We start from the raw sequence: 72,089 nt of genomic DNA, 5'->3' as shown, positions 1-72,089 counted from the left end.
TCCCCAAGCTTAGGCTTTTACGGCATCCTTGAATCTCTTGGGGTGCCTTGGGCATCCCCAAGCTTGAGCTCTTGACACTCTTTATCTTTTTGTCCATAAGAACTTCACCCAAAACTTGAAAACTTCACAACACGAAACTTAAACAGAAACTCGTGATAACATTAGTACAAGAAAGCAAACCACCACTTCCTTAGGTACTGTAGAAAACTTAAATTCTACTTGTGATGATGTTGGGTTACTGTACTTTCAATCTTCCATGGCTAATACCCCCCGATTCTATCCATAGTTTCATCAAAATAAGCAACCAACACAACAAAAACAGAATCTGTAACAGCAGACCAATCTGTAGAAATCTGTATGTTTCGTATACCTCTGGTACTTCAAAAATTCTGAAACATTACGACACTCTGAAGAATTTTTGTGGATATCAGCAGCAAAAAGAATAAACTCAAAATCTCTTACAGAAAAAAAATGAAAATTCTTTTCGTGAGCAGAAAGTTTCTGTCTTTTCCAGCATGACCAAACGATCATCCTCAAGACTAATCATAACGGTTTTGCTTGGCACAAACGCAAAAAGAAACACAAAAAACACAATAATAACAGAATTTTGAAAGTGTGGAAAACACAAAACATAAAGAAAAAGTATAGATTCGTTGGGTTGCCTCCCAACAAGCGCTTTCGTTTAACGCCCTTAGCTAGGCGAAAGTGATGGAATCACGTATAGTCATCTTTGGTACTCAAACCATAGGTAGCCCTCATCATAGATTCATAAGGCAATCTTATTTTATTTCTAGGAAAGTGCTCCATGCCCTTCTTTAAAGGAAATTGAAACCTAATATTCCCTTCCTTCATATCGATGATAGCACCAATAGTCCTCAGGAAAGGTCTACCAAGAATAATGGGACATGAAGGATTGCAATCTATGTCAAGTACAATGAAATCCACGGGTATATAGTTCTTATCTGCAACAATAAGAACATCATCGATCCTCCCCATGGGCTTCTTGACAGTAGAATCCGCAAGATGCAAATTAAGAGAACACTCTTCAATCTCATGAAAACCAAGAATATCACATAAACACTTTGGAATCGCGGAAACACTAGCACCCAAATCACACAAAGCACTGCACTCATAGTTTTTGATCTTGATTTTGATAGTAGGTTCCCACTCATCGTGAAGTTTTCTAGGTATAGAGACTTCTAGTTCGAGCTTCTCTTCAAGAGATTTCATCATAGCATCTATGATATGTGTGGTAAAGGCTTTGCTTTGTCTATAAGCATGTGGAGAGTTTGCAATGGATTGCATCAAAGAAATGCATTCAAACAAGGAGCAATTATCATAATTGAATTCCTTGAAATCCAAAGTGGGAGTTTCATTACTACCCAAAATTTTGACTTCTTCTACTCCACTCTCCACACCTTTATCATCAAGATAGGTGGACTCCGAATCATTGGGGCGTTTTTCAACCAATGTGGATTCATATCCAGCCCCTCCATAAGTAGGTTTGACACGCGAAAACAAAGATTCAAGAGGAGACACACCAAGCACTTTAAGATCTTCGTGATTTGCATCACTAGAACGCACCCTTTTAAACAATTCATGTCTAGAGCGAATTTGGGCGGTTCTTTCTTTGCTCTCATTCATGGAGACACGCATAGCTTTCAAAGTTTCATCCAAGTTGATCTTGGGAGGAGAGCATCTAACTTACAAAGCATCAATATCACAAGACATCCTATCAACGCTTTTAGCCAAATCGTCTATTTTGAGTAGTTTTTCCTCTATGGATGCATTGAAAATCTTTTGAGAGTTGATGAACTCTTTGATATTACTCTCTAGATCAGAGGGTAATTTGTTGTGATTTCCATAAGTGTTGTCGTAGGAATTGCCATAATTGTTAGAGGTGTTATTAGGAAAAGGCCTAGGAACATAGTTTCCTCTAAAAGCATTGTTGTTGCCAAAATTGTTCCTACCAACAAAATTGACCTCCAAACTAGCGTTGCTACTCTCAATCAAAGAAGATAGTGGCATGTCATTAGGATCTACGGTAGCGTTTCTACTAGCAACCAAATTCGTCAACTCGTCCATCTTAGCACTAAGCGAGTCAATCTCTTCTATAGCGTGCTCCTTTTTGCTAGTAGGCGACCTTTCAGTGTACCACTGAGAGTAGTTGGTCATGATATTGTCTAGGAGTTTTGTAGTGTCTCCTAACGTGATTTCCATGAACGTTCCACCTGAGGCGGAGTCCAAGATATTGCGAGAAGCGAAATTCAAGCCAGCATAAAAGATTTGTATAATCATCCACAAACTCAAGCCATGAGCGGGACAATTTCTAATCATAAGCTTCATCCTCTCCCAAGATTGTGCAACGTGTTCATGATCAAGTTGCTTGAAATTCATGATATCGTTACGTAAGGAGATGATCTTAGCCACCGGAAAATACTTGGATATGTAAGCATCTTTGCACCTATCCCAAGAATCGATACTATTTTTAGGCAAAGAAGAAAACCAAGTTTTTGCGCGATCTCGCAACGAGAAAGGAAAAAAGTTTCAACTTAATCACGTCATTATCCACATCTCTTTTATTTTGCATATCGCAAAGATCAATGAAGGTATTGAGATGGGATGCGACATCTTCACTAGGAAGGCCAGAGAATTGCTCTTTCATAACAAGATTCAGCAAAGCTGCGTTGATTTCATACGATTCCGCACTAGTGGCGGGAGCAAACGGAGTACTAATAAAATCATTATTATTAGTGCTCGAGAAGTCGCAAAGTTTGGTGTTTTCAGACATGATGTCTTCAACAAACAAAGAAGCACACAAGCAAGCAAGAAACCGGCAAAGGAAAACGGCAAGGGCAAGAGAAAACGGCGAAGGAGAAAGGCAAATGAAAACGGCAAATGTGAAGTGGGGGAGAGGAAAACGAGAGGCAACTGGCAACAAAAGTAAATGCAGGAGAAGAGTTTGTGAGACCTACTTGGATAGATCTTGATTTCTCCTCCCCGGCAACGGTGCCAGAAATGCTTCTGATGTCCGTTATGCTACTGCACAAAAGACCTTCCGGTGGCGCCAGAACTGGGCACGTTGACGGCAACAGGAATCCTTTTGCGTTGGTCTTCCCTCGAAGCGGAGAGGATGATGTAGCACAACGGAGGTAAGTATTTCCCTCAGTTTGAGAACCAAGGTATCAATCCGGCGGAGGAGTATCTCAAGATCCTGCACAAACACAAAAACTTGCACCCAACGCTATGAAGGGGTTGTCAATCCCTTATAGATTGTTTGCCAAGTGAGAACTGAAAGCAACAAAGTAACAAAGCAAAGTAAAAGCGGAGTTGTAAACGATGGATGTGAATAGACCCAGGGGCCGTAGTGTTTACTAGTGGCTTCTCTCATGAAAGCAAGTAGACGGTGGGTGAACAAATTACTGTCGAGCAATTGATAGAACTGTGCAGAGTCGTGACGATATCTATGCAATGATTATTTCTGTAGGCATCACGTCCGAAACAAGTAGACCGATACTTTCTGCATCTACTACTATTACTCCACACGTCGACCGCTATCCAGCATGCATCTAGTGTATTAAGTCCATAAGAACAGAGTAACGCCTTAAACAAGATGACATGATGTAGAGGGATAATCTCAAACCAATGATAAAAACCCCATCTTTTTACCCTTGATGGCAACTGCTTGATGTGTGCCTTGATGCCCCTACTTTCACTGGGAAAGGTCACCACATGGCAGAACCCAAAACCAAGCACTTCTCCCATTGCGAGAATCATAGATCTAGTTGGCAAAACAAAACCCAAGACTCGGAGAGACTTACAAGGATATCAAATCATGCATATAAGAAATCAGCAAAGACTCAAATATATATCATAGATAATCTGATCACAAGTCCACAATTCATCGGATCTCGACAAACACACCGCCAAAGAAGATTACATCGGACAGATCTCCATGAAGATCATGGAGAACTTTGTATTGAAGATCCAAGAGAGAGAACAAGCCATCTAGCTACTAACTACGGACCCGTAGGTCTGAAGTGAACTACTCACGAGTCATTGGAGGGGCGATGATGATGATGAATAAGCCCTCCAACTCCAAAGTCCCCTCCGGCAGGGTGCCGGGAAGGGTCTCCAGATGAGATCTCGCGGAAACGGAAGCTTGCGGCGGTGGAAAAGTATTTTCGAGGCTCCCCCGATTTTTTGCGGAATATTTGGGAATTTATAGGCCAAAGATCTAGGTCAGGGGGCGGCCAGGGAGGCCACAAGCCTGCCCACCGCCGCCTCCCCCCTGGTGACGGAGTGGGGGCTTGTGGGCTCCCTAGAGCCCACCTAGCTTGGCCCAAAAGCCCCCTGGACTTCTTCCGTTCGGGAAAAAATCATTTCGGGGTTTTTCTTTCGTTTGGACTCCGTTCCAAAATCAGATCTGAAAAGAGTCAAAAACACGGAAAAAACAGGAATTGGCACTTCGCACTGAATTAATAAGTTAGTCCCAAAATATATAAAAAGGTACATAAAACATACAAAGATGGCAAGATAACATCGTGAAAACATCAAAAATTATAGATACGTTTGAGACGTATCACTTCCCCATCATTATTCTATTTTCCATCCTAAGTTCCAACATATCTTGCTTACGCTCATCCATTGCATGAGTGCTCAGAGTCGAAAGGGAGAGGATCATTTTGACTTGTTCCTGACTAGTGGTCTGGTGATGAGCCAAAATAAGATTCCGAAGGAGGCTAAGTGTGAGGTTTTCTAGATTGAGTTCTCAATTAAAAAAATATTTTATGATCTCAACCCATCTCCCACTTCTTTCACGCAAACACCATTTGGAGACATTCGAGTCACGGACAGCGAGAGCTCTTGTACCTTTATGTTCTTACTTCGCTAAATTCAATACTAGATATAGACTCTTGCTTGTTATTGTCTTGACTTGAATTGCATATCTCACTTGCTTTATTTTGAAGTTCTTATATGTGTGTTAGCATGTCACCATAGAAATTATTGTGTTATCATTTATCTACTCGAGGACGAGCAGAAATTAAGCTTGGCGATGTTGATACGTCCCATTTCTGCTTGTTCCATGATCTTTTGGGTGACATTGTTATATGTTTTGCTACAATTTTATATCATTTTACACATATTTGGACTAACCTACTAACTCAGTGCACCCAATGCCAGTTTCTGTCTGCCGATGTCTATTTTGCACGGGCTTTTACCCAATTTTCCAAAGCCCAAAAAAATCCAGAAAAAAAAATAAAAAATCAACAAAACAGAATCTTCTAGATCACCGAAGGAGGGCCAGAGGGGGCCAGGGGGCTCCCAAATGGCCTGCTGGCGTGGCCAGGCCCTAGGTCACGCCAGGAGGTCGCTTGGGTGGGTCCCACCTCCTCCGGTGCCCTCCTTTTACCAATATTTAGAGTCCCGAGAGGAAAGCCTCGCAGTCTTTCTGGAAGCACGAATTTCTCCATCGTTCCGCCGCCGCAGCACTTCCGAGATCGGGAGCGTCAGGAGACCTCTTCCCGGCACCCTGTCGGAGGGAGGATTGACCTCCAGGAGCTTCTCCACCACCATGGACGCTTCTCGGAGGAGCCATGAGTAGTCCTCCTTGGACCATGAGTCCATGACTAGTAGCTATGTGATGTCTTCTCTCTAATCTTGTGCTTCAATGGTTAGTGCTTGTGAGCTTCCCTACATGATCGAGGCATCTATGTAATTCTCTTGCTATTGCTATGCTCGGTTTGTTGGGATCCGATGAATTATGAGATTATGTTTAGATTATTATGATTTATATATTTGATTATCCTTTTATATTATGTTCCTTAGTGATTCATGCATGTTCTCTGTTGATTTTTATTATTTTCGCCAAGTAGTGGATTGTAAGTCCAAGAGGGAGCGTTATGCATGATTGTGGGTTCATGCCCCTCGATGTCTAGCTTGAGTGATAGAAACATGAGACTAGGGGATGTGCTTGTTGCCACCAGGGAGAAAACTGATGGGAACGTAGCATAAGTTCAAAAAATTTCCTACGCATGTTCAGATCTTCCTATGGAGAGACCAGCAACGAGAGAGGGGTAAGAGCATCTTCATACCTTTGAAGATCGCTAAGCGGAAGCGTTTGCTAGAACGCGGTTGATGGAGTCGTACTCGTGGTGATTCCGATCTAGTGTCGAACAACGGCACCTCCGCGTTCAACACACGTGCAGCCCGGTGACGTCTCCCGCACCTTGATCCAGCAAGGAGGAGGGAGAGGTTGGGGAAGAAGACCAGCAACACGACGGCGTGGTGTTGGTGGAGAGACGAGGTCTCCCGGCAGGGCTTCGCCAAGCGCCGGCAGAGAGGAGGAGGAAGAAGTGCAGGGCTGCGCCGAGGGAGAGGGAAAACTGTGTCCTCCAAAGGCCAAAAGTGCCCACTATATATAGGGGAAGGGGAGAGGGGGTGCCACCCCTAGGGTTCCCACCCTAGGGGGTGCGGCAGCCCTCCCAGATGGGGGGTGTGGCGGCCAGATGGGGAGGAGGGGGTGGCGCACCCCTCTGGTGGGCCTAAGGCCCACCTAAGTTAGGGTTCCCCCCCCTCTTTTTCTTTCCCCTGCGCCATGGGCTGAGTGGGGAGGCGCACCAGCCCAACTAGGGGCTGGTTCCCACCCCCACTTAGCCCATCTTACCTCTTGGGGTCGCAGCCCCCCCTTCGGTGGTCCCCCGGGACCACCTCCGGTGGTCCCGGTGGTCCCGGTACGTTACCGGTGATGCCCGAAACACTTCCGGTGTCCGAAACCATCCGTCCTATATATCAATCTTTACCTCCGGACCATTCCGGAGCTCCTCGTGACGTCCGGGATCTCATCCGGGACTCCGAACAACTTTCGGTAATCTCGTATAACAATTCCCTATAACCCTAGCGTCATCGAACCTTAAGTGTGTAGACCCTACGGGTTCGGGAGACAGGCAGACATGACCGAGACACCTCTCTGGCCAATAACCATCAGCGGGGTCTGGATACCCATGGTGGCTCCCACTAGCTCCACGATGATCTCATCGGATGAACCACGATGTCAAGGATTCAATCAATCCCGTATACGATTCCCTTTGTCTGTCGGTATAGAACTTGCCCGAGATTCGATCGTCGGTATACCTATACCTTGTTCAATCTCGTTACCGGTAAGTCTCTTTACTCGTTCCGTAGCACGTCATCGTGTGACTAACTCCTTAGTCACATTGAGCTCATGATGATGTTCTACCGAGTGGGCCCAGAGATACCTCTCCGTCACACGGAGTGACAAATCCCGATCTCGATCCGTGCCAACCCAACAGACACTTTCGGAGGTACCCGTAGTGCACCTTTATAGTCACCCAGTTACGTTGTGACGTTTGATACACCCAAAGCACTCCTACGGTATCCGGGAGTTGCACAATCTCACGGTCGAAGGAAAAGATACTTGACATTAGAAAAGCATTAGCATACGAACAATACGATCTAGTGCTAGGCTTAGGATTGGGTCTTGTCCACCACATCATTCTCCCAATGATGTGATCCCGTTATCAATGACATCTAATGTCCATGATCAGGAAACCATGATCATCTATTGACTAACGAGCTAGCTAACTAGAGGCTTGCTAGGGACACATTGTGATCTATTCATTCACACATGTATTACTGTTTCCTGTTAATACAATTATAGCATGAACGATAGACGATTATCATGAACCAGGAAATATGATAATAACCATTTTATTATTGCCTCTAGGGCATATTTCCAACAAAAACAACGGTGCTCGTGACCACAGTTGCAAGGATTCTTTACCTTACGCATAGTTCGTTAATGCAGTTGTTCGTTGCTTTGAGTTTATACTTTGGGTGGGGCTTGCAACTTAATACCGGAGATATGTTCTGGATATATATCTCAAGCTGGATGATTAGTAAGTAGATGATGATGAATAAACGTTCTACTTGTCTTGGCATACTGCCCAATACTATTGAACCTCTAACTATCAAGGAGCATAATTAGCATTGCGGTGCGATCATAATTCTATCAATTGCCCAACTGTGATTTGTTTACCCCAGCATAGTTGTTTATTGTCTTTTGGGAGAGAGACATCACTAGTGAACGTCATGTGACTCTGGTCCATATCACCATCATTGTTTACACCTCCATCATTTACCACTTTCATTTACTTTTCCGTTGCAATCACTATTACTTTCTCGATTGTGTTTTGATCCTTTGCACACTACAAGGCCAGAGAGATTGAAAACCTCTTTGTACTCGTTGGGAGCAAAGTTATTTGTTGTGTGTGCAGGTCCACGTCTTCTGCTAGCGCCATGGTGGAAGACACCTACTTGTTGAGCCTAGGAGTCCTCTTGGTTCGATAAACCTAACAGTCTCCGTATGAGGGAAATCTGCAGCTGACTACATCTCCACCTTCCACTTGGGGTAACCAACGAGGGGCGAGAATTGTTATCATCAACTCGTCATCATCATCCTCAGCCAAAACTCAGGCCCATTGGCCATGTTCATTTCCCCCACCGCTAATCAAACACTTGGCTGCTAATTCATGTTTGAGCTTAGTTCCATCTCCTTGTAAGATTCTTCTGCTGTATTCTTCTTCCTAACACCTACCGGGGAAGTGTCCGACATATCAGACATGCCTAGGCCGCCCAGAACACGTGGCAACGCCAAGGTCACGCGGTGGCCATGTGGTTGGCATGCTAGTTTTCACGCTCTGGAGTTGGGGCCCTCGGACACCATCCAAACTTCGATGTCTTGCCACCACATCATGTATCTATGATTAAATGTATACTTATGTACCTATAAATTATTTTTGGGAAAAAGAAAGAGCAAACTATAATGCAGCTGCGGTTCAAATTTGACCTGCTTAGAGCTGAATCAGCAAAAAATTGTCTTTTTCACAAGAGGTAGCTTTTGAGACCCAACCATTTGGTCAATTGTACATTAAATATGGCCTAGTATTTTAGAAAAAAAATTATTTGGTCCAATTTTGCAACAAATATATGGTAGGTCCTTCACAAAAAAACTCATTTTAGGCACTTGAAAAATGGAAAATGAATTTTTCATCCAAGGAAAATGAAAACTTCCTTAAGAAACATTGTTTTCGATTCTCATATGCACTCTTCCACACAATATTAGATCAATTGAATAAACTATGCCATGAAAGATTGATCATTTGGCTTGAAAGCCATGAACATTCACACATATAGCTCATTTCGGAGAACACTTCTTTAAAATAATTTCCGCATTACAACTTTATTATTTTTCCTGATAACTTGGTCACACATAATGACACAATGTGAAGGTTTTCCAATTTTTTATTTTTCATGCCCATTTCAAAATGCGGTCAAAACGGCGGGCATGAGCGTTCCAAGATAGTGGTTGAATTTTGGAGAACTTTTGGTGTTTCTATGGTTAAACAGATACTTTTGTACCTATAAATTATTTTCCCAACAAATCATGAGCAAGCTACAAGGCATGTGTAGTTCAAACTAGACCCACTTCGAGCTCAATCAGCGGGAATTTGTCCTGTTCTTGAGTGGTGGATCAAATTTTTTTATACTCAACTATTTGGTTAATTGTATATTAAATATGACCCAGTATTTTATAAAAATTCTTTGGTCCAATTTTGCAACAAATATATGGTAGGTCCTCCACAAAAAAACTCATTTTTGAGCACTCAAAAAAAGGAAAATGATTTTTTGTCCAAACAAAATGATAACTTCCTTAGGCAACAATGTTTGCCATTCCAAAATACAACCTTTTGCACAATATTAGATCATTTGAACAAACTATGGCCCAAAAAATGAAAAGGCCGGATTATTGGGTTTGGCCCATACAAACGCATGAACTGGACCGGGCTGATTCTTATCAACGACCAATTCAATTGGTCGTAATCTTGCCATGTCAGCTTGCCACATTGGATCTGACGTGGCCCGGGCACGGTGCGTGTGACAAAAAAAATTTGGTCGTAAAACCAACGACCTTTCATTTGGTCGTTAAGTTTCATTGAAGAGGTCAGCTTTTGACCAATTATTTTTTGTCACAAAAAGGTCGCAAATGAAAAAGAATGAGCATTCAGTGACCAATATTGATGGTCTTAAGTTAGCATATTTCTTGTAGTGTTGTAACTTGCCATAAGTTCACCCCAGCTTGTATTGTCTTGCAGTATTTGGCCCTCTCCTTCTCAATCTCTAGCTTCTCACTTTACTGAGGTGTTATCCTCCATCTTGTAGTCTTTCAACTCTCTTTGTTCCTATGCCACCTCACCATTTGCTTATCTTTTATCCCATCACACATTGTCCTTATAGGTTTTCTCCTAACATGTAGAATGTACTTGTTGAACACCTCAGGCAAGTTGTTTACTACCAAGTCAGTCTTGCGGTTTGTGTCAAATGCATGCATTGCCCATGTTTTTTGGTATTGCACCAAGCCACTTCCGAGATTCCTCACTTTCAGCTCTGAGATCGTTCATTGAAATATTAAATTGTGTTCATTGTAGGCATAGCTAGCATTAAACATGCACTTCTTAAGATCTCCCCCCTAAACCCAACATTCTGGAAATTTGCATATATATATGTCTAAGGTAGAATCTTTGGTTGCAGTTTGGAAACACGACATTCACTCCATTCAATAACCCCTGATACACACAATTTAACAAGTCTAAGCTACAAGCTAGAAGAAAGATAACAAATTGAAGTGTTGGAAGACATTGTAAACACTTGTGCAGAACACAATTAAATATGCATACACATACCTTTTGTCTATCTCGTCCAAACTGTCCCACTTCTCCCCCTAGGCCAATTTTGAGTTGGTGTAGAAACCAACACCAACTAGGTGTGTCATCTTGTCCAACAATGCCAGATGCCAATGGATATATATTGTTGTTTCCATATCTACCAGGGGCAGCAAGGAGTTGAGAACCCGTAGTGATCTTAATAAAGCATCCATCAACACCTGCATAATCAACATTGCAAGAAATTAAACAAATTCAAATGAGATGCAATATGTAAGTGGTGCACAAGGTTTAGAAACTAACCAATGAATGGCATGCACCCCTTGAGAAACCCCTACGTTGCTTCATTGATGCAAAAGAACATTGCATGAAATCTTGGGCCTGGGTGGGGAATTTTTTGAGTTGGTATTGGAGTACCAATAATGACTATTACTCTACTCCCAGGGTTTGCGTCCATGACAGTCTGAGTATAGTCTCTAAGCCTAGGATATTGCATCTTGTGATCTCCTAAAATAGCTTCAATAGCTATGTTCCTTGCCCTATATGCCATGGACTTGGGCACATTAGACCATATTTTTTCATGCAGGCATCAATTATAGTATGAATGCATGTAGGTGGATCAGATCTGAAGAGGTGCTCATATTTTTGTGCTAGCCACTTAGCACCCACCCTCGTGGTCTGAGTAGTACTAGGGCAAGTGTGAACTAGTCTCATCTTCTTAATTACAAAGGTTTTCTCCCCTTTTATAATTGTTGCCACCATAAAGAATTGTCATTGTTTTTCTCTAGACTCAACAATTATCCTCTGATCTGACTTCCTGTGATACTTGAAATTCCTGCTCTAAGTGATGTGTAAATTCAACAAAGCATCTCAAAATTGATGTTGATCCCTAAAACACAACTTTAGATAGTTGTTCATGTGGTTTGTCCATTTTCTCATTGTACCACTTCCTAGCAGGCCTCTTCTTTTCCCTACTCTTCCTTTTCTTTGGTAGCACAAATGAGAGTGGCTCAAAACCATCATCATCACTCTCCCTCACCAAACCCTTCTATTCTTCATCTGATGAAGGTTTGTAATCACGTGCAACTTCTTGTAACTTACTCGAATGTGACCTTGTTGTTGGTCCACTTCTAAGTGGTAGCTTCTCATTCTTGTTTACAAGTACAACTATAATTTGTTATTCTTCTGATCCCAATGTGTTATCTTCCTCTACCTCAACTGGCTCCTCAACTTCAATGTGACCCTCATAATGCAGCACATCTTCCTCCTCTGATTGTTCATCATCTTATTCTTCCTTTAGTACTTCTTGCTATCTCTATCTCTTTCCCTCTTCCATATCTACATCTTCGTCATCACACATATAATAAGGGTCACTTCCAAGTTGACCATTTTTGTCAGAGGCAGAAGCATCACTGCCCTCATATACATCATATCCCTGATATCCCTCTTCTTCTTCTTCTTCTTCCAAAACAGCTTTCAACTTGGCATTCACATTCTTGCTTTCTTGTGTGCAAGCACCAGGAGGATGAGCTGTGGTAGAGTTGCTACCCTGACTTTCAAACACTATTCCTTGCCGATCAACAGCAAAGACACGCGCCTCACTCAGATCAAATACAACGGGCTCCTGGTACACAATAGTGGACAATTTTTGTTCACCACATTCTTGCCTCAAAAATTCACTAACACGTGATGGACAAGCCCTAGCTAGCATATTAAGTACCAAAGTATCCTTAATGTTCCTCTTTAGAGTCCTCTTTATCATCTGTAATTCAGCATTACTATCTACCAAATCGAGCCCTTTCTCTCATAAAGATGGATTTGAAATGTGATACAAACAATCATATGCATGAAATCCTTGTATTTCCATGAGTGCAACCAAATTTAGATAAGTAATATCTGAACTGGACAGCTTCCTCTCCAATGGTTCACTTGCATCAAAATGGATCCTTACTTCCCAAATGTCTTCGTCCAAACTACAAAACAAATGAAAGAAAAATTAAGTAAGTCTACAATTTGGAAGTAAGTCTACAATTTGAGTTATAATAATAGAACACAAAACAAATAAATAAAAATTAACACTACTAATCAATGTATTTTTCTATTTTAGTGAACAATGAATTCTAACAAAGTGAATTAACACTACTAATCAACTTGCTGCAAATATTCCTATCAAAATTATGTCCAGCATCAAAGTGAATCCTAACACCCAATAGAGCATCATCTACCCTACAAGCACGACCAAAATTGAATTTTTTGAGTGCTTTTAGAACACAAACCATAGGCCTCTCATTTGAAAATGATAGAAGCAAAAAATGAAGGGACTTATAGCACTCCACCAACTCCACTGGTCCATTGATGGCTTGTGGTGGGGTTGGCCAACCACATCTCAACAAGCCGCACCCGTTGATCCATGGAGAGGGGCGCCTCTTCCTCCTCTTCCTAGTCGCCGATGTAGTACGACAAACTGGAGTCGTCTAGACCCACGTGGTCATTGCCCTAAGGTCAGGAAGGTCGCCGTAGCCGCCCACGACACCGCCATCGCCGGGGTCGCCACAACCATCGCCTGAGAGGGGGGAAAGGATAGGGAGAGCCAGGTTTCATCGGGGAGTCAAGCTCGATGAAGTGCTCGGCTCGGTTCGACCGAGCCCATTAAGAGTGACCGCATCGGGCTCGTCCTCGTCAGGGCGCGGGCACACGCCGATTGGCCACCATGGCACCTGATGGGTGGGCTCGACCGGTCAGATCGAGCGTCAATACGTATAAAACACGTGCTTAGACATATTTGCAGCGGCCTCGCACAAAGCTGGCACTGACATGAAAATTTTAGGAATCTTGGTACCAATCTACACGGTCTGCCCCAATTGTGGTACTTCTGTGTAATTAACTCATACTCCCTCCATCCCAAATTAAGTGACTCAAAAATGACTCAGTTTTGTACTAACTTTAGTATAAAGTTGAGTCATTTGTGAGTCACTTATTTTGGGACGGAGGTAGTATATCATTCTTGTCTAAGTATCTTGGGATGCGTTTGGTTGCTCCCATTATTATTTGTCACTTTGCATACTTGTCTTATTAGTACATAGTCGAGTATATGCATGCAAAAAGTCATTATATGCATGTTGATTGATTGCGTGCATATTCTTTCCTTCCATCGTAGCAACGCATCTAGGCATGTGGTTGCTTGCTCGCATTATGTGTGCTCGTAGATCGCATGTTGTTAGAGTTGTGGTAACCTCGTATCCTAGTTGGTGAGCTCACCCACTACTACTACACCTTACACATGGTCACACCGAACACATCAAGACCACATCACTGCCATGGCAATAAACTGGATGAAGATGATGAAGTTCTTCAACCCAAACTGACGATCTACCTTCCCAACTTCAACCTTGCTGCACTCCTGCTTTCGCACGAACTTGGAGTAAGCATCTTCTGTTGCCTGCCTAGTCTTAAACCCCCTATGTCTACTATTTGTTGTACCCTAAAACTTTTTCGCTCTAAACTTTCCATAAACCGCAAACCCGTGAAGCCCTCCCGGTGAACACCGCATACCACTTGTCCTAGCAGTGCAAAAAAGCAACAGTTGAGGCAGCAAGCAAAGAAGCACACAAGAAGCAAGCAAAGGAGCATACAAAACATCAAGGAGTGGACCAAAAGAGAAGTAGTAAGCATGCATGATCATACGACATATCAAGTTCAAACTAGCACTACTATGGTGTCATCCTGCCACTACATCCAAACGAGGGTGTCACCTTACCACCGTAAGTTAACTTTCATCGTGAGTGGTTTAGTATATACCACCTCAAAAAAATATACACACCATCAAGTTTTCAAGCCCTGCCTACACAAAATGTACATCATCATCGTCATTGTCGTCATTGTAGCCATCGCCATCGAGGGTCATGCACCCGCCAACCAACAACAAGCTCTAGTAGTAGTTCTTGTCCAACCAGTTCCTAAGCTAAAGCATTGTGTGAGCGTTTGTGATGACAACAAACCCAACACCCTGGGCCTTGTTTTCTTGTAGTTGGATCAGAGCAGCCATGAGAGCCTCATCAGTGATGCCACCTTGCTTCATTACGTTGTTTTACATGCCAAGGTGGACGTTGTGGGACTTGCTCTCCTTGATGGTGGTTGTTACCTCCTTCATTGCGTGAGTCATGCTGCTTAAGACGGACAACTCGTCCTTCATCAAGTCCCCCATCTTTCTCTTCCTATCAAGCACCAAAACGTGCTTACTATCCTTTTCAGGAGCATATAAGCTAGGTGATCTCTGGAGTGTGTGGATACTCGGGCATCAGCAAGCCCAGTGGCTGACCGGAGCACATGACATGCTTGTCGGTTGCTAGCCCAAAGGAGAAGATCTACTGCATCTAATGGTAGTTCTGGAAGTGTGTGTTGAGAAACTATGCGTCCTTGGGGTGAGCCTAAAAACAAATAGGGCGTAGTGGTTAGTTAGAGTTTCAAAGGTTCCTAGGTTTAAACAATTGTTTAGTTAGATTTGCATGGTTTGTAGCTAACAACAATGTGACCCTGGTAGTGCTCGTCCTACAACAAGATTGAGCAGGTGTCCTCAACCCATTAAACACCATTCAGGTCTCTACCTTGAATGCGGTGATCCACCTCGCTCTCCAGTTGCGGAGGTGGTTGTAGACCTGGGCTGAGGTGACCTACTGTCCACAAAACTCAAACACCTGCTTTGCAATAGTGTTCAAGTGCACCTCCTTGAAGCCCTTGCCAGTCCTCATCCCACTAGTTATGATCTCACACATCTTGTAAAGCACTCAAGTCGATAGAAATAACGGCCACTTCATGTTGTTCCCCCTACCATCCTTCTTTGCCTTTGAGTCAACTATTTGTGCAACAGCATGAGCTGCAACATTGAGCTGATCCACACAAATGGAGGAACCGCTGATTACATCTCGAAAATTTCTGAATTAGGAGCCACCTGGTCAACGAGATGTTAGGAATCCTCGATGTAGGATGGTTGGAACTGACTATCGGACATGACTATGGCCTGACTAAACTCTTGCATGCTCATATCCTACAAACGTAAGCATCATCAAGACCAAAACACACCACACATCGACAGTAGGAACTACTAGTAAACATGGATAGATCGACTAGCATTAACACATGTATACATATCACAACATGGACATATGAATGATCTAGTTAAATATCACAACACAACAGAGCACATCACTAAACATGGACACATGAATGATAGTTCAACACTTGCACACTAGCACACCACACATCAAAGCATACTACCAATCCATCCATGACCACTAGCTATCAATCCTTGTCGACAAATAACTCCTAGCATACTTCAAATCCATCACAACTAGCTACCAGCACATCATAGTCACAAAGCTCGGAAGATCTAATCCTACCACATGCTCAGATCTAGTTAGAACTAGTAGAAGGGAGGGGTGATTGAACTCATGGACACCATCGGAGGAGGAACTGGACGTTAAAGAAGAGGAGCTTTTGATTCACCGTCACCGTCAACCGATCGGCAGAGCAGTTGTGCCGCTTACCAGATTTAGCAGTCTTCAGCGGAGCCACAAAAAGTTCACATGGCAAATGACTTGAAAGATTTCATACAGACGACACAAACAGAAGAACAAAAACTTGTCAGACAAATGAGACCATGAACACTTTCACATGGGAGCCACGGTCATTCTTCAGTAATTGTCAACAGATGAACTAGCCTCCGTTCTTCTTCAGTATTCTCGCACTGCGCGCCAGTGAAGAAAGACAGATCCTGCAAAAGGGGAACTCGCCCTACACTGTGGCACGAGCCTCCTCCTTCCTTTTTCGAGCCCATCTCGGGCTAACCTCAATGAGCCGGTGTGGCATGACATGCATCTCCTTCCGGGTGAGCTTTTTCTAGTTGCTAACTCTCAGTTTGTCGATCTTTTCTTCTTCCTCGGTCGTTGCTTCTCTAACCATCACCGTCAGTCTGCACCTAGGTCTCTTCCTGACACTACACCTCCCTTTGGCATGGTAAGACAACCTCTTAAGATAAAGTCCTTTCCCCACAAAAGCCTCCGCTGCAATGTTAAAAATAAAGGAGGTGAACAACATGAGATTCAATTTAATGCAGATTCGGGAGTATATGCGTGTGCTCGATTGGAAACTTACCCACAATAAGTTTATCAGAATCTAATCCATGGTTGTGAGCTGTGTTTGCACGAGCAGAATGGATCACCTACAGAGATTGGTAGGAAGATATTCCTATGTATAAAAACATAGATAGATGACCTATCACATGAGGCAGTAGGCTTACGTGAGTACATAAGATTGAGCGAATAACCAAACCTCGTATAGATTTTTTGCTGCCCTTTTAGCTGTCACTTGCAGCTACAAAAGGGCATCTTCAACAGGCATTCCTCGAACCAGCTTGGCTACTAGATTCACCTTCTTGGGGCTCTAAAACAGCCAGAAAGATTAGGATGAATCAGAAAAATGAATGTCTCGTGATGGTACTAGTAAAAGATTCTTATCAGTAAACTAGTTCAGGAAGTCTGCTAGGCTGCCATGCTCATTATTCTAGTGATGTACTCCCTCCATCCCAAAATAAGTGTTGCAAACTTAGTACTAAGTTAGTACAAATTTAATACTAAAGCAGCGACACTTATTTTCGGACGGAGGGAATAATATAGGCAAATGGTTTCCCATCAATATATAAACCTAGCAATGAATAAGAGCTCCGAACACATTGTTTAATTGATGTTGTGAAAAAAAATACCTTTTGTTAGAAATAGGCACATTACATTGAAAGTTCCACTTGTCACTCAGAGCTACTTTGTTATGAACCCCTAGTTTAGTTTCATGGAAAAATCGGGGGAGCGACCCAACATTGTGCTTTTCCATGTTACGTTGCAAATATCAGGAAAATATATCCAACAATTGCAGATTTGTTATTTGTTATTGCAGATATGTTCAAGCAGCTGAGTGCATAACACTTTTCATACTGATTTGTTATTTGCGACATAACAAGCATGTGCATAGTTTCATTAACTAAATGTATTTTGATAAAACTACACAGTAAAGGGAAGTTTTCAAGAAATTGCAAACTTGACAGGGTTATCACAGAACTGCATACATGTTCTTTAATATTGATCATTTTAGGATATTTGAAGTAATACAAGTATACAAATACTACTGAGCTTTTGTTTACCTGCTTGATATCCTTCTTGATGGCTTGAACTTTCAGTCGCTTAACTCCTTCTCCCCTTTTGTTGGTCTCTTCTGCATCCCCTAGTGGAGATGTCAAAGGAGAAGAAATGGGAACCATGTCATTATCTCCAGCAAGCAAGTTCCTTGTGGTCGATATTCCCTACAATGAAATACCAATAAACAATGTAAACACAAAGAATAACCTCATCAAAGGTACCTGCTTATGAAACTTCTCTTAAAAATTCACTCGAAATGAGTAAATTGGAAAGGCACAATTAGCCATTATCAAATGCCAACTAGTAGCTTTGTAGAAACATAGGTGGATAAGAAACTGAAGTAGAACGTGGTAAGTGCATTACGTCATTTTGGATCAACTGATGGAAGTTCACAGGAATCCCCCTGGATGTAGAAGTGTGTGTTCTCAACAAATTTGTGTATTGTCCTACATCGTTACCAATCACACCCTTTAGGAAGTCATCATCACAGATCAAGAATTGAACACATTCACTCCACTTCTTACTTAAAAAGGAATTTATGAATTTCCACGGGGATTGATACTATTTTTTGACAATCCACGGGGACTGATACTTCGTATGGTACAATATATCGTACCAAAGATACGAGGATCATGGACCACATGGTGTGCGTGTGTGTTCTGTATTTAACTAAAATAAGGCACAAATAATAGCCGACACTAAGTTGTTATATTAATTCGCCATTCCAAAAATTCGACGAGCAATTCCAAAGCTACTCGTCTGTACTTCAGATGAGGTTCCAGAATTTCAAATCATGATACGCGGGCATGTAGATACAACAAACAGTAACGAAATGAAGATAATAGGGACAAACAGGCACACACCCAAGCCAAATGGAGCATTCGCGCTGTTGCTGCAGCTGCAGCTGCTGCTATAGCTGCCCGCCAAGCATGTCCATCTGTGTTTCTCCGTAGCTGCCGCGCCGAGTCGGAGAAGAATGTGTAAGCACTGGGTCGCTGCAGATGAACCTTTGTGTACCAAAGCGGCAAGCGATGGGCAATAGCTAGCGACATATGGGCTGGCGGGAGCGAGATCATTCATAATGTATGACTGGGCCGTCGCGCTAGTAGTCCAGGTGGGCCGCATGCCTTGTAATAGAGTGGGAACCGCACTTATAAGCGGGCGACCCGAGTCGTGGTCGGGGATTGATCAACTAAGAGAATATTTTGTCTCTCCCTCCCATTCACTCTTATCCCGTATGTGTCTTCCTCCTCTCCTCTGATTCAAATTCGACTGCGGCTACACCTAGCTAGCTCGAGCTCGTCGCCGGTGGTTGGTTTACTGCCGGGTCGTGACAGTCTGGTATTCAGAGCTTTCGGTCCTCTGCACCTCAAATAAAAATTTGGAATCGTACCCAACAAATCCGATGCAAAGGTTACGGATCACCCTAGGGTTTGATCTGTGTAAATCCGGATTTGAGGTGGGTTGATTTGGGGAACAAGCAGGGGTGACGACGGCGATGTTCAAGCCGAACCCGCAGATGCGCTGCCTAGCCAAGCAAATGAAGGAATTCAAGGAGAGGATGCTACAGGAGTTCATCGACATTCGTGTGATGCAGAGCAAACTGGATGTGGTTGATGGAATTTGCGCTTAGGTGGAGGCTCTCGATGTCAAGCTGACCGAGCAAGCGGACCATTTGGATCAGGTACAGATGAAAGTTAACCTCTCATGTGATGCTACTGGTAGGGCATAGCAGGGAGAGACGTTTTCCACCCACGCTGGGAAGCAGCCACAGGGACCAGGCAACGGGGAGAGTTCATCACCAACCGCATCTGAGGTGTCCGATGGGATATTGGGAACGACACCAGTGCTGGTCACGCAACGGCCACCTCCAATTCGATATCCTCCAGTGCAGGTGCATGTGCCAAATCATGAACAGAGGATGCAGTCTCTAGTTGAGGAATCTGGAACCAAGAGGGGTTGGATGCCTAAATGGATTTTTGTAAGTTTGATGGTACTCAGGTTAGGATTTATTTGGAAAGTTTGAGGCGTTTTTCCAGTTGTATAACATCCCTGAAAATTTCAAAGTTACTTCTGCATCCCTCTACTTGTCTGATAATGCTGCTCACTGGTACCAGTCAGTTAAGCAGTCTGGTGAAGTTAACTCTTGGGACAGATTCTGTGCAGCAGTTATCCAGGAATTTGATGTGAATGTCTACAGGCAGAAGATGAAGGAGTTGTTGTCTCTGAAACAGGTGGACAATGTAGAAATGTACAAACAACAATTCCTGCAGCTAGTCTATCATGTGAAGCTGTATGAACCAGCTCTTAGTGATACATTTCTGGTTACTAGATTTACCATGGGTTTAAAGGAAGAATTGAGGAATGTGGTGGAGCTTCAAATTCCTACTACAGTACAACTCGCAACAATGTATGCCTCTGTACACGAAGGGTTGCTGCTGAAACATAAACAACCAAAGACCTATTATGGAAAAACTGCTTTAGGTAGGTTTGAGAACAAGTGTTCCCTGCCTAGAGGAGAACTTTGGAAAGCTAAACACTTGAAAGAGTACAGGCGTGCAATTGGTTTATGCTATAAGTGTGGAGAAAATTCATACCAGACCACACTTGTAATCAGCTTGCTCTACCTGGAGGGCAATTAAAGGATGCAGACTTGGTGGATCCTCATGAGATCATCTCTGATGCAGTACTGGATGCCTTGGTCACAGACAATTCTAAGGAATGTGCAACAACATCTACTACTGCATTTTCAGGGGCAAATCGTCCTAAATCAATCCAGTTGAGAGCATTGGTAGGCAATCAAGTGGTTCTCATACTGGTGGATTCTGGGAGCACACACACTTTTGTGGATGAGGCCTTACTCAATAGGATAGCAGTGAAAACTGAAAAACTTCCAATACCTCTCCAAGTTAGAGTATCTAATGGGGACCTGGTGTCCTATACTAACTTAGTGCCTCAGTTGACCTGGTGGATACAGGGACACATTTTTAGCAATGCCATGCAAGTGTTTCCTTTGGGTGGACATGACATTATTTTGGGGATGGGCTGGTTGGAACATTGGGGAATGATGAAATGTGTGTGGGTTGAAAGGTGGATACAGTTTCGACATGAAGGTCAAGAGTTAAGACTGCAGAGAGTCATTCGAGTGCAACATGACCAACTCAAAGAGATATCTGCTCAATAGCTCATTAAATGGGAGAAGGGTAATCATGTATGGGCTAGAGATATTTTGAATCACATTGTGATAACGCCATGTCTGGAAGTACCCCCTGCAGTTCAACAGTTGTTAGCCAAGAATCAGATTGTGTTTCAAGAACCTAAAACGCTACCTCCTAATAGAGCTTTGGATCACTCTATCCATCTCGTCCCTGATGTTGTACCTGTGAATTGCAGGCCCTATAGATATTCTTCTCTTCAAAAAGATGAAATTTAAAGACAAGTGGTTGAGATGTTGAAGTCCGATTTGATCACTCCCAGCATAAGTCCCTTTGCCTCTCCTGTTCTGCTGGTCAATAAAAAAGATGGTACATGGAGGTTCTTTGTGGCCCTATGTGTCAAGGTATTTGTGATCTATGTATGTAGTTGATTTTAGGTTTTTCTAGTTCCCCCTATAATAGAGACTGTAACACTATGTATCATCCATGCTTATGTGTTACTGAGTTGAACTACGTAACACATTTCACTAACACATATTATATGTTACCATCTCAAAATATATGTAACACATATTTATATTTTATCATTACAATATCCCTGTAACACATTTTATGGCCTTATATAGTATGTGTTATTGTCTGTCGTCGGACATAAAATGACGTGTTACAATTATTTCCCTTGTCACATATTTTTCAATCTGTTACATGATTGTGTTACTTAATGTCTTTTTTGTAGTAGTGTAACCATCAAGAGTAAATTTCCTTTGCGAGTAATTGGTGAATTCCTACATGAATTAGGGGGCACTAAGTGGTTTTCCAAGTTGGACCTTAGAGCTGGGTACCATCAAATCAGGATGAAGGAAGAGGATGAGTTCAAGACTGCTCTTAAAACTCATCATGGACAATTTCAGTTCAGAGTGGTTCCTTTTGGTTTGGCCATAGCTCCAAAAACATTTTAGTGCATCATGATTTTGTGTTTGCAGGTCCTAACAGAAAGTATGTTTTGGTTTTCATGGATGATATACTGGTTTCCAGTCAAACTTTCGAGGAACACCTTGATCATCTGCAGTCCGTGTTTGACATCCTAAAGGAGCATCAGTTGTTTTTCAAGGAAAGCAAGTGTGCTTTCGCCCAACAATCCATGGAATATTTGGCCCACATTATTTCTAACAAAGGGGTGGTAACTGACCCTGCGAAGACTGAAGTTATGTTGAACTATCCTCTTCCTACAATAGTGACTAAATTGAGAGGTTTCATATGGCTCACAGGATATTACAGGAAGTTTGTTCAAAGCTATGGCTCCTAGCTAAACCTCTAACAGCTCTGCTTAATAAACAAGCCTTTGTCTGGTCTGAACCTGCCCAAAAAGCTTTTAACATTCTCAAACAAGCTATGGCAAACACTCCTATGCTAGCTGTGGCAAATTTTGAGAAAACTTTTGTAGTGGAAATTGATCCCTGTAACACTCGAATATGAGTTGTGTTGTCTCAGAAAGGATACCCTATTGCTTATTATAGCAAAGCATTAGGAGTGGCTAGTCAAAAACTTCCATCTATGAAAAGGATTTTTTGGCTACTATGATGGCACTTGACAGATGGAGATCTTATTTATCCAGAGCACCTTTTATCATCAAAACAGATCATCACAGTTTGTGTCATCTAGGGGATCAACATTTAACTTCAGATCTTCACAGAAAAGCCATGACAAAACTAGTGGGACTATAATTTACTATTCACTACAAGAAGGGTGTGGAGAATACAGTAGCAGATGCCTTATCTAGGGTGGCTCACCTTTTTGTTGCTCATTCCATATGAACAAGTAAACCTCTTTAGCCGCAAGAGATTTTGAACTCCTACATAGTGGATCCTTTGGCTCAAAACATGTTGCAGAAAATGGCCTTGGATGCCAATGCTTTCCCTGGGTTTCAACTTCTTGAGGGACTAATCAAACATGAGGACAAGATATGGGTAGGAGCAAATATTGGACTTCAAACCAAGCTCATTCAGGCTTTTCATGCCAGACCCATTGTGGGACACTCAGGAATTCCATCCACCTATCACAGAGTTAAGCAATTGTTTAGTTGGCAAGGTTTGAAGTCAGCACTGGAATTTTTTGTCAAACAGTGTGGCATCTGCCAACAGGCTAAACATGAACTCTGCAATAAAAAAATAGGCGTGTTGCAACCACTACCCATACGTGACAGTCCTTGGTAGGAGATAAGCATGGATTTCATTGAAGGCCTACCTAAGTCTGATGGGTACTCAGCCATTTTGGTGGTGGTTGATCGTTTCACTAAAGTGAGTCACTTCTTACAATTAAAACACCCTTTTCACTCTTGCCTCCATAGCCAAGGTCTTCCTCAACAACATTGTCAAGTTACATGGTTTACCTCTGGTTATTGTAAGTGACAGAGACAAAATTTTCACTAGTGCTTTCTGGAAGGAATTGTTCATGGTGTGGGGTACAGAACTGCACATGAGCACAACCTATCACCCATGAATAGATGGCCAATTGGAGAGGGTAAATCAACGCTTGAAGATGTACATGAGGTGTGATGTGCATGATTTCCCAACAAAATGCGTATTGTGGTTACCTCAGGCAGAATTCTGGTAACACAACTTATCATTTTTCATTGGGGTGCACTCCTTACAAAGCCCTTTATGGCCATGATCCAAATGTGGGCCAGCCGGTAGGACATCACAGTTCTACCAATACATATGTGCAAACCTGGTTAAGTGAACACACTCAGCATACAACAGCACTGAAGAAACATCTAGCAAAAGCTCAGTGTAAGTACAAACACTTTGCTGACAGGAAACGATCTGAAAGAGTGTTTACTCCAAGAGAAATGGTATATTTACGGTTGCAGCCTTATGCACAATCTCCAGTGGTGAACCGGCCGTGTCCTAAATTAGATCTGAAGTACTTTGGGCCATACAAGATTCTAGACAAAATTGGGGCAGGTGCCTACAGATTGGACTTACCCAGGGGGAGTTCAGTGCACCCTGTTTTCCATGTATCTCAGCTCAAAGGTCATGTGCGTGATCATACTCCGGTTTTTCTACTTTACCAAAACCGATGGATCTGTTAGTTCCACGGATGTTGCCTGAAGAACTTCTGGATCGTCGCGTGGTGAAGAAAGGGAATGCTCCTTACCTCCAAGTTCTAATCAAGTGGTCGGGTATTCCAACATCATATGCAACTTGGAAAGATCATGACGTGCTCAAAGCTAAATATCCACTTGCGCTAGCTTGGGGACAACCTGGATCTTCAAGGGCGGGTACTCTAAGAACTGGGGCGCTGCAGATGAAACTCTACGTAGCAAAGCGGCAAGCGATGGGCCAAGGCTAGCAATGCATGGGCTGGTGGGAGCGAGATGATTCATAGTGTATGACTGGGGCGTCACGCCAGTAGTCGAGGTGGGCCACAAGCCTTGTAATAGAGAGGGAACCACACTTATAAGCGGGCGACCCGGGTCGTGGTCAAGGATCGATCAACTAAGAGAATATTCTGTCTCTATATGTTTTGTCTCTCCCTCCCATTCGCTCTTATCCCGTCTTTGTCTTCCTCCACTCCCGTGGTTCGAATTCGGCTGCGACTACGCCTAGGTAGCTCGAGCTCGTCGCCGGTGGTTGGTTTGCCGCCGGGTCGTGATAGAATAGCGCGAGCACCCGTCGCCCGCCAGCCTACCATTGAACAAGAACCTACAAAATTGTTCCAGCCCTCACAGAAACCGCACGAAAAATCACACTGAAGGATCTAGATGGTGAGCACCGGCACACCGAGAATTTGAGAAGGTAGTTTGGAACAATCACCGGTTCGTACCTAAGAAACCAGTGTGCGAGGTCGCGGACGGGGCATAGACGGCCAGAAAGGAGAGAAATAGGACGGCAACGGCGATGGTGGCGGCGACCCGTGTCTGAGAGGCACAGGGTTCGGCTGGTAGCGCTGATGGCTGTCACGGACTAGATCTCGTGTTGGGCTGCCGCGGAACATCGGGCTTACTTTTCTTTTGTAGATAAAAACTATTGAGCTTACCTTGGTGGCCCAAGATGGCAACGGCGTATCTTTTCACAACAAAGGTCATGTTGAAGGGACAATCCTATTTGACGCTTTGTGCATCGAAGTGTCGACCAAATGCACAAGGGAAGGGGGTCGTTCAGGTTGGGCTCGTCCATTAGAGCGTTTACCTCATCCCGGTTTTCGGAACCTTTCCGTGTCGGTTTTTCCGCTTTTAGGAAACTTTTAGAAGGTTCCCCAATCCGTTTTTTTCGTTTTCTTTTTTCTTTATTCTTTTTTTCTTTTCTACTTCTGTTTCAAAAATGTTCTATATTTTCAAAAATTGTTCTTCAAATTCGAAAATCATTATTTGCTTTTTTTAAAAATGTACAAAATTTTTATTAAATGTTCTGCATTATCAAAAAATATTCGGGATTTCCAAAAATTGTTCTTCAAATTCGAGGAATAAGATCTATTTGGGAATTTATACAAAAATTCTCATGTTTTTTAATTTTGTTAAAAAATACAAAAATGTTCTAGAATTTAAAAAATTGTTCCTTTTTTATATTTTTCAACAATCCAAAAAATATTTTCAATTTCGAGAATTTTCACATATTTATAAAATTTTCATATTTTCAATTTTGTTCACAAATTCACAAAATGTTAAGATGTTCAATTTTTATTCACAAATTATAAAATATTTTGGAATATCCATATATGCTCATTGTCCTTTTTTTTCTGTTTCAAAAAGATGTTCTGGATTTTAAAAAATTGGGATTTCCAAATATTGTTGTTCAAATTTAGAAAATGTATTAGCTTTTAAAAAAATGTTCTGGGTTTTCAACAAAATTTCTGGATTTTAGAATAAAATTTTTCAAATTCTAAAAATGAAATCTATATGGGAATTTCGTTAAAAATGCTCCTGTTTCGTAATTTTGTACAGAAATGCAAATTGTTCTGGAATTTCAAAAATTGTTCCTATTTTTTTAAATTTGTGCAGCAATCAAAAATATATTTTCAATTTCGAAATTTGTTCACATATTTAAAAAAAGTTCCTGTTTCCTATTTTATTCATAAATTCACAAAATGTTCACATGTTTCATTTTTGTTCACAAATTGTAAAATATTTGGGAATTTCCATATATGCTCCTGTTTTCCAATTTTGTTCATATATTCTTAAAGTGGTATAGTTTGAATTTTATTTCATGAAATTTGAAAATCTTCCATATTTTCGAAATTAGTTTTGTAAAAATATTTTATTTTTAAAAATAATCACTTTTGCCACTTTTTTATTTTTCTCGGCAGCCGATTGATTTTAATAGTAGCACTGCAATTGTTTCAGTGTAGGTCGCCTGGTATAGTGGCTAGTGCATCGCAGGCATGTATTGCAGGTCGAGTGTTCGATTTATAGGTATTGTACACTTAGTTTTTGCGATTTTTCATTCCGTGAAGGGTAGCGAATGGACGGCCAAGGTTACTCGCCTCGTGTTTGAAGCTGCACATTTTTGCTGCAGCTAGCCGCAAATAGGAGGTCCTATGTTGCAAGGGAGCTCCTATTGGCCGCATTTTATGGCAAATAGCAACCCGACACACACATGAACATCCACCTGGGCCGGCCAACAACAGGACCACGCTATGCAAAATTACAAAAATGAGTGCTCTCGCTCAGAATCGAACACAAGACCTAACGCTCTTAGGCAGAGCAGCATACCACATTTTTTAAAACTTGGCGCAAAATTGAAAGAAAGCTAACATTTTTTTGGATCTGATAACAATTTTTCAGAAAGGGAACATTTTTTGTAACTCTGAACAAAATTTGGCAATGGAAACATATTACGAAAATAAAAACAAGTTTTGTTACTTTAATATTTTTTGAATTAATAGAAACAAGTTTCGGAACAAGAACAAAATTTGAAAATCCGAAGTTTTCTGACATTGTGAACAAACTTTGGAACATGAACGTTTTTGGAATTCGTGAACAAATTTTGCAAACGGGACCATTCTTTGTGTAAAAATATTAAAAAATGAATTCGTTAATAAAATTTAAAAGTGTGAACTTTATTTGTGAACAAAATTTAGAAATTGAATTCGTGAATAAAATTTAAAAATGTGAACTTGAATTTTTGTAATGTGATTATATATTTTAAATTATATTTAAAGGTGATTTTTTTTGCAAAACATGAACAAATTTCAAATTTCCGACAATTTTTGGGATTCCAGACATTTTTATAAAAAAATGAACAAAATTCTGGAATCTAACTTTTTTTGAAAAAGTTAATGAATTTTGAAATTTTGAACAAATTTTGAGAGTCTGGACCTTTTTATGAATTCTTTGAAACTATGAAAAACAAAATAAGAAAACAGAACATTTTTTAACGTATGAACTTTTTTTGAAAGGTGGACATTTTTTTAATAAACATAAAAAGTTTTGGAACTTCTGGAAAAAATAACTGAGAAAAATTGAACTTCCAAATTTTTTTTGAAATTTCGAACAAATTTTGATATTCCTAAAAAATAAAAGTGAGAAGAAAAGACAAGTATAGAAGGAATTAAAAAAGAAATAGAAAAAATTTGAAAGAAGTAAGAGAAATACAAAAAAAAATGAAAATTAAACACAAAAAGGAAATGGAAACAAATAGAAAAGGACAAACCAAAAATAACAAAATGAATACCACAGAAAACTCGTTCAGGAACCTTCTAGAAGCTTTGCAAAACCAGTCTGAAACCTTCGAGGAGGTTCCCAAAACCAAAAATTGTAAACCATAGGTTATCTCCTAATTGGGCCAGCCCACCTTGTTCGCTAGTCGCTAGCTCTGTGTGCGAATCGGTGACAGTTAGCCATAGAGTGCGACAAATAGGAATTTCCTTGTTCCAGAATGATTTTGCATCAAAGATCAGAAATGCCTGCACAACTTTTACGAAGGACATGTCCTTTTTTGCAACAAAGACCATGCATCATAGATGGTTGCAATGAATGGATAAGAAATAATCGACAAAGGAATAAGGTTGTGGCCTAGCATAACACGTGACGGGCATACTAGACGGACGTTTTGCGTGCGATCCACCAGTTGAAGGGAAGATTTTACTAAAAATAGGATGTGCTACGCATCTGTCTTCTGATCTTTTGAAAAAAATCGATCAGGTCACGAGCCGTGAGATCCTGACCCATCAAGCGGCTAGCGGACAACCTTCACCATAGTAATACACCTAATGTTGCAAAAACCTCTGCAATGGAGGTCGTCTTGGAGAAACCTTCGTAACAAAGGTCATGTTGCATAATATTTTTGCAACAAAGATCATGTTGTAGAAATGTCTGCGAAACATTTCATGACAGAGGCCACATTGTTGATTTTTTTGCAACAAAAATCATGTTGCAAAAACTGTTTGTTTCGCGGGACATAGATGGTCACAATAAATGAATAAGAAAGCAACGACAAATGAATAAGGTTGCAGCCTAGCATAACAGGTGGCGGGCATATAAGTCGACGGATGCTTTGCGTGCGGTCCGCCGGCTCAAGGAAGCCTCTACCTCAAAAAATGCGTCCTTCAAAATAAATATTAAACAAATAAAATACTTTAAACTCTTAAAAATATGTGGAGTTATTACCACACTCTAGCTGATCCATTGATATGCCACCTCCTTCCATGTGTCTTCACCATTCCTGCCCTAGTCGCCACCTATCTCCACCTACCAAGCCATCTCTTGTCCCATGGAGCTAGAGCGCGTAGCCACCGCCGCCTCATGAGCCTCCTACCGCACCAAGGCACACTTCCACCAAGGGAGTTAAAAGCATAAAATAATCACATTTTGGGTTTATTTTGTAGAAAACGACATGGTCACTGATCACTTGCAAAAACCACCACACAATCGGTAAACTTTTTTGCAAATAGCATGGGTCGGGTGATTTGATGCGTTTTCGACAGGTGGGGCCGGATAGTAAAAATCGGACTTGACAAAGTTTTGACATGCACACCCCTGGATGTAAAAAAGAAAAGGCAATCAGAGCCCCTCACCCCCTCCCTCGATCTTATTTGGATCGTGATAGGCTGATAGCCCCTGAGCGGTGCGACCCCCGCACCACTTCGGCGACCTCGCTACCAGCGACCAGAGCTGCCACGCATACGGCATACCATCTCCTTCATCCTCCCTTATCTTCCCTCCTCCGGATCGATTGTTGTTGGCGTTCCTTTGTGAAGCCCTCGCCCTAGTCTTGCCATCCGTCGTCCGGCATGGAGGCACCCTCACGCGAGAGGTCGCCTCGCCCAAGCGCGTGCTCGCGTGAGAGAAGGGAGGCCACCTTGCCGGAGCTGTCACATGGTCCTCGCTCGTCGTCTTCTTTCGGACTGGATGCAGGGTCGAAGCCATCACGGCGGCGCACAAGGCCACCACAGGAGGCGCCTAGGCGACGAACGGATGAACCTGCGGGCTTGTGCTCTAGGTGTGTTCGTCGTGAGCGCCGCCACCTTCGAGGATGGCAACCACACCGCGTATCGCAGGGCAGAAGGGAGGCTCCTTTCGCCAGGATTGATGATGCAGGTTGCCATGGTTGTGGACCTTGACGTCACGCGCACAGACCTGGTGTCAATGGCGCCCTCGCACTCGTCCCTCTTGGCACTCTGGAACTCGCGTCATTCGACCAGGAGGCATGCAACGTTGGGAAGGGGGCTGATTGCTTTTTCTTTATAGATTCAATGGTGTGTGTATTCTTTTTTGCTAATTATCTTCTTACAATCTCATCCCATCTGTCAGAAAGTGATTAAACGGGTCAAATCAGTCAATCAGTTCTATTTGCAAAGTGCTTACCGAATGCGTGCTGGCTTTTATAAGTCATTAGTGACCATTTCTCTTTCTGTAAAAAAGCCCGAAATATGATGGTCTTATGCTTTTAACTTCCTCCTGGGCTCCCAACCACCTCATGCGCCCCTGCCACACCGGTCATCGCCACGTCCTGAGCTAAGTTGCGGCCATGAATGTCGATGAGACTAGAAATCAGGTCTTAACACCTCTCCACTTACTCTGTACTCCCTCTCTCCACAACACATCTGTGAAGAGCTCTCATCGACGAGTTGCACACACAAGGTTTTTGAAGAAAGGGCCAACAAACATTTTTCTTTCAATTTCATTATCTTTTTCTCTATATTAATGCGAAAATGCAGCTTGAATTAGTGTCTTATGCAAATTAAGGTGAGGTTTAGTAAAAGAAAAAATTGTTTCTGGGCCTTATTAGTTGGTAGCCCCCTATTGCCGAGAATTTTGGTAGAGGCACCAATAAGTTGGCTTTCACGAATTTTGACAATGCTCTTAGAAATAGTTTCTGTTAGGCTTAGTTACTGTACATGATGTGGTCGGTTTATAATTTGCTGGAGAAAATAGAAAAAAAAAAAGCAAAAGCGAGCCAAAAAGGTACTGATATATAGAAATAGGTGGGGTGGGCATGATTATAAAATCTCTGTGTTAACATTTGTATAGGCTTATTGTGTGGTACCACTAGAACCTAGGTATCAAGATTATTTCACATGGCTGACATGATCGACAAAAATATTAGAGCATCCTCCTCTCGTCCTCGTCCTCCTCCTTCGCCTTCCTCTTCGGATCAGCCTTACGGGCATTGATCCTAATCAATTTCGCCCGTCGACATGTATTATATAGAGCTCCAGCGTAGACATATGCTAGCTCCTCATGACAGCGAGGTTTGGGTTTGAAAAAAAGGTTTCCCCCTACTTTATATTATAAAGCAACCATCATCACGTATATCCGACTAGACCAATACAAACACACATGACCACCACACTCAACAAACACACACACACACCAAGCAAGATATAAATGTGTCGGGAACCGACAGACCACTGCAACGACTAACAAGCTCACTATGAATGAGCCAAGAAGAATCGCTTCTAGACGACGGATACCACCACAAAAGAGATCCATCCAGGAGAGGTGTTACACCCAATGCCGGAGCGGGGACTCCAAAACGGTGCCTTCAAGAAGATGACCACCACGGATAGTCGCCCACGTCTGATCCGGTGGATCAAGTTTTCACTCAAAGCGACACGAAGGTAGTGAGAGAACCGCAACAGAGCCGACAAGGAGCGAACAACGTCCATGGCCGCTGCCGCCGACAGCCAGTACAAAGATTGGGCAAGTGATGTATCCCAGTGCTCCGACCCCTTCTCGCACCCATGCTCTGCCAACCAACCGCATGTATGTCACCAGAGCGAGCATGTCTCCACGCCTGTACCCGAGCCACACAGTCTGCCCAAGACTAACGCGCCTCCCACCGCCAGGGTCGCCAACCTACACCTAGACCGTCCTGAGAACATCAAAGGGTTTGGATTTGAAAGCTTCGCCAACCCCAACCATCACCAGAATTGACAGCAATCGTCCTGCCTCAAGCATCGCCAAGTCGGCAAATTGAAAGCACCACGCCGAGGAAAGGGGAAGGAGCGGCACACGACCATGATCGGCACCTCTTATGACGGATACGGGCGGCTTGACCACATCGAAGACCCCATCCAGCCTACCCCCTCCCGAAGCAATCTTTTCTTCGCCCCACCACAACTGCTGGCGTGGACTAGCGAGAAGCCATCAATAGTTGCCCATCCACTGAAGAGGGGGTAGATTCGCCGCCACCACACTGCTCAAAAAAGCCAATGTAGGTGAACTATAATTAGTGGCGGGTTGGGCAGGATACCCGCCACAGCGAGACACAATACTATGGCGGGCACAAACTAGCACCTGTCACAGGTAGGCTCTTCCAAATAAGCCCGCGAGATGGAAAGTGTAGTGGGAGGAAGTAAGCTAGCACCTGACACTGCTTCCTGACAAACGAGTGACAAGCCTTGCTACCCGCCCGCTGTTAAGGGAACGAGACTGACGATAATACCAGGGGTACGAACAAGGGGGCGGAGCCTAGCTACAGCGTAGGTGTAACACTCGGATGTAAGAGTTTAGGCCCCACTCGGAAGTGGTAAATACCCTATGTCTCGAGCCCCAAGGCTAGTGTTTAATTATGGGGTGTGTGAATACACAAGGTGCTTAACCATTTTCCAGAAGCATCGGGGAAGCTTATATAGAGTTCACGTGGACCCAAAACATCCCATTACAAGGCATTAAATGACTACTAACTAGGGAAGTTACTAGTAACAGTAGCTCTAACTACGACGTTACAGGTAACGTTGGTCTTCACTCTGCTTTTATGTGAGATGTTAAGTCTCTTATCCGGTGCAACTCCTTAGTCGTTCACGCTTGCCCTGGTCCGAGTGTTGGTAGGTGTCCAACTGACTTGAGGATGGCCGAGTGACTCCATACATCCGAGTGAAATCTAAGTTACGTCGGTAGTCCTCGGACTTTAATGAATCAGTGGGGCCCTATGTGGGCCCTGGATGACAGGTCCATAACCCTACCCTTAGTAGGTAACCCCATCAGAAGCCCCCAAACCGGTTGAGGTTTAATTGGTCGAGTGAAAGACACTTTGTGGTGCCTCCGGTGTCTCAGAAACATCCGTAAATCAGCTCGCGGCTGTCCCACTCGGCCCCAAAATAAAGAAGCAATAGATTCAGGATTGAAGAATTCCGAATGATCTGACCAGCTCGGAGACCCTCATTGGATAACATTTGATTATCTCTTGGAGAGACATCTTAACGACTAGGGTATATGCAAGCCAAGGGTTCCGAGTGATCACGTGAGAGTTAGGACTGATCCCAGAAGAACTCTCTTCGTCACACTTGTGTATATCTGAGTGAATTGAGTCCTTCAAAGGGAGAGCATGTTTGGCGGGCCGAATCACATCGTTTTTGAAGGTGGATGCATAATCCATTTGGATGGAAATGTCGCAGGATTTTCACAGTTTTCAAATAGTGGGTGACGTGCGCGCGTGCAGAAATGACTGCGTCATGGTTAGTGGGGAAAGTGGCATGGTGCCTCGATTACTGTGCAAGAAATTCTGCCATGTGCTACAGGAGCACTATTTGCGGGATCTCATGGATTTCCTTCTGGCTGCTGATTGACGGCTGAAGAGTTCCTTGTCTAAGCTATAAATAGGGGTGCTTGGAGAGAGATGAGTCTGAGATCTGGTTCTTTCCTCCCTTGTTGTCTTCGTCATTCTGACCAAGTATTCTGTCGCTCTGCCCTTAGCCACTACTCACTCCACCGAGCCTTGCCGAGCAAGTTGATGAGGAGCCAGACCATGAAGGTTGAGCGCACGAAGAAGGGTTCACGCGGGTCTTCCTCGAGCGCTGGAGCACTGCCGATGGGGTGGATTGAGGGTGACTGGTTGTCGTCCCGCGTCACCAAGAATCACCTGCAGGAGCTGGAGAACCATGGACTCGTCGCCACCAGGAGTTGGCGACTGCCGGAGGAGGGCGAACACGAGCCCTCGCTGCGAGGAGACGAGTGAGTTATCCTTGTTGCCCTTGTCGAGTGAGGTTTCTCTATGCCCCCGCGTCGTTTCTTCCACACATTTATTGACTTCTACGGAGCTCAACTTCACCATCTCCTCCCTATGCCATTTTGTATTTAGCCACTTTTGTTTCTTTGTGCGAGAATTTCCTTGGCTATCATCCCTAGTGGGGGGTTTTCAAGCACCTTTTCACTTGCCGAGTGATGACTGTGAAGAAGTCTTCTCGGTTGGGGGAGAAATCAATGTAGTTGAAACCTGTGGGGGTTTAGGCATCCAGACTAGAGGGAAGGGTAGCTTCCCGCAAATGTTGTTTACTCACTACAAGAAATATGCTCATACATGATGTTTTTTAAGACGTCGTTGATGAATTCGTCATAAATCTATGACGATTTCATCCGAGATTGTCGTAAACCGTTTGAGGGGATCAAATCTACATATAAATTATGACGATGTGAGTCAAAAACGTCGTAACTGCATAATATGAGATCGTCATAACTTTTATGACGATTATAAAAATGTCGTAACATGTTCTAACTATGTTGACATGTCACTCGTGGGTCCATTTTATGTCACACGCCAAACCCATCTAGTTTGTGAAGCAACCTACTATTTTGTCATTCCAAAAATTCTCGAAAAATTCTCATAAATACTTTGGATCATATATTCTCAAATATGTGAAAACTCTTCCTTCCATAGTTCAAAAATAATTCAGCAATATTCATTTTCCTATTCTGTTCAGAATAACACTTTGTGAAGGAAGTGATATTTCTATTTATTTGATTACCCTCATATTTTTTGGGCACTCTTTCCTATCCAAATCAGCGGCACATGAAAACTTTCGAAACCATTTTCCTAGTAAATATTTCTGAACAAATTTCCAAAGTTTTCGTTCAGCTAACTACTTTGTGAAGGAAGTACTAGATAGGAATATCCTGACTAGTTGAATTTTTTTCACATCTTCTATGTGCCCAAAACATAGCTCTCCACAAAATTTTAGCCTCATATAACAATCCATGTGAGCTCATCATCCAATCTTTGTTTCTGATAATAATTGTATCACTCGAAAAATGATTAAAAATAGCTAGAAATATAAAAAATGCATACAAATTGGTTCTCATTCATAAAATGTGGTCTAATTCTAGTGAAAATTTATATGGTGCCCTTTTGTAAATTACTAGTAAAAAGGCCCGTGCGTTGCAACGGGAAAAAAAATTCATAATGTTCAATGATCATGATCACATTTTGCTGCATTATCGAGATACACTATCATTCTCAATTCCGTGAAATCAAGAATTTTTTTTAAACTCTTGAACATATTTGGAATCGTGAATATTTTTCAAATTTATCAATAATTTTACAATCTTTTGATATTTTTGAAAATCAAGAACATTTTTGTTATTTGCAAACAACTTTTTAATTGTGAATATTTTTTTAACAATTTTCCTCCATACCACCTCTAGCGTGTCTACCTTTAGAAACATTAAGCATGTCATCTTCTTTTGCGTGTCAATTTTCTTCCGGTAATCTCCCCCATAATAATCCCACAAGTTTTCTTCCTATGGAGAGACGGATTAACTCCATACAGAATTTATGGGCTGCTTATATTGATATCAAGTTATAAAGGTACATAAGTTGATGGTATTCTGTGGAAGGGAGCGAGGTGGGACAATACAATACATATATGCATTTTAATTACATAAAAAATAGTAAAAGTGAGGGATGAAAAAAATTGAGGCAACGAGGGATCGAACCTGGATGTGTTCGCTCTAGCCACCACAACTCGTGTGTACTCTTAAGTCTTCACGGTCTCGTAGTTTAATAACCGCAAGGTAAAAAAATTGATTTTAAACTGAAAAAGAAAAAAAGGTGTAAGGTGGGACTCAAACTCAGGTGTTCGGGCTAGCTTAGAAAGAGAGAAACCACCCTGCTACTTGCTTGTCCGTGATAGAAAAGGCTCGCATGGGATAACATAAATCAGACGGTGAACTGCGAAAACGACGGGTGACACAAGCACTCCGTGCTTTATTATTAGGGAAAGATTTTTGATAGATGTTTCACAAAATTACTCTATTTTTAGTACTTGAAGACTATTTTAAATTACTGATTTCCGAACCCACGGATCGATGACATGGCGCCCATACATCCATCCATCCATCTCTTCATCCCACATCTATACGTTCATCTATCCACAGAAAAAAAAAATAAAAAAAATGAAAAAGAGATACCCCACCCGGACAAACCCTAGCTCAGATCCCATCCCCACAACGCGTCCTCGCGAAACTCCCCTTCCAGATCGCCGCCGCCACCTCCCTTCGCACCGCACCCACTGCGGCTCCCACACTCCCCGTACCCGCGCACGCCGCCGGGCTTGCGGGCAGTCTGCAGCAGGAAGGGCAGCCATGGCGCTCGCATCAGGCTCTTCGCTGTGGATGCCGGCGCGGCGCTCGTCACCTCCCCCGCCGACCGCGAGGAGTGGCAGGACTATGTCCTAGAACTCGGCGACGACTTCTCCGACCTCGAGGAGCTCCAGGTCGCTGCTATAAAGGGCAGGCCGGAGCAGCCTGGAACAGGGTTGTTGGATCTGACTATCTGAGCCAGTGAGCTCTCGCCGCCAGCCGCGGGCAGATGCTGCCGACCGGCAGGAGCAGGCCGCAGCCCAGGCCTGTGCCGAGATCTTGGTCCTTCTCAGGTGCGTTGCTCAATTTCGCGCTCCATCACATCAGGCTTGTGATGAGTAATTTCCATGGTTCCTCAGACTCGGTTAATTTGGTGATGAAGAGTTTGCCAGGGGTGCTTGCTTATTTCCTTTCCCCTCCTCTGCCCTGCACTAGCTTTGTGTAGTAGTAGTGTTTCCATGGCCATCCCCATCTGGTTGCAGAGGCTTCTTGTGTGTGTGTGTGTGTGTGTGTCTGTAAACGACGTTGCTTTTAACTGAACGAACTCGTGGCGTTCGCAGACATGGACTTCTTGGACCCGAAGTGCAAGTCCAGGTACCTCAGCAAGATCATCATGGTGGCGCTCCTCACGGCCATGTGCGTCGTCATGCTCACCCAGCCACCCTGCCATAGGAAGGCTCCCAGTGTGGTATGCCAACCCTTCTTCCATCTCCTCCACCATGCATATATATTTGGATTTCGGAGAGATATCCCGTCCGTTTGCATCTCACGGGAGTTGCAATGGCAGACAGATGCTGCATTGCTTGGTTAATTATCACAGCTGCAAACTCACAAAAAAACATACACTACCTAGGCAATGCAGTAGAAATGGCACACTACTTTGTTGTAGTATATACGTACTTATGATACTTACTATGATTCCCGATTTCGCTCAAGTGTGCCTCCTGTCTAAATCTTCACATATATGTGTGATGTGCCCAGTTCTCCATCCATGAATTGGGAGTAACCCTCCTGATCAGCAGAGGAAATTGCTGCATTTCAAATTTGCATCAGTGTGGTTCTTCTTGGATAGAACATTCAGAACTAAATAATGCTGATAGATACAGTATGTATAATTTGCGGTGTATTATAGACACTTCTACTCTTCTGATAGATATTCATTCCAGGCTGATGCACACTATTGAGTCAATGTTTCATACTGAAAGTTCACAGTGGGTTCCTGCTTATGATTATGTCATTAAGGCCTTACATACTGAAAGTTTAATGTTTTCACAGTGATCCTTCTTTTTAGAGAAAGGCAATGGCCTCTAGTGAACTGAAGATAGGAAAAGTGATATGTGAATGCACTTTGAACTAGCTATCTAACTAGCATAGTCAGTGGTAATTAAGGGTTTTGGTGCAACTGCTTAGACAGATGTTCTCTGCATTCCAGCTATCTTTGAGATGTGATGTGATGTTACTGTTATTTATGTTAGGATATTCACATAGTTTTTGTTACTCTGAACTTTTTTTTGACAGAGACGCCTATTAATATTGCTTAATTGTTTACTAAGATTTCACACTTCCTTCAATAATTCTCCCAATGTACATTGACCTTCCTTCTCTGCCTTTTTCAGATATGTCAGCATGTCTTTCCTGCGTGCAACTCGAACCATTTCTGTCAGCATGTCTCCCCTCCTATTCCACGAGTGTGTTTGTTTGACTCTTGTGTTTCTTTGTTCGTCTGATGATCGCTTCCTCGCAACTGATGTGACTTATGATCAGATTCCGTTGTCCTCAGCCAACCAAGACCTTCAGCCCGTGCTTGCGGCCAAGAGGCATATCCTTGCTCTAAACATGAAAGATCTTGCGAATCCCAATATAATGAATGTAAGCACCTCCGCAGTTTTGTCGGCCTCCTCACGCTGGAAGCACCATCTTTTGTTGAAACTTTCACCATGTGGTTCTTTTGAGATTTAATCTTGTTATCATACACAATGAGATTTGGTGCTGATGCTGATACTCACAAGATCATGTTTACACAATTATGCAGATGTGGCTTGATCATTTTCAATCATGTAAGCAAGATTGTATCTCATTAAACGCACATAGAAGCAACTCTAATTATCAGGTTAGCTAACTGTTACTGTCATGTTTATTCATTTTCCTTTGTGTAAACCTCACAGAATATCTTCTGTATCATACTGAAACCATCAATTAGATGATGTGCTCTGAAACTTTTGTACAACTTTGAGAGCGGGGTTCATTTACCTAATTAGTAATTGTACGAGTAACTCGTCACTAGACGCCTAGACCACTTCTGAAATTCTATATTCTGTGCTGGTAGAGGTCATTCACGAACAAAACCTTCCACTAATAGGGAATCTACTCGAATTCTAAACTTAACCTACTAGGACACGAGCTGGCTTAACATAATAGGACACACGATGACTGAACTTTCATAGTAACTCTCCGATCAATGGGAATATCACTTGAAGTAGGTTTGTACAAGGATTCAGACTTATGGAAATGTGTCTTGTATGTTATTATTACAACATTTCCAATTTTTGCTTTAGCAAGTGATGATGCCTAGCCAATTTATGCTGCAGTAGAACCACTAGCAGTTCCTATAATTCAGTTCCTGGTAACTTGACTCCTATTGATAGTAGTATATGTGCAGGTCATGCAGTTTTTTTGTCATATGAAGTAGTGTTACACATATATCTATGTTAAGTCCAGGTTTTATAGGACAGAATGATCATAATATGCATCTTTATATGTGTTCTGGGTACTTTGTGGTGTATGTGTGTAACTAACACACATGGTCTGATTCGAGCATCCGGTTTGTGCAGGTAGTTTGCTCCCATCTGATCTGCTTCTGTGAAAGGGTCATGTACAAGAAGGTGAAGATGACGCCTCCTGTACAAGAAGGCGAAGAGCAAAAGTCTTCTTTTTTAGTTGTTGCGGAAGTTCTGACCAAGCATCGCCCATCAAGCAAAACAGATTTGGTAGCCGTGTTTGTATACTTGATAGCAGATTTTGTGATAGCACTTGGTCTGGTAGCAGATTTTGTGATAGCACTTGGTTTGGTAACAAATTTTGTGCACTTGGTTGTGTAATTTTGTATCAGCTTGTGCTACAGATTTGGTAGTTGATTTTGGTTGTCCTATAAGTTTTGGCTATATTATCAGATCTTGAAATATGCTTTAAATTTTGTGGTGTGGGCTGTCATTTAGAGATGCTTCAGATTTATGTGTATGGGCTTCAAAGTTGTATGGGCTGTTATTTATAGATCCATTAATAGCATAAAAAAATGTTGCTGAATTCAAAAATGAAAAAGGCCAAAACTAAACTAAATCAAATGTATTTGGGCATTAAAAGGCTAGGACCCAAATTATAATGATACAAAAAAATTCGAAAAATATATTAAAAGTGGTTGTAAATAAGCTAAGGCCCACAAAGAAGCCCAACAAGAAAAAGGCCCAACAAATAAAAGCAGCCCATGTGATCAATTAAAATGGATTGGGCTGATTTCAACCATGACGTTTTGATTTCATCGTAATTTTTCCACGTAGAACTGCCACGTAGGACTGGGTTAGATTGTCAACGATGATTTAGTATCGTCGTAAAGGTTACGACAATCCAGGAATCGTCGTAAAAGTTACGACAATTTTGATCAAAACATCGCTGTTGTTCATTTCTGACGCTCCGTTTTCGACGCTTGGTTTTTCGTCGTGAGATCGTCGTAAATTAAAAACCGTGACGATGTAGCGATGAAAAAATAGCGTTGTGTATTAGCATATTCCTTGTAGTGACTGACTCGATCAAGGGCTGACAAGACTCCTGTTTTTACTGCCAGGAATTCCTAATCGGCGATGGTCAGTCGGGCCTCTCATCGTACTCAGCGGAGCGAGTGCAGTCGGTGCCTTCCTTGACTGTGTTGAAGAGTGAGAGAGTAGATGTTGATATCTTGGCGATTGCATTGGTTGCGTTGGTGCGGACAGACACCAACGAGATTGATATATTGGAAGTTTTCTTCTAACGGAGGATTCAACCCCTCGAGGTCAGGGCCCATCCCATGTGGATGTACGAGGGGCCGAATGACTCCATGTGAACTCACCCGAAAGAACACGGGGTGAAGGCGGTGGAGGCGAAGCTCATGTATGTAACCCCAACATGCAATAACCCTATGTGGACCAGGTTGGGTCCCCCTTACTCTGTGGAGAATTCGCCGAATGAAGTATTCCGTGGTTTAGTTCGCCCGAGTGATTTCATTGCTGTTGTTTTTCAGCTATTTGACTTGGGCTTGATCTTTTCATTCGGCAGGTCTTTACAACAATGATCAGCCTAGTGCCGACAGTCGACCGCATGCTCATCGACGTGGCGAGTGACATTGAGCGCCCCGATGGCTCAGGAGGCGAGAGTAATGACGACGATGACGAGCAGGAGTCCGAGGAGGAGGACGACAACTCGGAGGGCGGGGATGAGGCAAAGTCCTCCTCGTCTGAGGGTGTCGTAGTCGAGAACCATTCCAAGGTGCGCCAAGACCCTGGGGCCCATGCTCCCAAGGTCAAGGCCCCGAGTGTCGCCAAGCCGACTGCACCATCTATCCCTACCCGTTGCTCCAAGCGGGGGTGGAGTGAGCGTGCAACGTCGGCGGAGAAGGTCGCTAACTATCCCAAGATGATGACTGTCAAGCCCCGGAAGGCCGTCATGTCGTGGATCAACGTGGATGTGCATGTGGCATCAACGTTAGTGCTTTCGCCGCGTGAAGTTTCCACTCTAACTGTTTATTTTTTGATTGTTGGCCGAATGATATAACTCCCCGAATGACTTCGCTCCAGAGCTGATACCTCGACTGCTTCACTCGAGCCCATGGCCCCGAGGAAGGGCCAGATCCATGATGATGTCGCGTCTTCAAAAGGTAACATATGAACCTATTTAGATTTCATTCGTAGGTCTAGTTTCTCTCGCCATTAACGACCGAGTGATCTTTAATGTTTGTAGGGCTGCGTGACATGATTGAGCTTGACCCACTAAACCCTTTAGTCCTCAAGGATGTTGTGATGCAGGACATTACTCCCACCAGAGTGCCCGGGACTTCTCCTGCCAAGGCTTCAACTCCAGTGCAGGGCACCACTTCGACGGTTGGAGCCTCACTCGGAGCTGGCTCGACTGTTCCTCCATCGACCCCTCCAGCGGCCAACATCTTCACTCTGCACCACGTCCCTCAGGACCAAGTGGGCGCGAGCAAGGAGGCTCTAATCCAACTGGACTTGATGAACGGCCGACTAAAGTAGGCGTATGACGTGAGAAAAGCCTTAAAGCAGAACGTCCCATCAAGTACTCTTGTAAGTACTGGTTTCAGTCGGGAGTTTTTCTCTGTGTGTGTTTTTTGTTTTGTTCCCCGAGTGTGTTTGCACGGGGCACACCCACTAGGTGTATTCTTCCAGGAAGGGGCACACTGAGTGCACCCATTGGGTGTAGTCCCCGAGACTATCGTCGACTAAAGCAGTCGGCGGTAGGCTTAGTTTCTAGATTTATTTAACGTGGATCGTCAGGGTGCAGAACCCGCTGCTATGCTTGTGGAAGCATCTAAACACTTGTCATTCTAGTGAGGGCATGCTGAGTGCACCCACTCGGTGTAGTCTCCGAGACTGCCGTCGACTGAAGCAGTTGATGGTAGTCTTAAAGTTTCCTTTGTTGAAGTTTGACTAATTCCTTTTCTTGTGTTTCTGTTTCCTGTTGGTAGAGTGTTTGTGAGCTCGGGAGACACTACAATGCCATCGAGAAGGAGTTGCAGGACCCATGCATGCATTAGGCTCGAGGCTCAGAAGGCCAAGAACGCACGCATGGAGCAGGAGAAGCACTCACTCGGAGGTAAGCACATTTCATCCGACTGCCTTGGCGTTTGTTCTTTATCCCTGTCCGACTGAAATTACTTTACCAAATGTGCGTGGCGAAAAACTTGATCTTGCTAAGAGGTCGATGACTTCTATTTGTTTAGACACCATGAATGAGGCCCTCGAGAAGTAGGACACTGAGCTGGCGTTTCCTTGGAAGGAAGCTAGTCTAAAGACCAAGTCGGCTGAGGACAAGCTGAAATCACTCGCGAAGCTGGAGGATGGGAAGAAGACCCTGGAGGTTGCTACAAAGAAGTCCATATAGGAGCTCGCCGAGCTAGAGAAACAGTACGCCGAGTGGGAATCCAAGTTCAAGCATGTCTCTTCCAAGAAGCTCGAATTGGAGTAGTTTATCGAGGAATTCGACAATGAAATGAGCGAGAAGCTCAAAGGTGAGCCAGTGATCCGAATGACTCTTGCATCGCTTTGATATCTGATGACGAGTTGATGTATATACTTCTTGCCCCTCGTTGGTTACCCCAAGTGGAAGGTGGAGATGTTTCAGCAGCAAATTTCCCTTACACGCAGACTGTAAGGTTTATCGAACCAGGAGGACTCCTAGGTTCAACAAGTAGGTGTCTTCCACCCTGGCGCTAGGAGAAGACGTGGAACTGCACACACAACAAATAACTTTGCTCCCAACGAGTACAGAGAGGTTGTCAATCTCCCCGACCTTGTAGTTTGCAAAGGATCAAAACACAAGCGGGAAAGTAATAGTGATTGCAACGGAAAAGTAAAGAAATCAGTAAATGATGGAGGTGTAAGCAATGATGGTGATATGGACCGGAGTCACATGACGTTCACTAGTGATGTCTCTCTCCCAAAAGACGATAAACAACTATGCTAGGGTAAACAAATCACAGTTGGGCAATTGACAGAATTATGATCGCACCGCAATGCTAATTATGCTCCTTGATAGTTAGAGGTTCAATAGTAATGGGCAGTACGCCAAGACGTAGACCGTTTATTCATCAGCATCTACTTACTAATCATCCACCTTGAGATATCTATCGAGAACATCTCTCCGGTATTAAGTTACTATAACACCTTGATTTTTTAAAACTTTTCCTTTCAAAATATTTTTGAAAAGCACTTGCAATTTGGTGGATTTTCAAGTTCTCAAAGCAAGTTGGATTAAGAAACCTTTGAATTCTTGTCTCAAACAACCCAAAACCATTTGCTTCATACTAAAACCCTTCTGAGATTTATTTGCAATATTTTCTTTCATTAAATAATTCTCTTTTTCTATTTTGGGAATTATGCCATCACTATGGGTTGTGAAGCAACCTATAGCTTGGATGAGCTTTAAAACCAAAAACTTTTGCAACATCTTCTCAATGCTATATGATTTCAAACCCTTTGTGAATAATTATTGCCAGAATAATTATTGTCCAATGGATAATTATGGCCAGAATAATTATTTATTATCTGACTAGAATTCTCCCTTTGTGAAGCAACCCTGTGATTCCTGGGTTGAAAAATTACCAATAAATTTTTGTAGTTACTAGGGATCCTATATGGTTCCAATATGTAAAAACATCCCATGGTCCAGTACAAATTTTGAGCAAAAACACTGCTAAGTTTCTGCTCAAACAGGACCTTTGTGAAGGAAGTGCCAGCTAGGAGTGCACAATGGAGCTGCAAATTTTTGGGCATGTGTGCACCACCAAATGAAACTTCCCCACAAAAAGACACTGGTAGCAAAGCTTGCAATTGAGTGCTAGGAGCTCATTTGTGTTCTGGACCAGAAAGGTGGTTTACAAAGGAACTATATTCATTTGATCTTCAAACCTTGCCAAAATTTTCCAGTTTAGAGTCTTTTCTATGCTGATTCCATTACACATCTTAGTTTGCTCTTATCCCAACCCTGTTGAGCTCCAGATCAACCCAAAGTCTGCTGGCAGAACCTGTTGATGATTTTCCTAGTCGCAGCAGAGCTTGTATGCTCAGGCAAGCAGTGGATGGTGATTGATGGAAGGCTGGTCGACGCAATGGAAAAGGTGTCAAGGCTTATGTGGCACCAGGGTGGCCGCAACCGTGGTGACCACGGTGTTGGCATGCCACAGAGCGCGCTCTTTGCAGCTACAGTGACAGCCTGATACGTCTCAAACGTATCTATAATTTTTGATGATTTCACGCTGTTATCTTGCCTTCTTTGTATGTTTTATGTACCTTTTTATATCTTTTTGGGACTAACTTAGTAATTTAGTGCCAAGTGCCAGTTCCTGTTTTTTCCGTGTTTTTGACTCTTTTCAGATCTGATTTTGGAATGGAGTCCAAACGAAAGAAAAACCCCGAAATGATTTTTTCCCGAACGGAAGAAGTCCAGGGGCTTTTGGGCCAAGCCAGGTGGGCTCCAGGGAGCCCACAAGCCCCCACTCCGCCACCAGGGGGGAGGCGGCGGTGGGCAGGCTTGTGGCCTCCCTGGCCGCCCCTGACCTAGGTCTTTGGCCTATAAATTCCCCAATATTCCGCAAAAAATCAGGGGAGCCTCGAAAATACTTTTCCGCCGCCGCAAGCTTCCGTTTCCGCGAGATCTCATCTGGAGACCCTTCCCGGCGCCCTGCCAGAGGGGACTTTGGAGTTGGATGGCTTCTTCATCATCATCATCGCCCCTCCAATGACTCGTGAGTAGTTCACTTCAGACCTACGGGTCCGTAGTTAGTAGCTAGATGGCTTCTTCTCTCTCTTGGATCTTCAATACAAAGTTCTCCATGATCTTCATGGAGATCTATCCGATGTAATCTTCTTTGGCGGTGTGTTTGTCGAGATCCAATGAATTGTGGACTTGTGATCAGATTATCTATGATATATATTTGAGTCTTTGCTGATTTCTTATATGCATGATTTGATATCCTTGTAAGTCTCTCCGAGTCTTGGGTTTTGTTTGGCCAACTAGATCTATGATTCTTGCAATGGGAGAAGTGCTTGGTTTTGGGTTCTGACATGTCGTGACCTTTCCCAGTGACAATAGGGGCAGCAAGGCACACATCAGGCAGTTGCCCTCAAGCGTATAAAGATGGGGTTTTTATCATTGGTTTGAGATTATCCCTCTACATCATGTCATCTTTCTTAAGGCGTTACTCTGTTCTTATGGACTTAATACACTAGATGCATGCTGGATAGCGGTCGACGTGTGGAGTAATAGTAGTAGATGCAAAAAGTATCGGTCTACTTGTTTCAGACGTGATGCCTATATGTATCATCATTGCCTTAGATATCGTCATGACTTTGCGCGGTTCTATCAATTGCTCGACAGTAATTTGTTCACCCACCGTCTACTTGCTTTCATGAGAGAAGCCACTAGTAAACACTACGGCCCCCCGGGTCTATTCACATCCATCGTTTACAACTCCGCTTTTACTTTGCTTTGTTACTTTGTTGCTTTCAGTTCTCACTTGGCAAACAATCTATAAGGGATTGACAACCCCTTCATAGCGTTGGGTGCAAGCTTTTGTGTTTGTGCAGGATCTTGAGATACTCCTCCACCGGATTGATACCTTGGTTCTTAAACTAAGGGAAATACTTACCTCCGCTGTGCTACATCATCCTCTCCGCTTTTTGAAACATCAGAAGTATTTCTGACGCCGTTGCCGGGGATCCTTTTTGAAACATCAGAAGTATTTCTGGCGCCGTTGCCGGGGAGGAGAAATCAAGATTTATCCAAGTAGGTCTCACAAACTCTTCTCTTGCATTTACTTTTGTTGCCAGTTGCCTCTCGTTTTCCTCTCCCCCACTTCACATTTGTCGTTTTCATTTGTCTCTCTCCTTCGCCGTTTTCTCTTGCCCTTGCCATTTTCCTTTGCCGGTTTCTTGCTTGCTTGTGTGCTTGTTTGTTTTTTGAAGACATCATGTCTGAAAACACCAAACTTTGTGACTTCCTGAGCGCTAATAATAATGATTTTATTAGTACTCCGATTGCTCCCGCCACTAGTGCGAAATCATATGAAATCAACGCAGCTTTGCTGAATCTTGTTATGAAAGAGCAATTCTCTGGCCTTCCTAGTGAAGATGCCGCATCCAATCTCAATACCTTCATTGAGCTTTGCGATATGCAAAAGAAAAGAGATGTGGATAATGACGTGATTAAGTTGAAACTTTTTCCTTTCTCGTTGCGAGATCGCGCAAAAACTTGGTTTTCTTGTTTGCCTAAAAATAGTATCAATTCTTGGGATAGATGCAAAGATGCTTACATATCCAAGTATTTTCCACCGGCTAAGATCATCTCCTTACGTAACGATATCATGAATTTCAAGCAACTTGATCATGAACACGTTGCACAATCTTGGGAGAGGATGAAGCTTATGATTAGAAATTGTCCTGCTCATGGCTTGAGTTTGTGGATGATTATACAAATCTTTTACGCTGGCTTGAATTTCGGTTCTCGCATTATCTTGGACTCCGCCTCAGGTGGAACGTTCATGGAAATCATCTTAGGAGATGCTACAAAACTCCTAGACAATATCATGACCAACTATTCTCAGTGGCACACTGAAAGGTCGCCTGCTATCAAAAAGGTGCACGCTATAGAAGAGATTAACTCGCTTAGTGCTAAGATGGACGAGTTGATGAATTTGGTTGCTAGTAGAAACGCTACCATAGATCCTAATGACATGCCACTATATTCTTTGATTGAGAGTAGCAACGCTAGTTTGGACGTGAATTTTGTTGGTAGGAACAATTTTGGCAAAAACAATGCTTTTAGAGGAAACTATGTTCCTAGGCCTTTTCCTAGTAACTCCTGTAACAATTATGGCAATTCCTACGGCAACACATATGGAAATCACAACAAATTACCCTCTAATCTACAGAGTAATATCAAAGAGTTCATCAACTCTCAAAAGATTTTTAATGCGTCCATAGAGGAAAAACTACTCAAAATAGACGATTTGGCTAAGAGCGTTGATAGGATGTCTTGTGATATTGATGCTTTGAAAGTTAGATGCGCTCCTCCCAAGATCAACTTGGATGAAACTTTGAAAGCTATGCGTATCTCTATGAATGAGAGCAAAGAAAGAACCGCCCAAATTCGCGCTAGACATGAATGGTTTAAAAGGGTGCGTTCTAGTGATGCAAATCACGAAGATCTTAAAGTGCTTGGTGTGTCTCCTCTTGAATCTTTGTTTTCGAGTGTCAAACCTACTTATGGAGGGGCTGGATATGAATCCACTTTGGTTGAAAAATGCCCCGATGATTCAGGGTCCACCTATCTTGATGATAAAGGTGTGGAGAGTGGAGTAGAAGAATTCAAAATTTTGGGTAGTAATGAAACTCCCACTTTGGATTTCAAGGAATTCAATTATGATAATTGCTCCTTGTTTGAATGCATTTCTTTGATGCAATCCATTGCAAACTCTCCACATGCTTATAACCAAAGCAAAGCCTTTACCGCGCATATCGTAGATGCTATGATGAAATCTCTTGAAGAGAAGATCGAACTAGAAGTCTCTATACCTAGAAAACTTCCTGGTGAGTGGGAACCTACTATAAAAATCAAGATCAAAAACTATGAGTGCAATGCTTTGTGTGATTTGGGTGCTAGTGTTTCCGCGATTCCAAAGATTTTATGTGATATTTTTGGTTTTCATGAGATTGAAGAGTGTTCTCTTAATTTGCGTCTTGCGGATTCTACTGTCAAGAAACCCATGGGGAGGATCGATGATGTTCTTATTGTTGCAAATAAGAACTATGTACCTGTGGATTTCATTGTACTTGACATAGATTGCAATCCTTCATGTCCCAGTATTCTTGGTAGACCTTTCCTCAGGACTATTGGTGCTATCATCGATATGAAGGAAGGGAATATTAGATTTCAATTTCCTTTAAAGAAGGGCATGGAGCACTTTCCTAGAAAGGAAATAAGATTGCCTTATGAATCTATGATGAGGGCTACCTAGGGTTTGAGTACCAAAGATGACTATACGTGATTCCATCACTTTCGCCTAGCTAAGGGCGTTGAACAAAAGCGCTTGTTGGGAGGCCACCCAACGAATTTATCCTTTTTCTTTCTATTTTGTGTATTCCACACTTTCATAATTCTGTTATGATTGTGTTTTTTGTGTTTCTTTTTGCGTTTGTGCCAAGCAAAACCGTTATGATTAGTGCCGTGGTTTTGTCACGGCAGATGTCCTCGTGAAAGGAGTTAGTATGGGAACCATCGCACTTTGGTGGCGACTCAAAGGGGTTGAACAGGAGGAACGCGGCGGGTTACCCAGGTTCGGCCCCTCGCGTGGAGGTAATATCCTACGTCCTGCTTGGCGTGTATTGATGTGGATTCGATTACAAGAAAGGCGTAACTCGCCTTACCTAGCACTCGATGATTTCTCCCCTATCTATGCCCCTCCAAACTCGCCTTTATATAGAGGTCGAGGCTTTAGGGTTTTACAAGAGTCCCTTCCTCTTTACAAATCGTGACCACCGCGGTCTCTAAGTCGCCGTCTTGCAAAACCCAGAGACCTTCCATAAATCATAACCATCCTGCGGCCTTGAACCGCCCAGGCTGAGGCCCAACTAGCCCCAAAGGATGAATCGCCTTACTAATAACCCGGCCCATATTGGGAGGGTCACTTAATAAGCAATATCCCCAACATTAGGCCCCAAATTGACTTGAATCTTCATGCCAATGCTTCTGTTTTAGTTGAAGGTGATTCACTCCTTCGTGTTCCTTCATACGACAGAAATTTTAACTCGCCAACCGGTACCGGAAATTTTTTTGAGCCGCCAACGCATTTCCCGTCAGCACCTTCCTTAGCCCTCGATTTTCGGGAAATTTAACACAATCCCAACGGATCTTTTAGCGCATCATTATCCCAAAATTTTCGGACGTCATCATGGCGAATCTTTTATTCCCAAACGGTTCCCGCTCACGACGCCTCGATCCCAGCGCCCGTCCTGATAAATAGGCGGAAGGGACAGGGCTGACACTGGCCACCTACCAGTCTCGTCAGTCCCCCCCGCCCATTATCGCGACAGAAAACCGCACCGCTTCCCGAGGGTTTCGCCGCCGGCCGCAACCTCCGCCCCCGTTCGAGGAGCTCGAGCGCCGCCTGCAAGCCATCGCCGTCGTCTGGCTTCGCACCTTGGTCAATCCGTCTGCCGTTATTGTCCATCGCACCATCATCGACAACCTCGCCGTTTGCCCCGAGCTCCGCCGCCGTCGAAGGCCTCTTCGTTCGTCGGGACCCCCACGCTTCCCCGACAATCTTCGTCACCGCCGGTCTTCTTCGACCGAGAGCATCAGGTTAGGTCCTCGTTCCCCCTCTTAGGAGTAGGTTTATTCTTTGCTCGCATCTTCGCCATTGCCGTAACTTAGAAGCTTTCCGCTCGTAGTCGTTTATCTCCCTCGAATCCATGAGTCCGAGCGCCGCTAGGGTAACCAGTGCTTCGAATAATTTTAACCATTCGCTGTTCTTGCGATTTTCTGAATACAATACCTTCTCCAAACGAGGGGCATTACCTGATAATATATTGTTCATGCTCAGCCATATTCGTAGGTCTTATATCTGTTCGGCAGATCCATTCCTCATTCACTGTTTGTAAAAAACTGTTTGTAACCTTCATCCCCCCCTTAGTGCTTCGGAACGAATAGACCTTACCACCCACAGTAATATTGCCTCTGGAAATAGCCCTGCTTCGATAAGTCGCCACATCAACCTAACCCGGCCTCTTAGTCTGACGGGTTAATATGAATTGATCCCGATTCACACAGTAGATGTTCGAGACATGTAATACCATACTTCTACCTACTTGTAGCATGGGTGCCGTTTTCAAGAGCGATTGGCTTCCTACCAAAGTTGATGATGCTATTCTAGCTAATTACGTGAAAGCCGGCTGTTTGGATCCTCAAGATGTCATTGGATGGCGCACCGGGTTGGGAGAAGACCTCCCCAACCCCAAAGAAGGGGAAATAGTAGTCTTTGTGGAACACTTGGAACGGGGTTTTAAGCCGCCCGGATCCAAATTTCTTAGGGACGCTTTGACCTTCATGAATGTCCGACTCCAGGATTTGGGACCCAATTCCATAAGCAACTTGAGTCAGTTCCAAGTCCTTTGTGAAGCTTATCTACGGATCGAGCCTTCCGTTCCCCTATTCTGGCACTTTTTCCATCTGAATCGCCAGACGGAATTCCACAACGGCCCAGTTTGGAACTCGGCGGTGTCAACGTCCAGCGCCGTAGGGACAGTCCGTTTCCTTCACTCACCATGCCTAGCCATCCCAAGGGCTGGGGTGAATCTTGGTTTTATTGTAAAGAAACGTCCCCTGCTGGTGAGAACAAACTTCTGGGCTACATGCCAACCCGCCTTCCGGTTAACTTCAAGCTCCCCGACAAGCTCACCGAGGAAGAAGAGTCGGAGTTCATCCCAATTTTGTCTGAACTGAGATCCTTGACGAACAATGGTCTTACCGGGGTTGACCTGATCCGCTGCTGGGTCGAATGGCGGATTCTTCCTCTGAGCCGCCGAGATGGTCTAATGTGTGAATTTGACGGCACTCTGGATCATCCCCAATGCTACTTTCACACAGCATTAACGGAGAAAGACATCGTCTCCATCATCAAAAAACTGACCGGCGAGCCCGCAGGAAAGTGCGGCCAAGTCGGCCTTAAGCCCTTCTGCAAGATCAACCCGGCGCCCAAGGTAACCAAAGCTGACCCGCCCTTGATCTTTATTCCTTCTGTTTTATTGTCATTATAACTTCATGTCATATATCTTTTCAGAAAGGCGACAAGTTCTGGTCTAGGAGACCTAAAAAGCAAGCCATGAAGACTGCTAAGCCGCCCTCCAAGAAAAACAAGGGCAAAGGTAAATCTGCTGCGGCCGAGCCATCTGAAGTCGAAGTATCTCAAGCCGGCGACGCACTTTCAGAGGTACAAATCCGTCCCCTTTTCACTCGCCACCTATTACTTTTGACCTATTATTCATATCTCCCATTCTTCTTGTAACAGAATGAAGATAACGAAAGCCAAGAGGACTCTGTTGAGGTAATTTCCGTTTCCACCGATTCATCTCCTTCCCCGCCTAAGCCGGCCCGGCGAATATGTGGGAAAGTCCCCTTCTCACATCCAGATGCCCCTTTGGACCCAAATTTCTTATTGAAGAGAATACAGCACGCCTCAAACCGGAAGACACGAAGTCACTCCGGCGATCTAATATCTGGCTTGCCAGCAACAAACAAAAGAAAAACAAGCGAGGTACCTTCTTTATATAAGAACAACCATTGTTCGTGCTGCTTTGGATTACATCTGCAACCCGCCTGCATTATTAATGTATAATTCCTGCAGAATTCTCCCCCTTCTTTCGGCGACTCAGCAATGTCAACACTTCCACCAATGATTTGAGTTCCGGGGTAAGTCTTTTGCCTTGACTTTTTGAGAATAATGATCTTTTTCAATTCCTTAACACGTTTATCTCCTTTGGTTAGGGCACAAGCCAAAAAAAAGGAAAACCAGTGGATCAATCCCTGACGCAACTTCCGAACTTCCAAGGAAATCAACTCTGACTCAAGAGCATCCGGGTCACGCTGAGCCGGCAATTCAAGTGGATCTTCCTGAGTCGCCCAAAGGAACAGCGGACGCCCCTGAATCGCCAAACATATTGGCAACAGCGGATGACCCAGATGTTGTAGTCATTACTGGTTCTGGCTTTTCCAAGCCGGCGGCGACAGTTCTGTCCAAACACGTAGCATCCTCCTCTCAAGCAATCCCCGAGTCTGGGCTCTCCAAGGCGAAGCTTTCTGACTATGCAAATCTGGAGTTTAAAGAACTCTGTTCTGGCTTCGCAAGTCGCGTGGAAGCGAGCTATGAGATGGAGAAAAATCTGCTGAAGATGTTAAACGACAAACATGAGGTAAACTTTATACTCTATATTATTCCCAGTAACCCCCAAGGGCCGGGTCATCAGTAAAAGATGAGCCGGGTCTTTAAAAAGCTTCGCGACCAGTAACCCCCAAGGGCCGGGTCATCAGTAAAATGATGAGCCGGGTCTCGATTTCTGTATAATTTCCCTTGAGAAATTATACATTAGCCCCCAAGTGTCAGGGGTATTGCCTTGCAATAATTCTGAGACTTGTCTTTGTTTTAAACTTTATTTTTTAAATAGGAAAACCTTGCCCAGACCGAACTAGCGCTGGGCGACTTAAGGAAAAATTAGGCTGATCAACAAGATGCCCGAACTCAGTTGGAAGATAAATACAAATTGGCTCTGGTTGAACTTGAAAAGCTCAAAGCCGAGTTAGAAAAAACTCAAGCTGACCAAAACGCGGCTTTGAAGAGAGCAGAAAAAGCTGAAGCAAAGCTGGCGACTGTCCAACAAGTTGTCCGGCTTAAAGCGTCATATCACTAACATGACGCAAGCCATCTTCGGTAAGCCTTACCTAAATCTCCAACCTTATCCCCTCCTTTGGGCCAAATTTCTGACGTTAAGTTACCGGTTTATCAAATTCCAGGTCCAAGAGTTGCCAACCTGCAAGAAGACTGTGTGTTGATGCTGAAGGCGATCTATACACTGACAGAGCAACTGTACACAGGCAGTGTGTTGACCGTCAAAGCTGTAATGGGCGCAAAAGAGCCAATTACTTCCATCAAGAAAGTACTTGGATGTCTGACCACACTTCCTCCCCAAATTGGCGAGTTAACTCGGTCAGCCGCCCGGAAAGGCGTCCTGACGGCCCTGAGTCGCTGCTTAGCGTATGCTTCGGAGATTAATTTGGAAGAAGTAGCCGCCGGCTTCCCTCAGCTCAAAGACGATGGCTCGGAATTCGTGGAAGAGGATTACGAGAAAGTTGTCAAGGATTCTCGGTTGGCTGCAACTCAACTCGCTGCCAGTCTTGATTTAACGAAGTATCAGGCGGCTTATGACGGTAAGAATAAGAAAATCAGCCCGCCAACCTTCGTGGTGACCAACCTAATTCCTCGGCGACCCAAGAATCCCTTCGACTGGGAAACAGACCTGGCATCAATCTTGACCGATGAAGACGATTTTGCTTCTTTGTCCAGGTGCAATTGGGTCTTGGGCGATTTACAAATCGAAGCTGGTCAGAGCTCACGCCAGGACTTAGCGGAGTAGACTTTTCTTGAATTTGGCCCAAGAGCCATGTAATAGTCAGTACTATCTTTCGATGACATCTTCTGCAAGAAAAACCCTTACACCGCTTTTGAGGCGGTTTGAAATATTTTGTTAGTCCTTATAAGAATCTTCTGCAATGCCTAATCCGCCAAGGATGAAACCTTGAACACATTATCTATGAAAACAAAAGAACTACAAATAGTTTCAACGAACATGCAGTAAGGATAAAAATCTCCAAGATTAAATCATAACACGAGTAATTTTGTCGGCTCATACGGTCGCGACAGGGGGAGGCGAGTCAGAAAGCTCGTGCACCCACCCTAAATGCAGGTTTCGTCGGCTCATACGGTCGCGGCAGGGGGAGGCGAGTCAGAAAGCTCGTGCACCCACCCTAAATGCAGGTTTCGTCGGCTCATACGGTCGCGACAGGGGGAGGCAAGTCAGAAAGCTCGTGCACCTACCCTAAATGCAGGTTTCGTCGGCTCATACGGTCGCGACAGGGGGAGGCGAGTCAGAAAGCTCGTGCACCCACCCTAAATGCAGGTTTCGTCGGCTCATACGGTCGCGACAGGGGGAGGCGAGTCAGAAAGCTCGTGCACCCACCCTAAATGCAGGTTTCGTCGGCTCATACGGTCGCGACAGGGGGAGGCGAGTCAGAAAGCTCGTGCACCCACCCTAAATGCAGGTTTCGTCGGCTCATACGGTCGCGACAGGGGGAGGCGAGTCAGAAAGCTCGTGCACCCACCCTAAATGCAGGTTTCGTCGGCTCATACGGTCGCGACAGGGGGAGGCGAGTCAGAAAGCTCGTGCACCCACCCTAAATGCATGTTCTGTCGGCTCATAAGGTCGCAATAGGATGACACAAATTGCTCTTTTTAAGGAAGAAGCCCCCAAGTCGGGGAACATTTTATTACTTCATAATGAAACTGAAAAACTTACAAAGCATGGAGTTTTTAAGAACTCAAGTGTAGTAAGGCCGCAAATGGGCAATATTCCAAGGGCGAGTTGACTCAGCCTCCGTAGTCGGTCGATCAGGCCGAAGATCCATCAAGTAGTAAGAGCCATTGCGGAGGTTCTTGCTAACGACGAAAGGCCCTTCCCAAGGGGGCGAGAGCTTGTGCATGCCTTCCCGATCTTGTATCAGACGAAGTACCAAGTCGCCCTCCTGGAAAGCCCGACTCTTAACCCGGCGATTATGATAACGCCGCAGATCTTGCTGATAGATAGCTGAACGAGCTGCCGCTAAGTCACGCGCCTTTTCCAAGGCATCCAGGGAATCCTGACGCGCCAACTCATTATCTTGCTCCACATATGCGGCGACTCTAAGAGAATCATGTCTTATGTCGGTAGGAAGGACAGCTTCTGCTCCATAGACCAAAAAGAAAGGGGTGAACCCCGTGGATCGATTCGGGGTGGTCCGGATGCTCCATAATACCGAAGGTAGTTCCTCAACCCAACACCCTGGAGTTCTTTCCAGGGGAACCATGAGGCGAGGTTTAATCCCTCGTAGGACTTCCTGATTCGCCCGCTCTGCTTGCCCGTTTGACTGCGGGTGAGCAACTGCAGAAATATCAAGCCGGATATGTTCACGGCAACAGAAATCCAGCATCGCTCCTTGGGACAAGTTAGTACCATTGTCCGTGATAATACTGTGTGGGTATCCAAAATGGAAAATCAGCTTTTTCAGAAATTTGACCGCAGTCTCCGCATCGCAAGCCCCAACAGGTTCCGCCTCAACCCATTTAGTGAACTTATCAACCCCCACCAATAAGTGAGTTTTCTTGTTGGAGGACATCTTAAAGGGACCGACCATGTCCAGCCCCCAGACCGCGAAAGGCCAAGTAATGGGAATCATCCTCAATTCTTGAGCCAGCACATGAGCCTGTCTCCCATATCGTTGGCACCCCTCACACCGCCGTACTATATCTTCTGCATCTGCGTGAGCCGTCAACCAGAAGAAACCATGTCGAAAAGCTTTTGATACCAAAGAACGTGACCCAGCGTGATGCCCGCAGTCTCCAGAATGGATGTCATTTAGGATTATGCATCCTTCCTCGGAAGAAACGCACCGCTGAAAGACCCCTGAAGCACTTCGTTTATATAGCTCGCCATTAATGATGACCATGGACTTGCTACGTCGAACGATCTGGCGAGCCAAAACTTCGTCAGTGGGTAACTCGCCACGAGCGAGATAAGCCAGATAAGGAAGAGCCCAATCCGGAGTGACATGGAGAGCCGCCACAAGCTGAGACTCGGGATCTGGTATCGCCAATTCCTCCTTCGTGGGTACAGTCACAGACGGTTTATGCAAGACATCCAAGAAAACATTAGGGGGGACCGGTTTTCTCTGTGAGCCGAGTCGCGAGAGGGCATCAGCTGCTTCGTTGAGTCGCCGATTAACATGATCAACCTGGTACCCATGAAAATAGCCCGCCACGTCAGATACAGCTCGCCTGTAAGCCGCCATCATAGGATCTCGAGAGTCCCAGGTGCCCGAAACCTGTTGCGCCACCAAATCTGAATCCCCAAAGCATCTGACTCGGGTTAGGTTCATCTCTTTTGCCAGTCGCAAACCGTGAAGCAGAGCTTCATATTCTGCCGCATTATTTGTGCAAGGGAACATGAGCCGGAGAACGTAGCAGAACTTATCTCCTTGAGGGGATAACAACACCACACCTGCCCCCGAGCCCTCCAACTGCCTGGATCCATCAAAATAAATAGTCCAATAGGTAAGGTTAGGCCGATCTTCCGGAGCCTGAAGCTCCGTCCAATCGTTAACGAAATCAACTAGTGCCTGGGACTTGATGGCCGTGCGGGGGGTATATTGTATGTGATGCGACCCAAGCTCTATTGCCCATTTGGCGATTCGCCCTGTTGCCTCCCGGTTTTGGATGACGTCACCGAGGGGCGCGGAACTGACCACGGTGATCGGGTGTTCCTGGAAATAATGTTTAAGCTTTCGACTCGCCATGAACACCCCATAGACCAGTTTCTGCCAATGTGGGTATCGCTGTTTGGAAAGAGTTAATACCTCATTGATAAAGTACACCGGGCGTTGCACCGGGTATTCCTTTCCTTCCTCCTTTCTTTCGACGACCACAGCCACGCTGACCGCTTTGGAATTCGCGGCGATATACAGGAGCTTAGGCTCCTTTTCAGTCGGGGCCGCCAGGACCGGCAGGTTAACCAATTGATGTTTCAAGGCCTAAAATGCCTCGTCTGCCTCCTCTGTCCATACGAATCGGTCGGACTTTCTCAACAATTGATAAAGAGGAATCGCCTTTTCTCCGAGGCGGCTCACGAAACGACTGAGAGCCGCAATGCGACCCGCCAATCGCTGAACTTGATTAACGTTTGTCGGCTTGCTGTGGGAAGTAACCGCTTCAATTTTGTCCGGGTTAGCCTCGATGCCGCGCTCCGATAGCAAGAAACCTAGTAGTTTTCCCGCAGGTACGCCGAAAACGCACTTGGTAGGATTTAGCTTCATCTGATATACCCGTAAATTATCAAAGGATTCCTTAAGGTCTTCCAGAAGTGTCTCCTCCTGGCGGGTATTGATCACAATGTCGTCAACATAGGCATGGACGTTGCGGCCAATTTGGTTATGAAGACAATTCTGGATGCAGCGTTGGTAAGTCGCCCCTGCGCTCTTGAGCCCGAACGGCATGGACACATAGCAAAAGGCCCCGAAGGGGGTTATGAAGGCCGTCTTCTCCTGATCTTCCACAGCCATTTTGACCTGATGATAACCTGAATAGGCGTCCAAAAAACACAATTGTTCGCATCCCGCCACCGAGTCAATGATTTGGTCGATGCGGGGAAGAGCGAAAGGATCCTTGGGACAAGCTCTGTTGAGGTCCGTATAGTCAATACACATACGGAACGTACCATTCTTCTTGAGCACTAACACCGGGTTAGCTAGCCATTTGGGGTGAAAGACTTCCACGATGAACCCGGCGGCTAAAAGACGGGCGACTTCCTCTCCAATCGCCTTCCGTCGCTCCTCGTTAAACCTGTGAAGGTATTGTTGGACAGGTTTGCATTTTGGGTCAATATTAAGATGGTGCTCAGCGAATTCTCTCGGTACACCCGGCATGTCAGAGGGCTTCCATGCGAAGATGTCCCGATTCTCACGGATGAATTCGATGAGCGCGCTTTCCTATTTGGGGTCCAGACCCGTCCCAATGGTAAACTGCTTGGATGAATCGCCAGGGAAGAAGTCGACTTTCTTCGTGTCATCCGTTGGTTTGAACTTGAGGGGCGACTCGGAATCTGTAGTCGGCTTCTTTAGTGGTGACATGTTTGCCGGGTCAACATTTGCCCGATGGTTTTTGAGCTCTTCCGCCGCGCAGGCGACTTCCGCATAGGCCGCGTCTCCTTCCTCACACTCCTTTGCGATTCTTCTATCTCCGTCAATCGTGATGGGTCCTTTAGGACCAGGCATTTTGAGCTTGAGGTAGACGTAGCACGGGCGGGCCATGAAGCGAGCGTAAGCCGGTCGCCCGAACAGCGCATGGTACGGGCTTTTCAGTTTGACCACCTCGAAGACCAGAGACTCCGATCTGTAATTCTGCGCAGTTCCAAATGCTACTGAGAGCCTGACCCGGCCTATGGGATAAGCCGATTTGCCCGGGACGATGCCGTGGAAGACCGTGGTTGAAGGCATCAAGTCTTTCTCCAATAGATTCATCCTCCGGAAGGTGTCGAAGTATAGGATATTAATGCTGCTGCCGCCATCCATTAGTACTTTCGACAGAGTGTAGCTCCCCACTTGGGGAGCCACGACTAATGCCAGGTCGCCCGGGTTATCTATTCTCGGCGGGTGATCCTCTCTGCTCCATGTTATGGTCTGTTCGGACCAGTGGAGATATCTGGGAATTGCCGGCTCAATTACGCTGTACGCCCGGTGATTTACCTTTTTATCATGCCTGCAAGCATTAGTGGTGAAAACATGGTACTGCCCATTACTTAGCAGTTTAGGATTGTTGCGGAAGCCCCCGTGGTCATCCTGGTCCTGCGGAGCCCCCTGTGGGGGCGGCTGCTAGAAAACTCCCGGCGGGTTGTACCGCCGTTGGTGGTGCACCGGGTACTGGCCGCCGCCTGGCTGCGGGCCCCCCTGTGCCTCTTGTTTGGGAAAACCGCCGAAGGGGTTGTGCCTTTGGTTGGGCGCGGCGAGTTGGTCCTGGCGACGGTTCGAATCTTCGCTTTGGCTCTTCTTGATTGCCTCGGCCCGAAATTCTCGCATCACGAAACAGTTCTCCCAAGAGTGGCCCGCCGGGCCGTCGGCCGTGGCGTGGTGCGGGCAAGGGCGTTTTAGTAGCTCTTCGTAATTACGGGCCTTTTCCCACTGAAGCCTCGATTCTTCTTTTTGCCGTCATTGGCGTTGGTGTTGGCAACCAGATCCGAGGGCTCCTCCTGTGGCCTACGCTTGCCGTTGGTCCCCTGGTTGTGACGGTTGTGGCCTTGGAGGCGGGTGTGGTTTTTGGTTGAATCGCCCTTCTTGGGCGTGTTACCCTTACCATCCTTGCCGGGATCCTTGGTATCATCGGCCTCTGCGTACCTAGTGAGGGTATCCATCAGCTCGCCCATATCCTGAACTTTCCGTTTGAGTCGCCCCAATTTCTGGACCAGCGGTTCATAGTGGCAGTTGTGCTCGAGGATAAGCACAGCTTGTGCTGCCGTGATGCCATCCGATGAATGGATAATTTCTGCGACTCGCTGCGACCAATGGTGCGCCGACTCATTCGGGCGTTGTACGCAGTGTTGCAAGTCGACGATCGTCATCGGCCGTTTACAGGTTCCCCGGAAGTTTTTGATGAAACGCTCCTTCAGCTCGGCCCAGGACTGGATAGAATTGGGGGGGTATGTTTTTCAACCAAGTGCGCGCCGATCCCTCGAGCATCATGGTGAAATATCTGGCGCAAACCTCCTCGTTTACGTCGAGCATGTCCATGGCGATCTCATAGCCCTCGATCCAAGATGTTGGTTCGAGATCTGGTGTGTAATTAGGCACCTTTCTTGGTCCTTTGAAATCCTTGGGCATTCTTTCGTTTCGAAGGGCCAGGGACAAGCAGGGCACCCCAACTCGCCCTCCGGTCCCTGCGGGAGGAGTCTGAGCCTCTTGAATGTTGGGTGGACCTCTGCCCGGCGGGTTCCGCTCGGGCGGGTTGTCCTGCGGGAAGTGTCGCGGGGCACTGTTTACGGCTGGCTGATCCTCCGGCCTACTCCTGGTATAGCTCGCCTGGGGGGTGGAGTGCAATCGCTCAGGGCTGTGCGAGAACTACGCGTTTTGGACCACCGCCGTTTTCAACATCTCGATGGTGTTCCTTGCTTCGATCTCAGCTAGGGTGTTGCCGTGGATCGGAAGAGACTCCAGATGGCGAGTTGCGGCAAGCACGTTATCCACCGGGTTAGAGAAGTGGCCTCGAGGGGTACGGAAACGAGGAATTTGACCCTCAGTCGGCTGAATCGGCGGGTTAGGAGGGCGGCCCGGTCCTCCTGCTGGGGCAGCTCCCATCCCGGGTGTTTGGGGGAGTGTCGAACAGGCGAGTCGGATTGAGATCATGGGGCAGGCGACCCTGGTGTCTCCGCTGATGGACGGTGTCGGACGCGCGCTGCTGTCTTTCAAGCCGCCAGTTGTCGGTGTTCAATCGCATCCTTTCGGCCGTAATCTGGGCTTGTCGAGTTTCCATCCTGGCGGACTCCGTCTCAGCATCCTGATGGGCCTTTGCCACCGCCTCCCTCAGCTTTGCTAACTCTGCGTTTATCTCTTCTTGGTTCTCTGGCGTGAGGGGGCTTGACATTAGTCTCGTGATTTCCGCCGCTAAATCCACCACGACTGCTGACGCACTTCTGGATGTCCCGCCGGTCCCATCGCCTCCGGCGGGGTTCTGTGCGGGTTGAGTCGCCCCGGCCATGTAGATGGCGATCTGGCAGCGGGTTCGGTCGAGGATTTCCGGATCCATGGCCAATGACAAGCCTCCGAGACCGTCTCCGTGGAGGGACTGGATGGAATCTGAATCGCCCATGGATGATTCGTCGTCAGAGTTGATGGGGGTAACCTCCTGAGCCGCCGCGTGCTCTGGATCCTCCGACCCCTGCGTGAACCCCACAAAGACCGGGTGGGTCAGATTCCGTGTTATGACTGGATGAACGTACCTGGCCGGCTCGACGATGTCGGAGGAGATGTCCGGCTCAGGAACAGATGACCCGATCATGCCGATGAAGACGTTGATCTTGCCGAAGGGGACCCTGTAGCCTGATTCGAGAGAATTCGCTTCAGGTCCCCATCGTTGGTTGTCGATGTAGGCTATGCCGCGTCGGCTCCAAGTCATGAGCGCCGTCGCATAACTCCCAAACCCTGGTAGGGCTCCCTTTGAGAACTCAACTCCACCGTGCGTAGGCCCCACGGTGGGCGCCAACTGTCGTGGTTTTGTCACGGCAGATGTCCTCGTGAAAGGACTTAGTATGGGAACCATCGCACTTTGGTGGCGACTCAAAGGGGTTGAATAGGAGGAACGCGACGGGTTACCCAGGTTCGGCCCCTCGCGTGGAGGTAATAGCCTACGTCCTGCTTGGCGTGTATTGATGTGGATTCGATTACAAGAAAGGCATAACTCGCCTTACCTAGCACTCGATGATTTCTCCCCTATCTATGCCCCTCCAAACTCGCCTTTATATAGAGGTCGAGGCTTTAGGGTTTTACAAGAGTCCCTTCCTCTTTACAAATCGTGACCACCGCGGTCTCTAAGTCGCCATCTTGCAAAACCCAGAGACCTTCCATAAATCATAACCATCCTGCGGCCTTGAACCGCCCAGGCTGAGGCCCAACTAGCCCCAAAGGATGAATCGCCTTACTAATAACCCGGCCCATATTGGGCGGGTCACTTAATAAGCAATATCCCCAACAATTAGTCTTGAGGATGATCGTTTGGTCATGCTGGGAAAGACAGAAACTTTCTGCTCATGAAAAGAATTTTCTTTTTTTTTCTGTAAGATATTTTGAGTTGATTCTTTTTGCTGCTGATTGCTACGCCAGTTCTTCAGACTTCCTTAATTTTTCAGAATTGTTGAAGTACCAGAGGTATACGAAACAAACAGATTGCTACAGACTGGTCTGCAGTTAACAGATTCTGTTTTTGTTGTGTTGGTTGCTTTTTTTGATGAAACTATGGATAGTATCGGGGGGCATTAGCCATGGAAGATTGAAAGTACAGTAACTCAACATCAGCACAAGTAGAATTTAAGTTTGCTATAGTATCTAAGGAAGTGGTGGTTTGCTTTCTTCTACTAATGTTATCACGAGTTTCTGTTTAAGTTTCGTGTTGTGAAGTTTTCAAGTTTTGGGTGAAGTTCTTATGGACAAAAATATAAAGAGTGTCAAGAGCTCAAGCTTGGGGATGCCCAAGGCACCCCAAGAGATTCAGGGATGCCGTAAAAGCCTAAGCTTAGGGATGCCCCGGGAAGGCATCCCCCCTCTCTCGTCTTCAATCCATCGGTAACGTTACTTGGGGCTATATTTTTATTCACCACATGTTATGTGTTTTTTGCTTGGAGCATCTTGTATCGAAGGAGTCTTTTATTTTTGTTGTGTCACAATCATCCTTGCTGCACACCTAGAGAGAGAGACATGCACACACCGTGATTTTGTCGAGCTTCACTTATATCTTCTGGTAGACAATTCAGCTCACATGTGCTTCACTTATATATTTTGAGCTAGATACTTTTGCTCTATGTGCTTCACTAATATATTTTAGAGCACAGCGGTGCATGGCTTGGTAGTTGATCTATGCTTTGAAAGTAGTCTCAAAAGGGGTAGTTATCCAAAGGGATACGAAAACTTCCACCTTCATGTGCATTGAATAGTTAGAGAAGTTTGATTCATCTCAATTAGTTTTGAGTTGTGGTTATGGTAATATTGAAGTCATGCTAGTAAGGTGTTGTGGATCTAGAAATACTTGTGTTGAAGTTAGTGATTCCTGTAGCATGCACGTATGGTGAACCGCTATGTGATGAAGTCTGAGCATGATTAGTCTTTTGATTGTCATCCTTTGTGTGGCGGTCGGGATCGCGCGATGGTTTATACCTACCAACCCTTCCCCTAGGAGTATGCGTTGAATGCTTTGTTTCGATTATTAATAAAACTTTTGCAACAAGTATATGAGTTCTTCATGACTAATGTTGAGTCCATGGTTTAAATGCACTTTCACCTTCCACCATCACTATCTTCTTAGTGTCGTGCAACTTTCGTCGGTGCACAAAACCCACCATTAGCCTCCCTCAAAACAACCACCATACCTACCTATTATGGCTTTTTCAAAGTCATTCCGAGATATATTCCCATGCAACTACCACCATGACATGTGCCACCACGTCTACATTGCCTTTGCACGATCGTAAGATATCTAGCATGATGTTTCCATTGATGTCTATGCCATGTTAGATCATTGCCAGGGTACACTACCGAAGGCATTCCATATAGAGTCATAGTTGCTCTAAGTTTTGAGTTGAAAGTGTGATGATCATCATTATTGGAGCATTGTCCCATGTGAGGAAATAAAACAGGCCAAAGAAGCCCATAAAAAAAAGAGGCCAAAGAGCCCACCAAAAAAAAGAAGAGAGAAAAAGAGAGAAGGGACAATGCTACCACTTTTTCCACACTTGTGCATATTAAGCACCATGATCTTCATGATTGAGAGTCTCTCCTTTTGTCACCACCATATAGCTAGTGGGAAATTTTCATTATATAACTTGGCTTGTATATTCCAATGATAGGCTTCCTCAAAATTGCCTTAGATCTTCGTGAGCAAGCAAGTTGGATGCACACCCACTAGTTTTCTTTAAGAGCTTTCGCATACTTGTATCTATAGTGCATCATTTGCATGGCAATCCCTACTCATTCAGATTGATATCTATTGATGAGCATCTCCATAGCTCATTGATATGCCTAGTTAATGTGACTATCTTCTCCTTTTTTGTCTTGCAACCTCCACCACATTCCACACCATCTATAGTGTTATAACCATGGCTCACGCTCATGTATTGCGTGAGAGTTGAAAATGTTTGAGAAAGTAAAAGTGTGAAACAATTACTTGGCCAATACCGGGGTTGTGCATGATTTAAATTCGTCGTGCAATGATGATAGAGCTTAGCCAGACTATATGCTTTTGTAGGGATAACTTTCTTTTGGCCTTGTTATTTTGAAAGTTCATGATTACTTTGCTAGTTTGCTTGAATTAGTATTGTTTCCACGTCATTAGCAAACTATTGTTTTGAATCTAATGGATCTGAACATTCACGTCACATAAGAGGAATTACAAAGGACACCTATGCTATGTAGCATGAAATCATCAAAAATTCATTCTTATCACTTCCCTACTGGAGGACGAGCAGGAGTTAAGCTTGGGGATGCTTGATACATCTCAAACGTATCAATAATTTTTGATGATTTCACGCTGTTATCTTGCCTTCTTTGTATGCTTTATGTACCTTTTAATATCTTTTTGGGACTAACTTATTAATTCAGTGCCAAGTGCCAGTTCCTGTTTTTTCCGTGTTTTTGACTCTTTTCAGATCTGATTTTGGAACGGAGTCCAAACGGAAGAAAAACCCTGAAATGATTTTTTCCCGAACGGAAGAAGTCCAGGGGGCTTTTGGGCCAAGCCAGGTGGGCTCCACGGAGCCCACAAGCCCCCACTCTGCCACCAGGGGGGAGGCGGCGGTGGGCAGGCTTGTGGCCTCCCTGGCCGCCCCCTGACCTAGGTCTTTGGCCTATAAGTTCCCAAATATTCCGCAAAAAATCAGGGGAGCCTCGAAAATACTTTTCCGCCGCCACAAGCTTCCGTTTCCGCGAGATCTCATCTGGAGACCCTTCCCGGCGCCCTGCCGGAGGGGACTTTGGAGTTGGAGGGCTTCTTCATCATCATCATCGCCCCTCCAATGACTCGTGAGTAGTTCACTTCAGACCTACGGGTCCGTAGTTAGTAGCTAGATGGCTTCTTCTCTCTCTTGGATCTTCAATACAAAGTTCTCCATGATCTTCATGGAGATCTATCCGATGTAATCTTCTTTGTCGGCGTGTTTGTCGAGATCCGATGAATTGTGGACTTGTGAGCAGATTATCAATGATATATATTTGAGTCTTTGCTGATTTATTATATGCATGATTTGATATCCTTGTAAGTCTCTCCGAGTCTTGGGTTTTGTTTGGCCAACTAGATCTATGATTCTTGCAATGGGAGAAGTGCTTGGTTTTGGGTTCTTCCATGTCGTGACCTTTCCCACTGACAGTAGGGGCAGCAAGGCACACATGAGGCAGTTGCCCTCAAGGGTAAAAATATGGTGTTTTTATCATTGGTTTGAGATTATCCCTCTACATCATGTCATCTTTCTTAAGGCGTTACTCTGTTCTTATGGACTTAATACACTAGATGCATGCTGGATAGCGGTCGGCGTGTGGAGTAATAGTACTAGATGCAGAAAGTATCGGTCTACTTGTTTCAGACGTGATGCCTATAGAAATAATCATTGCATAGATATCGTCATGACTCTGCACAGTTCTATCAATTGCTCGTCAGTAATTTGTTCACCCACCATCTACTTGCTTTCATGAGAGAAGCCACTAGTAAACACTACGGCCCCCGGGTCTATTCACATCCATCGTTTACAACTCCGCTTTTACTTTGCTTTGTTACTTTGTTGCTTTCAGTTCTCACTTGGCAAACAATCTATAAGGGATTGACAACCCCTTCATAGCGTTGGGTGCAAGCTTTTGTGTTTGTACAGGATCTTGAGATACTCCTCCGCCGGATTGATACCTTGGTTCTCAAACTCAGGGAAATACTTACCTCCGCTGTGCTACATCATCCTCTCTGCTTCGAGGAAACACCAACGCAGAAGGATTCCTGGTGTCGTCAACGTGCCAATCTCTGGCGCCACTGGAAGGTATTTTGTGAAGCAGCATAACGGACATTAAAAGCATTCTTGCGCCATTGCCGGGGATCCTTTTTGAAACATCAGAAGTATTTCTGGCGCCGTTGCCGGGGATCCTTTTTGAAACATCATAGCCGAGCCGTCCCAAGCCGTCAATCGCTGCCCCCTTGTCCGAAGAACGGACGAGGTCCCCGGTAGCGGCATGGCATCTCCCGAACCCTCTTGTTCGCCGGGGAAGGCCGCCGGCGCTCCCGGCCAAGCTCCGCCACGGGAAACACAGTGGGCTTCGGCCATTGTGGTCGTCCGCACGCCATTAATGGCTCCGGACCCGTCCCGTCGCTCCACTGACCTCTCCATCACCTCACCACCGCGTCGCGACAGCCAGCTCGCCGTACTTGCTCCAGTGGCAAGCCCGAGCCTTGCCGCTTCGGGAGAGCTCGGAAGTGCTCGTCCCTGGCCTATTTAAGGCGTTGTCCGAACCCCTCCAAGCTCCCACCCCTCTCCTCCACCTGTGGATTAGCCCTAGAGCCCCCTAGCAAGAGTCGGGAGCTCGTCTCCCTTAGCTCCGCCGCCAAATCCCCTCTGTCGCCAGCCTCCTCCGCCCCTTCCCAGTCCAATCCAAGGCCACCAGTGTGTTCCTTGGGTCCCTCTGGTGCTCCTCGAGCCGTCAGTGAGCTGAATCCCTGCCGGAACCGTCGCCGTTGACGACCACAGTAGCCTCCACCCGCCGGAGAAAGAGGGGCGATACCGTCCGTCCACCTCCGAAGGAGCTACGGGTACAGGAAGGATCGTCGTCGAGCGCCCATTCCATTCCAGTCATCTCCCAGCCTCGCCGCCGTCCCTATAGCCGGTGAGCGTCGCCGGTGAGCCGCCCTCCTCTGTTCCCCCTCCTCTGTTCCCCCTCCTCTCTCTGTTTTAAAAGGGCAGGCCCCACCTACCATGGGCTGCGGCCTGCGGCCGAAGCGTTAAGTGGAGGCGCCCCTCCACTTTACGCCTTCGACGTGGCCCCCCAGGTTTTTTTTTCTTTTATTTATTTCAATTTTTAACAGAAACTTTGACCATTTAAACCTTTTTATCTACAAGTCCAAATCACTTGATTCTTTTTGCATTGGGTTTGTATTGAAATTCCTTATAATCTGGTAAATTTTGGTATTTTTCTCACACTCATAGAATTTCCGGTTAATAAAAAGGTATTTAATGCTTTTCATTTTCTTTTGCTATTGCAAATACATTTTCATAGGGAAACTTTGAAGACCAGGAGTGTTTGAACAACCCCACTGTCGTGGGTATAAGCCTGACAGTAGATGTGTAGGGTACGAAAAGGATGGGCAGAGCCTTAGCTACAGCGAGGTTGTATGAGTTCAGGCCCCTCTGCGGTGGAGGTAATAGCCCTACATCTCAGTGCTCTGGGAGCTTGTTGTCGAGTGGAATATGGAATACAATGAGTTGCTAACCCCTTTACCGGTGGGGGAGGCTGGCTTATATAGAGTGCGCTGCCCTCCACAACGGTTACGGTATAGGGGTGGAGTAGTGGCGATTGAATGCGTACGTTACTGGTAACGTACGACCTAAATGCTAATAAATGCACCTGGAAACGTACGACCGTTTCCCTCCAGGGGGGTTACGATGTACCGAGTGGTATCCAGTCGGTCAGCTTGATATCCTCCGAATGTTAGTCTCCGACTGGATCATCAAGGACCTGTTACCAACTGGATGATGGGGATTCCTTAATTCAGTCGGAACTGACTAAGGCCCTTGTCCTTTGGGAGGGGTAGTCCTTGGGTAGGACCTACAGGGTAGGCCTATGGCCCTACCCTAGGACTATAACCCCATCATTAGTCCCCGAATGGATTGGGGTTGGAACGACGAGGCAATGCTTGAAGTTTGGATCCGACTGGAACATATTTGGCTTGGGCGTTGCTTGCCTCGATCCATTTTATCTTTTCTGACCAACGATCCGAGTGGAAATCTCCGTGGAACAAACTGTCGGATACCGAGTGTTTTCGGGGTATCTCTTGACGCGACCCGTCAACTGACAGCGGCGGATTTTCCGGGATCTTCAAATTTCGGTTTCCGCGCGCCCAGCGGGGATGACGCCAGCGCGCTCGAGTCGCGCCTGACGCCTCGATTCTCGCGCCTTCAACTCCTCCACTGATATCGCCGCGGCCGGTCGGGGGATAAGGTTTCGGGTCCACCTGCCAGCGACCCAGTCGGAGCCTTACTTAAATCCCGGCGGCAAGGGTTTTTCGTTACGCCCGCCGGATCTCTTGCCATTGCTTCGTCCTCCTCGCTTCTTCCAGCGTGCCTGCCATTGCTTCGTCCTCCTCGCCTCTTCCAGCGCACCTAACCTCTCCACTCCTCCTCCCTCCCCGCGAACTCGCAACTTCCGCCATGACCAAGGGTCAGACCAGCAAGATGGAGGCGAGGAAGAAGAAGGGGAAGGCGGCGGCTCCTGCGCAGCGGCGGCAGCGGCCGTTGCCGGCGGGGTGGATTCAAGGCGACTTCCTCCCCTCCATGGTGACGGAGGGGGATCTGCTGCAGCTGGTGGAGGACGGGATGATCGTCCACAAGTCTTGGAGGCTGCCGGCGGAGAACGAGGTCGAGCCGGCGCCCCGGGAGGGCGAGCGCGTCTTGCTGCTCAGCCACGTCTACCGAGGTTTCTCCCTGCCCCCGCATCCTTTCTTTAAGGGCATCATGAATCACTTCGGGGCACAGCTCTACCACTTCCCCCCGAATGCCATCGCCCATCTCTCCGCTTTCATCGTTATGTGTGAGTGCTTCATAGGCTGCCCCCCCATTGGGGGTTGTTCAAACACATATTCTCTGCTAGATCTCAGACTATCAAACGACTCAGCCAGTCAGATGATAAAACGCATCTTCTCCAACTCTGCGGAGGCCTAGGTTTCCAGAAAAAGAGTCGGAGTAGTTATCCTGCTCTCCAGCTGAGTGAGTCGGTCAGGAACTGGCAGTCGACGTGGTTCTACTGACAAGACGTCGCCTGCCCGAACGCCTCTTCAGGGTTGCCCCCTTTCAGCCTTGATCGTCCCGTTCCACCCAAGCAGCTCGCGCTCACAAGGCGGAGAAGCTCGACATCCAGCCCCTGGTCGACGCACTCGTAGACGTCGTCAGGAGGGGAGTCACCGACATGGATTTGCTGGAGACTTTCCTTGGCCGGCGCATACAACCGCTGCAGGCCCGCGACCACGCCATGTGGCACTACTCGGGGATTGAGGACTCCACTCGGACCAACGTCTTGAGTGTGACCGAGGAGAAGGTGGCGTCGTGGGTGCTCCAGATCACTGGCGCCTGCGAGAACCCTAGGGGGTCTCGGCGAGTGAGGGCTTTCAGCGCGGACAATCCTCCTCCGATTCGGGTGAGTACTATGCGCCGAGTGCACGTATCTGTTTTGGTTTCATTGCTTTTTTGAATCTCTGCTTGTCGCTTGATGTCGCCGACTGTTTTTCACGCAGAAGTGGACCAACTGGTTTTCTCCTGTCTCGAACGGGAACCCGGACGAGGAGGAGGAAGAAGGTAGCCAAGAAGGCAGCGTGGAGAGCGCTGAGTATGTCTCCGACAGCGGGGAGTCGGAGGAAGAGATTAGCGAGGAAGAGGAGGAAAACGAGGAGCAGGACTCGCCGCCTCCGCAATTAGAGCATCGGACCAAGCGCCGACATGAGCCTGCCGTCCCCTCGACTCCTCCGGCATCTTCGAGTGCCCCGCTCGCTGCTCCAGTGGTTCCGAGTGTTCGGAGCACCAAGAGGGCCAGGGATGCCGCCGCTGAACCTGCGGGTCAGTCTTCCAAGGCGGCCAAACCGAGTGGGTCCAAACCTCGGAAGGCTCTACCGCGGATGAGGGTTGCTGTCCCCGTCACCTCCACGTAAGTGTATTGATCTTCTAATTTCTTCTGATATCCAAGTGAACTCCTATTTTATTGGTCGGATGGATTTCACTCGACAGGGTCGCTACTTCTGCCACCTCTCCGACGCGCCAGGAGGACGACCCCATGGACACGGACAACGTCGTCTCGTCCCAGCCAGGTGCGTTGTAGTGACTTCGAGTGTTTTATACTATCGCGTCTCGAATTCTATCTTCGGTCTTGTCCTTCTCTTTTTCCGAGATCTCGCGACATTCGGTCTGGCAGGGGCGATTTGCGTGGGCGAGGGTGACCAAGAGGAAACCGATCCCGCCGCAGAGCCTATCCTTGAGGCTGTCCCGCCAGTTGCTGCTCTCGCCGCCGACGTGTTGCCGCCGACCGAACCGGCACTGGTGGTTGAAGAGCCGACTGGAGCGGACCTTGGGATGCCTCAGGAACTTCCGACGATGCCAGGCTCGTCGAATGTCGAGTTCAACATCCAGCGTCTCCCGGAGGAGCAGGTGGGAGCGGCCAAGGGAGCCACGGTGCAGGTGGAGCTGATGACTGGAGAAGCCAAGAGGGCCTATGACTCCGTCGCATCCTTGTACCAGCGGAGCTTGGAGTTGCGGGATGATATCCGAGTAAGTGGGCTAGTAAGTATTTACTTTTCTCTTGTAACCCGCTGGGTGTTCTTGGATAGCATCTGTTGTTTGCAATGGGTTCACTCTGAGTGAACCCAGTGGGTGTAGTCCCCGAGACTTCTGCCGAGTGCTTGCACCGGCAGTTGTCTTTATACATATTGTCTTTGCTTTGGTCAGGTCTGTAAATAATATGACCGGCTGCGAGCAGTTGTGGCACTCGTAGTGCACTTACTGTAAGAGTCCCCGAGAGTAATTTGTACTTAGGTCGGGTAGTATTGGCCTCGTAGGTGTAGGTTGTAACATGCATCTCAATAGGGCGGGCCTGCTTGAGTTGCATACCAGTGGGGTCACTCTCAGTGAACCCACTGGGTGTAGTCCCCGAGATCGCTGTCGACTGCTTGCGTCGGCAGGGGTCTGAAGAACTTAGACTTTTATTGTTGAATTATCTGATTGTCTCTTGGTGCTGGCTGGCAGAAAACTTGTGAGATGGGGACCGCATACGAGACTCTGAGGGCAGAGAAGATTCAGTTTGCTGGTGAGCGGGATGCGGCACTGCTTGCAATGGATGGTATGAAGGTGGTGCTAGCGGAGCGAGAGAAGTCGCTGGAGCAGGCGCGTGAAGCCAACAAAGTGCTGACGGAGGAAGTTGAAAAGATGGGGAAACAAAGGAGTGCTCTGATGGGGCAAATGAACGTGCTGAACAAACGCTGCAGAGCACAGGAGAAATATGTCAGTGACTGGGCTCGACAGATGATGACGCGTCTGGCTGGTAAGTCCTGTTTTTTCCTAGTGCTTGTGGTATGTGCGTCAGCACTCGGCGCTTATTGTTTGCTTGTCTTGTTGTCGCAGATTTTTGTGGTGACGCTGAAGCTGAAACAGCTGATGTGGAGCGATCTATTCTTGAGAACGTTCCACTCGGCGAAGATGCCAACCGGGATCTGCTCCGAGCGCACATCCGCGTGGGCAAAGTTGGTCCTTTCATCGGTCGACTAAGAGAAGTCGTCGGCCGGATCGACAAGGAGCTTTGGCCTGAAGATGAGTCACGACAGGAGATGGACAACTTGCTGAGTCGACTGGAGGAGGTCCCCGACCGAGTGCAGTCATGGAAGAAATCTACGGCTCGTTGTGGTGCAGATGTTGCTTTCTCCTTGGTCCGAGTTCATTGCAAGGAGGTGCGTGAGGAAAAGCTGAAAACGTTGAAGGTCGCCAACACGAAGAAACTTCAATTCGAAGACTTCATGGAAAGCTTCCTTGAAAGTGCCACCCGCATCGCCGACGGAATCGACCTGGACACCTTCGTGGAGCCCTCCAGTCCTGGCGCCGACCCAGCTGACGCGTAAGAAAACTTTATCCTCGGTATGCTGAGTGTTGATCTGTAAGAAACTTTGGCCACTGCTGTTGGCCGTTACATTCTTGTTTCGGTGTGGGTAAGCTTGATCGACACCGAGCCACTATCTTTGTTTGAAGTTTAAATCGAATCCTTTGCTCTTCTGTTTGCAAATTTGACTCGAGTTTTTGTTTGTCGTTTGTTGGTGAAGCCAAAGGCAAACATTCGGAACATGTCAGTTGCCTTGACATCTGCGTGAACCTCATTGAGGGTCCGTGGAATTTCCGATTGGATCTGTATTATCACCGAGTGGATCGGTAAGATGTACTCGGAGGTCGAAGAGTACTTGGGCGATGCGGGATTGCAGCTAGGTTGTCGAGTGCGACTATGTGGTCGCACTCGGGGCGAGTTGGTACTAATGTAGTTGTCAGTTGTTTTGACATCCACATGAGCCTCAATGAGGGTCTGCAACTCATGTAGTTGTCAGTTGTTTTGACATCCACATGAACCTCAATGAGGGTTTGCAACTCATGTAGTTAGGCGATTCTGGATCGCAGCTGAGCCCCCGAGTGCATGCTCGTAGAAAGTTGATACTTAGGCGATTCTTGATCGCATCTAAGTCTCCGAGTGTGACGTGAAATGCACGCTCGAAGAAAGTTAATACTTAGGCGATTCTTGATCGCAGCTAAGTCTCCGAGTGCAACGTTTAGTGCACACTCGGAGGAAGTTAGAACTTAGGTGATTCTTGATCACAACTAAGTCTCCGAGTGCGACGTTTAGTGCACACTCGGAGAAAGTTATTCCTTAGGTGATTATCGACCACAGCTAAGTCCCCGAGTGCGACGTGTAGTGCACACTCGGAGGAATGTATTACTTAGGTGATTCTTGATCACAGCTAAGTCCCCGAGTGCGACGTTTAGTGCACACTCGGAGAAAGTTAATACTTAGGCAATTCGGGATCGCAACTAAGTCCTCGAGTGTGACGTTTAGTGCAAACTCGGAGGAATGTATTACTTAGGTGATTCTTGATCACAGCTAAGTCCCCGAGTGCGACGTTTAGTGCACACTCGGAGAAAGTTAGTACTTAGGCGATTCTGGATCGCAGCTAAGTCCCCGAGTGCAACGTTTAGTGCACACTTGGAGGAATGTATTACTTAGGTGATTCTTGATCACAGCTAAGTCCCCGAGTGGAATGTTTAGTGCACACTCGGAGGAATGTATTACTTAGGTGATTCTTGATCACAGCTAAGTCCTTGAGTGCGACGTTTAGTGCACACTCGGAAAAAGTTAGTACTTAGGCGATTCTGGATCGCAGCTAAGTCCCCGAGTGCGACGTTTAGTGCACACTCGGAGGAATGTATTACTTCGGTGATTCTTGATCACAGCTAAGTCCCCGAGTGGAACGTTTAGTGCACACTCGGAGGAAGTTGGAACTTAGGCGATTCTGGATCGCAACTAAGTTTTTTTTTGTGTGTGTGACCGGAGTCAGCAACCGCGGAAGAATTCTGAATCT

The 72,089-nt window shown here is 45.5% G+C and overlaps 1 protein-coding gene and 1 pseudogene across 1 annotated transcript; one reads left to right on the top strand and one right to left on the bottom strand.

Moving 5' to 3' along the window:
- Window positions 1-16,532: 16,532 nt before the first annotated feature.
- On the bottom strand, window positions 16,533-19,051 carry LOC123428724 (annotated as a pseudogene).
- Window positions 19,052-35,713: 16,662 nt separating this feature from the next.
- On the top strand, window positions 35,714-39,068 carry LOC123430740. The gene is made up of 6 exons (XM_045114585.1): window positions 35,714-36,171; window positions 36,439-36,566; window positions 37,495-37,566; window positions 37,643-37,747; window positions 37,911-37,988; window positions 38,710-39,068. The coding sequence occupies exons 1-6, from the start codon at window positions 36,108-36,110 to the stop codon at window positions 38,974-38,976; spliced, it is 714 nt and encodes a 237-aa protein (XP_044970520.1). The 5' UTR covers window positions 35,714-36,107; the 3' UTR covers window positions 38,977-39,068.
- The last annotated feature ends 33,021 nt before the right edge of the window (window positions 39,069-72,089 follow it).

This window comes from Hordeum vulgare, chromosome 2H (genome assembly GCF_904849725.1).
Source record: "Hordeum vulgare subsp. vulgare chromosome 2H, MorexV3_pseudomolecules_assembly, whole genome shotgun sequence".
NCBI lineage: Eukaryota > Viridiplantae > Streptophyta > Magnoliopsida > Poales > Poaceae > Hordeum > Hordeum vulgare.
Note: the sequence above shows the minus strand (reverse complement) of the source record. Positions and strands in the feature narration are given on the sequence as shown.

Coding starts and splice junctions, on each gene's coding strand:
- LOC123430740 (XM_045114585.1), top strand. CDS start 36,108: ATGCTGCCGACCGGCAGGAGCAGGCCGCAGCCCAGGCCTGTGCCGAGA. Junction 36,172..36,438: donor GAGATCTTGGTCCTTCTCAG/GTGCGTTGCTCA, acceptor TGGCGTTCGCAG/ACATGGACTTCTTGGACCCG. Junction 37,989..38,709: donor GAAGCAACTCTAATTATCAG/GTTAGCTAACTG, acceptor CGGTTTGTGCAG/GTAGTTTGCTCCCATCTGAT.